The sequence below is a fragment of the Mobula hypostoma genome, chromosome 5 (assembly GCF_963921235.1).
Source record: "Mobula hypostoma chromosome 5, sMobHyp1.1, whole genome shotgun sequence".
In the NCBI taxonomy this organism is placed as follows: domain Eukaryota; kingdom Metazoa; phylum Chordata; class Chondrichthyes; order Myliobatiformes; family Myliobatidae; genus Mobula; species Mobula hypostoma.
The window spans coordinates 7,942,565-8,014,653 of NC_086101.1; the positions used below are offsets into that span (position 1 = coordinate 7,942,565).

A 72,089-nucleotide genomic window follows, 5' to 3' on the forward strand; every position below is an offset into this window, starting at 1 on the left:
GTGGGTCCTGTTCAGAACAAGCGAGACCGGACCTTTGGAGCCAGGCCTTATGTGGTGAAGTCAAGAAGGGAAACGGAAATCAGGAGTTGAATGTTTTCCACACTGTGACGTACAATGTCCAGTCCTGTGGTGATTCCTGCAGCCACATCGTTGTCATCGCCACAGTATCAGTCTCCTCACAGCAGATTCTCTCCACACCCCGTGTTCCATACCATTAACTGATTTAATAGTTGCTCTAAATTTACATTAATCACTGTTTTCACACCCCAGCCTGACTACCTTCAGTCCTCGAGCTAAACAAAACGAGCTTTTGGAGGAAAACCAAGGGTCAGGCCGCATCTGTGGAGAGAAACGGACAATCGACAATTCGGTTCGAGAACCTTCATCTGGAATGTCTCAACCTGGAATATCTTATGTCCCTTTTTCTCCACAAATGCTGTCGACCTGCTTAGTTCCTCCAGCAGCTCACTTTTCCTTCTAGATTTCTGCATTTACTGTCCCCTGTGTCTCTCTTTACAGGACTTGCCCCTTCAGTTCTGCCGTAGACTGAACCAAGCTCTTCTCTCCGGCTTTATCTATGTTAGACTTGTTTGATGTGTTTCTGATCCCTGCTGTGGAAATGAACACGATTCCTGCTCACTGAAAAGGAACATTCATTCCCGAGACTGCAGCGAAAGTGAAAGGATCCTGAACCAGGGAGTACTGAGAGTTAACATGGCTTCGAAAGGAGAGATCGAGAGTTTAACCGAGGAGGCAATCTGTCCCATCTGCCTGGATTTCTTCACCGATCCGGTGTCACTACAGTGTGGACACAACTTCTGCCGCTCCTGTATCACACGGTGTTGGGAAAGGGAGGAGAGAAACTCCTGCCCAGAATGTAGAGAGGAGTTTGCAGACCGCACCCTCAGGGTCAATCGGGCCTTAGCAAATCTGTCTGAGAAAGCTCGAAAACTAAACCTGAACCCGAAAGAGAAAGAAAGTAAACTTCACTGCGAGAAACATGGGGAAGAACTGAAACTGTTTTGTGAGACGGACGAGACACTGATCTGCCTGATCTGCAGAGATGCGCGGGAGCACAAGTCTCACAACTTCATGCCGGTTAACGAAGCCGTTGAAATCTGCAAGGTAAAACTAACCAGGTTTTGATCAGCTATTTACTTAGTTGCATATTTTGGTCTAATTTCTTACCTCTCTGATTCCCAGGATCGGGTTAAATCTTCCTTAGACTCCCTCACAAAAAAGAAATCAGACTTCGAGGAGATGGAGCAACAACAGAAAGAGAAGATTTCTGGAGTTCGGGTGAGGCTTCCAGAGCAGAATTTACAAATTCGCTGTGTAGTTTTGTTCCCTTTAATGCAGAACAGCAGAGTACCGCAGCTCCAGTAACCTGGGGTCGATCCTGACCCCTGGAGCTGTCTGCGTGAAGTTCGCAATTAATCTTGTGAAGTTGAGTGGTCTGTGAATCAGGTCGGAGTTAGTGGGTCAGAGACGGAGTATATGTTTCAGGGAGACATGGGGGAATGTGATGGAGGGAACTGTTCTGAGAACCAGCAGAGAGGTTAATGGGCTGAATGGTTACCTTCCATGTCAGAAGGAAATACAAAAAATAGCCTCAAATAGTAAACTATCCTCTCCGTTTATTTGACAGGAACAGTCACACAGCCTTCAGTCCCAGATCACATCCCATTTTGCTGAACTGCGTCGGGTTCTCACTGAGAAAGAGCAGCGCGCACTCCGAGATCTCAGGGAAGAAGAGGGTAAGATTCTTAATCCAATGGAAAAAAATCTTCGAGAAGTTCAAGAGAACTTAAATTCTATCCAGGAGAAAATCTCAAAGTTACAGGAACAGATGGATCAACAAGAAACTATCACATTTCTCATGGTGAGAGATTTCAGTTTGTTTCTGTAAAAGTGTCCAGTCCCAAAATGATGCATTTTATCCGCAAGTACTGTAGTTGGAAACTGATTTTCACCATGTTGGCATCCTGACTGGTCAGGATTGTCATTTTCCCATACCGGCTTCCCACAACATCTGTACATCACAGGGTAGTCTGCAACCTTCTCGGGAATGAGTTACTCCGATCAGAGCACTGAGCTGGTGATCGTTACTGTGATTCCCACGTATAATATCCCCGATACTCAGTGCAACACCCAGTTACATTTACAGACTGTGAGTGTGTTTCTGATATTTTTTTCACCACATTTCTTGTGGCATTTATTAACAACCAACTGACCTTTATCTTTGACTTTTGGTCTTGCACAAGGAGAAATATTTTCTCCACTTCCAACCCATCAAATCCATTCGGGATGTTAAATTCCTCCAACTGATCCTCCCTGACATCATATCCAGATAAAAATACACAACCTGTCCAGTCTCTCCTGTAAGTTGCATCCTCTCAGTTATGGTATAAATTTCATACACATTCCTTGTACTTACTCCCGTGGTTTTCTCTCGCTCATTCTCCATTCGTTTCAGTGGGAGTGAGTTAAGTAGGAATTTTTAGCAGTTTGTAATAACTTGGCTCAGATTCCTGCCATCCGGACGCCGACGGTCAGTCTCAGCCAATTGAGATCTGTGTTTTATTTATTTCAGGAGGAAGCTTGTTGGAAAAGGAGGTAGGACATGGTCTTGACTGAAACTCTGGATGGATTTGTAAAAGAGTTCAAATATCACTGATGTTCAGTTTGTAACTACATGTATAATATTTACAGGATTGGTGATGAAGGCCAAACATTGTCAGTGACAGATGGTGCCCTACTGGTTGAAAAATTCTATCACCCCTATTTGTTCGACATTGCATTGGGAGAAGCGTTTGACGGCATTAAGCGAGGTAAAACATAAGATCCATTCCGGCACCAACCCCACCTGCTGGGACACATCACTGCCACATGGTCAGCTGGAGATGTCAGACCCTTGAACACACCAAACCAGGGGCAAATTACAACGAATTGACTGGTCTGTTAGGTGAATCATTGCATCCTGATCCCATTTGCACTGGACAAAAAAGCCAATGCACGAGTTTGAATCCTCACATGGCAGCTCTGGAATGAATATTCCATTAATGACATTAAAGGGGATAAAAATCTGGTATCACTGTGGTGACAGGGATTGTCAGAAAAATACACCAGTCCTTCGTGCCGTTCACCGTCTGACCTGTCCGTGACCGCAGTCTGATTGACTCAGCTCTGCCCCCTGCTGGACCCGCGAGTCTCACTGTTGTAATCAAACCACCACATTGAAGACTGAGCCCGGACACACCAACCAACATTAACACTGGTGAACACAGCATAACTGGTCTGGCAAATCTCCCTCACACACATTCACAAGAAGGTTTAGCAGATTGTAGTCAGAGCCTCAGCATTGCACATTGTTAGTCCCCTCAATAACCTGGAAACTATTTTCTTCAGACAAAGTGAAAGGTTTCTATTTGGACAAATCACACACGTGTCACACAGTGTCAACACACATTGGGTATGAGAAGACACTCTGTAACATCCAAGTAGTTCAATGTGCACACTCACCTTCAATGTGTATACACACTCACTGATATCTACCACAACTAACACACAGACAACCACAATGACAAATGTATGAATGCACCATCAGAGTGGGACACATCTTCAGAGACACAGACACATTTCCGTGTGTTTGTCCCATATCCGTCTAACCATTGCCTATCGTTGTACTTGTCTAAATTGATTTTATAATATTTTAATTATACCTGTTTATACAGCTTCCTGTGGCAGCAAATTCCACATGTACCCACTTCCCTCACAGTGAGAAAGCTGCCCTGCAGATCCCTTGAAAAACGTTCCCTTCTCACCCTCAATCTCTGCCCTCTAGTTTTGGGCTTCCCTGGAGTTCCCTGGTTTGACCTTCCAGCCCTTCTTAAGGCACCACCTCAGTCACCCTCCAGTCTTCCAGCAGCTCAGCTGTGGTGAAATGTGAAGCTAATATATCTGCCAGAGTCTCTGCAAATTCATCCTCTGTCCTAATGAGGGGCTGTGGGGAGTGTGTTTGTGGGAAAGGAGACAAAGGGACCCTTATCACCCATATTCATCCCCTTCACCTTCTGTTTCCATCTACACACGCAGTTCACCACAGGCTTTCCACCCCTCCCCATCTGGTTCCGATTCCATCTGCCATTAATCTCTCCCCTCATGGATCCCATGATCATAAACAGGAAAAAGTCTGCGGATATTGGAAACCAAATCAACACACACAAAATGCTGGAGGAACTCAGCGGGTCAGACAGCATCTATTGTAATGAATAAACAGCTGATGTTCTGGGCTGTGATCCTTCTTCAGGACTGAAATTGAAGGGGGGAGATGCCAGAATAAAAAGGTGGGGAGAGGGGAGAGAGGCTAGTTAGAAATTGACAGGTGAAGCCAGGGGGGTGGGAAAGCTAAAGGGCTGGAGAAGAAGGAATCTGATTGGAGAGGAGAGTGGAGCATAAGAGAAAGGGAAGGAGGAGGGGACCAAGGGAGTAGTGATAGGGAGGTGAGAAGAGATTAAAAGCTAGAGTGGGGAATAGAAGAAGAGAGGAGGTGATGAGAAAAATTTTACCTGAAGAGGAAATCAGTATTCATGTCATCAGGTCAGAGGTTACCCAGGCAGAATATAAGGTGTTGCTCCTCCATCTTGAGGATGGCCTCATCTTGGCGCAAGAGGCGGCCGTGGACAGACATTTTGGAATGGGAATTAAAATGTTTGGCCACTGGGAAGTTCCCCTTTGGGCGGATAGAGTGGACCCTCCTTTACTGATAAGATTCCAGCACAGGTCGGCCTTTGTGCTTCTGTTTTTCACCCTCCCACTTCCGCCTCCCACCTCCCCATCTCCCAACCTTCCCCGCAACCTCTCTGCTACTGGCGATCAAAATTTTCATTGTGTTGGTCTTCACCTGTCATTCACTTCCCAGAGTCTCCCAACTCCACAGTCCACACTCTCCACCCTTCCTCTACCTGGAACAATCTGCCTGCCATCTTTCACCAATCCTCAGTCCACAGTTACTTCAGACTCCTGTCTCATCACTCCCCTTCTCCTCTGCTCAATCTACACCCCTCATAACCCTGTATATTTCTGTCAGATCACCTCCCAGTCCACTTAGCTGCATTTGGCCCGTATCCTTCTACACCTTCCCTGTCATCATTTCTCTGTCCCAGGTCTCAACTCAGGCCAGTTCCTCGGGGCCCACAATTCTCCTGTGTTACAGAAAACGATCGACCTAATTTTTCTTTTAAAAACGCAAACACGAGGAAATCTGCAGATACCGGAATTTCAAGCAACACACATCAAAGTTACTGGAGGATCCACAAACCTGCCTGTCCTGGCCGACCTGTTGTCTCAGCTTGCTCCTGCCCCACCGAACTCATTTCTGCATACCCAACACGGTTTTATCACCCCTTGTTCAATCCCTTCCTACCTATGTTCGTGACACTTCTCCTAAATATCTAAGTCTCTCTGCAGGCTCTCTGTTTCCACAACACTACCTGCTTCTCCACCTGTCTTTGTATCATCGGCAAATTTAGCCACAAATCCATTAATCCCATATTCCGAATCATTGATATACATCGTAAAAAGCAGTGGTCGCAACCTCGACACCTGTGGAACTCCACTGGTAACGGACAGGCAGGCAGAATAGTATTCCTTTATTCCCACTCTCTGTTTTCTGCCAATCTGCCAATGCTCCACCCATGCTAGTAACTTCCATGTAATTCCATGGGCTCTTATCTTGCTAAGCAGCCTCATGTGCGGCACCTTGTCGAAGGCCTTCTGAAAATCCAAGTACACCACATATATTGCATCTCCTTTGTCTACCCTGCTTGTAATTTCCTCAAAAATTTGCAGTCGGTTAGTCAGGGAGGATTTTCAGGTGTAACCCGTCCTTTTCGTACAGGTCGTTCCTCCCCCAGTGATCCAGGATCCCGAAACCCTGCCCCGCTACACCAGTCTCTCAGCCGTGCATTGATATGCCTGTTCATGCTATTCTTGTGCTCGTTAGCACTTGGCACAGGCAGCAATCCTGAGATTACTACCCTGGAGGTCCTGCTTCTCAGCTCCCTACCCACTCCCTGAACACTCTCTTCAGGACCTCTTCCCTTTTCCTACCAGTGTCATTGGTACCAACGTGTTCAAAGCCTTCTGGCTGGTCACCCTCTCCCTTCAGAATACTCTGCACCCGATCCGAGACATCCCGTACGCTGGCACCTGGGAGGCAACACACCATGCAGGTATCTCTATCAGGCTGAAAGAACCTTCCGTCTGTTCCCTCACAATGTAATATCCTATGACAACAGAATTACTCATCTTTTTTCCCTTCTGCACCACAGAACCAGGCTCAGTGCCAGAGACCCGATCGCTGTGGTCATCCTCTGTTGCGGTCACCCCCTCAACAGCATCCAAAATGGACCCAGTACACACTCAGGAAATGCAGGAAAAACACAGCAGGTTGGTCAGGATCTGTGGAGAGAGGAACAGGCTTCACGTTCCACATCGGTGACCTCTCCTGGAATTGATTCAAACACTGCCTGCTCTGTTGCGGGTTTCAAGCAATTTCTGTTTTGTTATAGTTCTTCCAGCATCTGATTCCAGAAGAAATGGGAGTGCAGTGTAATTTCCTCCGGAAGGGGGATGAAGAAGAAGGAATGTGCTCGGAGAGGGGAGTGGACCATTAGAGAAATCGATGCTCGGGTTGGAACTACCCGGAGAGGGACAGTGAAGGTTAGAATGACGTGGACATGATATTTTGGAGCCGGAAGTGTGGCAACACATGCAGGCTGATCCCAGCACAATCCTCGGGCAGACTGTGTTGGTCATTGACGCAATGGAGAAATGTAAATGGTGAAGCCCCTGTGTGTATTTGTGTGTGGCGGAGACTGAGAGAGAGAGAGTCTGAGACTTGCTCCAGGCTCCCCAGGTAGATGCAGGGATGATGTTTCTGGTAACGGGAGTGTCAGGATGAGGAGGCACAGTGAGGGGACGACCATGCAGAGGTGAATAAACGTATTTACCCAGCTCATAATCTAACAGGGCTCTGCACATTTACACAGCAACTATGTTGAAGAGAGACGTGGATGGAGTTTTGGATACAAAGTGAATCAGTAGAAATAGCATTAGTACAGGGAAGTGGTATTGATCATGTCTAATGGGAGAGCAGGTGTGAGGGGCTGAATGGCCTCCTTGCTTCTGTTTCTAATGTTCTTCAGAACAGTGTACAGACTGACCAGAGGGAGGATAGAAGGGTCTGGGGAATAAATAGAGGTGTAAAGCAGGAAGGTGAAAAGGAGATTAAATATCAATTATTTGAATTGTCAGGCGAATATCTTTAACACTGAAATGGGGGATCTTGATGCAGCAGAAGATTGTGAGGTGTCGGATACACTGGGATTACTCAAATACGGACACAGGAAAACTTCCTGACTTCACCCCTGTACAGCCCTGCTCTGATGTGAGGTCCCACTCTTCCTAATTAGACTGATGGAGGTAGACAGCGCGCACACCGGCCCTTCAGCGTAACATGTCCCTGACAACCAAGGGGGCTTTCTCAGCACCTCCCATTTGACAGCATTTGGCCAGACTTCCTCTGAACATTTTCAATCAAGAACTTGTCTAAATGTCTTAAAAGTGTTTCAGTTCTATCGGCCTTTACCATTTCCTCTGGCAGCTCATCCCACTTACCGACCACCAACTGTGTGGAAAATTTGCCACTCGGGTCCACTGCTGATCTTTACCCTCTGAGCTTGAATCTATATCCTCTAGTTTTAGACTCCCCTCCCCTGGGGAAAGACTGTGTCCATCGACCTCATCACTGTCCTGCAGGATTTCATAAAGCACAATAATGTCAACCCTCAGTCTCCTTTGCTTCAGGGAAAACAGTCCAGGTCGATCCAGATTCTCCTGAAGCCCTTTAGCCCCGGTAACATTCCTGTGAATCTTGTCTGCACACATTCCAGCTGAATGTCATCCTTTCTACAGCTCGGTGACCAGAACTGCACCCAGTACTCTGAGTGTGCTCTCACCAATGTCTTTTTTTTTGTGATTTATTTTTTGTTGAAGTTCATCATCAAACAAAAATTTCCATAAGATGTCTTTCAGATACTGTACATATATATCATATAGTCATATTTGTCACATATCTCCAAATAATATTTATCTGAAGTATACACTTATAGAAAGGAGAGGAAAGAAAGAACAATCAAAAGAAGAAAACTATGTACAAAGCAGGGAGTGATCCATTTTTTTTACAACATATTCATTGACTTGTGAGAATAAAATCAGGCCAATGAGGTGTTATGTAGTTAAAGCATTTTTCCCGGTATGAATCAAATTGTTCCAACTTATGATTAAGATTTCCCTTTATGCTGATGATCTCTTAGTTTATATTTCGAATCCTGAAGAATTTATTCCTAGTTTATTGAAATTATTAAATGAATTTGGAAAGTTTTCAGGATATAAATTAAGCCCGCATAAAAGTGAATTATTTCCTTTAAATGGTTCTGCTTTTATATATGATGATTTTCCTTTTAAAGTTACGGATTTTTAAAATATATTTAGGTATTATCATCACTAAAAATCATGGAGATCTTTATAGAGCTAATTTAGTTCCCTTAGTGGATTTTATGAAGCAATTAATTTTTTAAATAGAATCCTCTTACACTTTCGTTAGTTGGTCGAATTCATGCAGTTAAAATGACGATCCTACCAAAATTTTTATATGTATTTTAAAATATTCCAATTTTTTAACTAAGAAGTTTTTTTGATCAGGTTGACTCTATTATTTCATCTTTTGTTTGGAATAATAAAAGACCAAGAATTGGAAAAAGTCATTTACAAAAATTAAAAAAGGATGGAGGTCTTGCTTTGCCTAATTTAAGAATGTATTTTTGGGCGGTTAATATACGCTATGCGTGTTCTTGGTTATATTGGACCGATAAAAATGAACGTCCACCATGGGTTGACTTGGAATTGAAAGCTGTGAAACAATTTTACTTAAGTTCGTTATTAGGAGCTTCTTTACCTGTACAACTAACCAAAATTTCTATTTTAAATATTAAACCGATGATTAAACAGTCATTACGAATTTGCTACCAGTTTCGTAAGTTTTTTAATCTTAAAAAAATTAAACTTCTTAGTTTAATTTATCGAAACTATTTGTTTAAACCTTCACTTAGTGATCCTACCTTTTCTCTGTGAAGGAATAAACGAATTTATACCTTTATGGATTTGTTTCAAGAAGGCCGATTGATGTCCTTTGAGAAATTAGTAGCAAAATACTCTCTCTCATACTCACACTTTTTGCAATATCTTCAGGTCAGACATTTTTTACAAGAATATTTAAATAATTTTCCATATATACAAGATTCTGACCTGTTAGACACTATTTAAAAAATTAACCCTTTAGTGAAATGCTTTATTGGGAAAATTTATAATTTACTATTACAACAAGATAATTATCCTCTATTTAAGATTAAGCAAGATTGAGAAAGAGAGTTTAACAGGACCTTGATGACAGAGGATTGGTTGTGAATTCTGAAGTTGGTTAACTCTTCTTCGATTTGCGCCAGTCATTCTTTGATTCAATTTAAAATTGTACATCGTTATCATTTGACAAAGGAGAGACTGTCTAAAATTTTTCCTAATGTTAATAGTCAGTGTGATAGATGTAAAACTGAGATAGCTAGATTGACACATATGTTTTTACTGTGTTCTGTACTGAAACAGTTTTGGAAATCTATTTTTTCTGCAATTTCTAAAGTTTTAAAATTAATTTACAACCTAATAAATTGACAGTTTGTTTGGTATAATTCCTCAACATATTCATGGTATTTCTATATCAGACCAATATGTAATTGCATTTGTTACACTATTGGCTAGAAGGGCTATTTTATTAAAATGGAAAGATGCCTCTGCTCCCATTTTGATACGATGGTTCTCTCAGGTGATGTTATGTCTCAGTTTGGAAAAAAATCAGAAGTCGAACTTTTGATCCTAGATTGGACCTTGAGAAAAGGTGGGGCTCTTTTGCCTGCTACTATCATTTGATTTGAGTTCATTAAGGTGGTTCCATTCTGATTCTTGGGTAAATGGATTTGGTTGGCGGATTGATGTCAATTTTTATGGAAGCCTTTATAGCTCCGGGTTTGTGTTCCAAATGTGTGTTTTTTTGTTTGTTAGCTTTTTTTTTGTTAGTTAGTAGGGTTTCTTTTTTTCTTCTTTCTTTTCCCAAAAAACAATAGCTTTAGCATTTTGTATTTTTTTAAATTATTATTATTGATATACTGTTTAGCTTGGTTAATAGTTTGACTCTTATTATACAAATTGATACATTGACTTGATTATTTTTATTTTTTTATTGTTGTCAATTTTCAATAATAATTAATAAAAAGATTAAATAATGAAAAGGAAAGATGTCTTGCAGGGCATTGTGAATCCCACTCCATTAGTCTTTGATAACGGGGTATTCTCAGAAAATATGATAATAGTTTGCATTTTGATTTCCACGATTTCTCCAGCAAACAGGGAGGTTACTGTCATAATGGGATTTCTGAGAGGGTTTATTAAATATCTTATCAAGTTGTTCCACCCGAACTCCCTCCATTTCTGTGAACTGGTACACTTCCATTGATACCTCCATATTATTGTCCAGTCTTCCTCAGATATTATAATCCCTCCTTCCGTCTCCTATTTTGTTTTAATGTATGAAGTCGAATGTGTTTTAAGATTTGACAAACCCTTATACACGCTGGAAATTATTCTACTACCGTTGTCTGAATTATATGCTTTTCTAAATAGCTCTATCAAATATGTACTTGCCTTGGTTACATTTTTAAGTGTCCTATTAACATACTGTCCCATCTGTAAATATCGACAAAAGCCTTGTTTTTCTAATAAGTGTTTCTCTTTGAGCATTTCAAAACTGAACAGTGTTCCTTCTTTCATTATATTGCATATTGTTGTTATTCCTTTAGCTGTCCTGTCCTTAAATCTGGCAACCACTCTGTTCGGTGTAAAATCCGAGTCATATGCACACCATTGCAATGTCTTTCTCTAGTTTATATTCTTTTACAATAGTTTTCCATATTTTAAGAGTCCATTTCACCCATGGGTTATCAATAGTATTTATGTAACTTTGTAGGTTGTTATCAGCCAAAATTGCCTGTGTGGGGATGGAAAGTATCCTCTCCTCAATGTTTTTCCATTGAGCGTCATATGATGGATTGCACCAGCATATCACAGCTCCCAATTGTGCTGCAAAATAGTAATCTCTAAGAGAAGGTAGGCCCCATCCCCCATTTCCCTTGGCTAATTGCAAAGTTTTGAGCAGAATCCTAGGCCTTTTACCTTGCCATATATACCTTGATAGCATCTTGTTGCATTGATGGAATTGATTTTGCTTAATCTCTATTGGTAGGGTCTGAAAGAGATATAGCCGTCTGGGCAGTATATTAATTTTAATAGACTCAATCCTTGAACTGAGAGCAAGGAAAGGAATTAGGTTCCATCTTGTTGCCTGAAGGTGGAATCTCATGTGGACAGGGTGGTGAAAAAAGCTTTTGGTATGCTGGCATGTATAAATCAGAGCATTGAGTATAGGAGTCGGGATGTAATGTTGAATTTGTACAAGGCATTAGTAAGGGCAAATTTGGAGTGTTGTGTACAGTTCCGGTCACCGAATTGTAGGAAAGATGTCAACAAAATTGAGAGAGTGCAGAATAGATTTACTAGAATGTTACCTGGGTTTCATCTCCTAAGTTACAGAGAAAGGTTGAACAAGTTGGGTCTTTATTCTTTGGTGCGTAGAAGGTTAACGGGGGGACTTTATAGAGGTATTTAAAATTATGAGGGGGGTATATAGAGTTGACGCGGATAGGCTTTTTTCCATTGAGAGTGGGGGAGGTTGAAACAAGAGGACATGAGTTGAGAGTTAAAGGGCAAAAGTTTAGGGGTAACATGAAGGGGAACTTCTTTACTCAGAGAGTGGTAGCTGTGTGGAACGAGTTTCCAGCAGAAGTGGTTGAGGCAGGTTGGATGTTGTAGTTTAAAGTTAAATTGGATAGATATATGGACAGAAAAGGAATGGAGGGTTATGGGCTGAGTGCAGGTCGGTAGGAATAGGTAAGAGTAAGAGTTCGGCACGGACTAGAAGCAGCGAGATAGCCTGCTTCCGTGCTGTAATTGTTATATGGTTATATGATGCCCAAATATTTGACAGACTTTGTTTGCCATGCCCAAGGATATGTCTCACCAATGTCTTGTACAGCTGTAACCTGACAAATCACCTCATGTACTTAATGCCCCGATCGACGAAGTCCAGAAACCATACACCTCCTTCACAACATTGTCTGCCTGTGTCTCTACTCTCAGGAACTATGTACTTGTTCCCCTGGGTATTTCTGTTCTACAACACTCCATACCCTCCATTCCCTGCCTGTTCATTTCCCTGTTTAAACGCCTGTTTGAATTGAAGAATTTCAGAGTTGTAAACTTTGATAATAAAATGAAGCTTTGAATCTCTTAAACGTCACGATTGTGTCTGTTTCCACAGCTCCCTATCCCGGCCGTCATTCCAGGAACAAACCACTCATTGTGTCAGGAAACATTCCTTGAACATCCCGATTCCACTTTGAAACTTTACCCTTCACGTGGTGTCCTCAGAGAGATGACACTGACAGGGCCAGTCTCAAAATTAGAAGGACAGTACACGTTGGGATGAATGGCCTGTTCCTGTGCTGTACTGTTCCATGTTCAGTGTTCGAAATATCACAGGCAGGGACACCGCAATTTCTTCCCTGGATCCCCACCATGTGACATGGAACATTGGGTCAGATCCCAGGTTTATTCCACTTTATGTGTTTAAGCTGATCAGACTCCTTTGTAATGTCAGCATGTTTCAGGACATTATTATTCCCCACCCTGAATTCCCCGGCATCCGTCACCTTCTCCACAGTAAATACAGATAAGGCAGGATTTATGAGCATTTGGAGAGGCATAAACTGATGAGGGATAGTCATGGTTTTGTCAAGGGCAGGTCTTGCTTTACGAGCCTGACTGAGATCTTTGAAGATGTAACAAAACACATTGATGATGGTAGAGCAGTGGATGTAGTGTGTGTGGATTTCAGTAAAGTATGATGGAGCTGGCTGAGTTTACAACTTTCTGCAGCTTTGTGTGCCTTGACCTGTGGACAGCCTCGACCAAACAACCATCACGTTCCTGTCTGATCCCATCAACATTCACCTTGCTCCAGTTCAGGACGAGTCCACAGCTATTTCCATAACTATTTTATGTTTAACAGAATGATGATCATCTGTCCCAACGTGCCCCCCCTCCCCCCCCCGCAAATGTCACGTTAAGCACTTGCCCAGACCCATTTCCTGCGAGGAGGTCAAGTTGGACCACTTTCTCTAGTTGGGCATCTACACTTTGCTTTTAAAATCATTCCAGTCCATACTCACAAATTTTACCCTGTCAAATCCCTCAACACTATGTCTGTCCCAGTCAACATTATGGCAGCTAAAATCTCTGACTATTACAACCCTGGTATTGCAACAGTTATCTGCATTCTCCCTATACAGGGGCTCTTCTGATTCTCACTGACATTTGGGATCCGATAGTACAATCCCAGCAAAATGACCATCTCCATATTTCTGACTGCTACCAATGTACTCTCACTGGCCGTTCCCCACAAGGATCTCTCTAAGCGCTGTGGTGATGTTCTCCCTAATCAACATCACAACTCCCCCTCCTCTCTGACCTCCACTTCTGTCACGTCCTTTGCATCTGTAGCACAGTGAGGTGGTTTTGATCTTATTCAATGGGACAGCAGGTGTGAGGGGCTGAACAGCCTCCTCTTGCTGCTATTTCTGATGTTCAGAGCAGTGAACAGACTGAACTGAGGGAGGATAGAAGGGGTCGGGGAATGAATAGAGGTGTAGAACAGGAGGGTGGTCCCAAGTAAACAGACACCTGGCAAGTGAGCGGCTTTAAAACTGAGTTTGTAAAGGTTCAGGATCAGCCTGTCCTTGTCAGAGTGAATGGCGAGACTGGAGGGATGAGGGAACCCTGGCTGACGAGGGTTATTGAGGCTCTGGTTCGGATGGAGTCATAATTCAGGTGAAACCAGCCGGGGTCCTTGAGGAGTAGAAGGGGTGTGGAGAACACTGAAGAGAGAAAATCAGGAGAGCAAAAGGGGACATGAGATAGCTTTAGCAGGTCAGATAAAGGTGATTCCAAATAGATTCTATGAGTCTGTGGAAAACAGTAGGGTAACTGGTGAGGGAATATGTCCCTTGAAGGATCAATGTGGTCATCTATGTGTGGAGACACAGCAGATGGGTGAGGTCTGAAATAAATACTTCTCATCTGTATTTACTGTGGAGAAGGTGATGGAAGCTGGGAAATTCAGGGAAGGGAATACGAATCTCCTGAAACATACCGACATTACAAAGGAGGCTGGCAGGCTTAAACACATCAAGCTGAATAAATCCCAGGGTCTGACCCGGCGTATCCTCTGTCATGGTGGGAATCCAGGGAAGAAATTGCTGGGTCCCTGCTTGTGATATTTCAAACACTGAACACAGAACAGTACAGTACAGTACAGTACAGGAACAGGCCATTCTGCCCACGCTGTCTATGCTGACCATAATGTCATCACATTTGTCTGCAATTGATCTATATCCTCCATTCCCTGTCTGTTAATTTCCCTGTTTAAATGTCTGTTTAACATCACGATTGTATCTGCTTCCACCACTCCCCATCCCGGCCGCGCATTCCAGGAAGATACCACTCATTGTGTTCAAAAACATTCCTTGATCATCCTGGTTCAACTTTGACGATCTTACTTTAAAGCTTTACCCTTCACATAGTGTCCTCAGGGAGATTAGACTGACTGAGACTGTCTCATAATTAGAAGAATAAGAGGTGGTCTCATTGGCACAGACACAGTCTCACTGGGTATTGACAGGGTAGAGGCAGGAATGATGTTTCCCCTGGATGGGGTGTGGAACCAGGGGTCACAGACTCACAATCAGAGGTCGCTTCAGCAGGACTGAGATGAGGAAAAATTTCTCACCCAGTGTGCGGTGAATATTTGGGATTCTCTACAAAATATTTCTGGATTTAAGGGGAACAGCGATGATGGGATGGTGCAGGAAACTGAGGTCAATGATCAGCCATGCTCTGAGTGAAGGGCAGAGCAGGAGCAGGGAGCCGAATGGCCACTCCTGCTCCTGTTTCTCATTTTCTTGAAACACAGATCGATCTTTGTGTCTATTTTTTTGTTATCCAGTCTGTTGGATTACACAGGGGAGCGGTAACCAACGCACTCTGTGTAGAGCATCCTCTGTACCCCGTGTTGACTGTATTCACTCCACTGTCTCCAATGCATGTAACAGTATGCAGAGTTTGTTCTATTCATTGTTTTTGTATCCAGTGAGAAACACGTCTGTGTAAGCGCCCGGGACACTTTACTGCATTTACACAGCGACTGTACCAAAATACAAGTTGTTGTTGTTCACTTCTGCGTCCACAACTGCTGAACATAGAACATTGAACAATACAACATAGGAACAGGCCATTCGGCCCACAAGACTGTGCTGAACATTGTGCCAATTCAATCTCATCCCATCTGCCGTCCATGGCCAACAACCCTCCATTCCCTGTCTGTTCATGTGTCTGTCTAAATGCACTGAAATGTTCTTGTTTTATCTGCTTCCACCACCTTCCCTAACAGCACGTTACAGGCACCGACCATTCTCTGTGTAAAACAAACTTGCCACATCAATCTCCTTTAAACCTTCTCCTCTCACCGTATATTTACTCCCTATAGTAATTGACATTCCCACACTGAGGATAAAGAGACTCCAGCTGTCTATCATATCTGTGTCAGTTGGTGACTGTTTCCTCCACACCGTGTTCCCAGACTTCTGTACCTTGTGATCCCCTCAGTCTGTGAGCCCCCTCCCTGGTAAGGAGACGGGGTGTGGACTAGACAAAGACTGCTGGGTGAACTCAGCGTATCAACCAACGTCTGCAGAGGCAAAGGGATGGCGGAGATTCACGGTGCAGGATTGCCACCTGCTGCCCGAAACCGGTACTGCAGGGAGAACTGCGAGGTTTAAATATATCATCAAAGTACATTTATTGCATGTCACCATGTAGTGTCTTGAGATTCATTTTCATTCAGGACAAAAATGTACAATGGACTTTGTGAAAAAAACTATGCTTAAACAAAGACGGGCAAACAGCCAATGTGTAAAAGAAGTCAAATCATGAAAATAATAGCAATGAAAATATAAATAACACAGAGAACATGAGATGTAGAGTCTTTTAAAATGAGACTCCAGATTGTGGAGTCAGTTCAGTTTTGTTGTGAACAGCTGTCCACGCTGGTTCACGAACCTGATTGTTGTAGTGTAATAACTACCTGAAATATGACATGGATATGGGGGTTAATTGGAAACCGTGTATTGTTCCTTGTGCGTGTCTGTAGTAGATTCTGGAGAGAGTTAATGAGATCACAGGGAGAATATTTTCAAAATACTGTCTATGACAGCCAAGGACTCTTTGATATACCACTGGCTGTTACCAGGAATTCGAGTGTTAATAGGTATCTGCTGTCAGATCATCAAAGCAGTTTCGTATGCTCAATAATTGCTGGTTTTCCAATGTAACAAGATGTCCTTCAGTGAATGCTGATGACTAGCACATAAGAACATAAGAAATAGGAGCAGGAGTCGGCCATCTGGCCCATCGAGCCTGCCCTGCCATTCAATAAGAGGATGGTTGATCTGTCCGTAAACTCAGCTCCATCTACCTGCCTTTTCCCCATAACCCTTAATTCCCCTACTACGTAAAAATCTATCTAACTGTATCTTAAATATATTTAGTGAAGAAGCCTCAACTGCTTCCCTCGGCAAAGAATTCCACAGATTCACCACTCTCTGGGAAAAATGTTTCTCCTTACTTCCGTGCTAAATCTTCTCCCCTGAATCTTCAGGCAATGCCCCCTAGTTCTCGTCTCACCTACCAATGGAAGCAACTTTCCTACTTCTATCTTATCTATCCCTTTCAAAATCACCTTGCATAGACTGATTTGTCTCCGCGGGCGTGCATGTCCTGTTTTCAGAACCCAGCTAAGGAATTTGTCACATACGAAAAGCTTCATTGAATGCTTAGATACAGTAAGACATTTAGATGAACAAAGCGGGATATTTTTTAATTATCAGAAACTTGACAGCCGACAGGGTCCTCTCAACCATTTATGCCCATTTATGTAGCTGTGTTAAGCACTAACGCCAGTACTAGACATATTGCTAATTAAGGGAAGGTACAGGGTATTAACAACTCAGATATTTTTAACCTTTTATTCAAAATTTTCTTCTACAATTGTTGATTTCTTTGGACGCCATTGATTACAGCTCAATTGTGTGGTAGAATCTTGATGGAGTTGATGAGAATGCAGGAGGACACTTCTGAACATAATCTCTATTATTAATAATGTAGATAGACATTTGATAACTTTTGATATACTGGCTGTTACCACAGACTCAAACGTTAACAGCCATCTGCTGTAAGGCATGGTCAGACGGCACTGACAGTAGACTCGGTAATACTGAGTCCCTTGTCTAAGAAGGGATGTGTTGGCACTGGAGAGAGTCCAGAGGATGTTCACAAGAATGCCTCCAGGTATGAAAGAGTTAAGGCATGAGTAGTGTTTTTACAGCTCTGGGCCTGTGCTCAATAGAGCTCAGAAGAACGTCAAGGGACCTCACTGAAATCTTTCTTTCTTTATTAATCTTTTTATTGATTTAAAAACAGCATATATACAAAGAAGAAGAGAATTATCTCAAATATACACATCAATAACAATACAAACTGAAAGTGAAATAAACATTATCAAAATCATACACAGTGTTAAGCTAATATGTAGTATATAATAAAAAAGACAGCTAATTCTCCTGTTATAAATTCGTAAAGAGAAAAAAAACTATAAAATTTTAAATAAGAAGACCCCCCCCCACCCCGACTACACTATATGAAACAAAAGGGGTAAAAAGTGTCTAGTCAAAAGTAAAACTTCGAAAAAAATTGGAAGAGGAATAAATCAAATCGAATGAAAATATCGAATAAAAGGTAGGCAGATTTGTTCAAAGTTAAAGGATGTATCAAATGTCCGACTTCTTATTGTCTCTAAACTTAAACAAGACACAATGGAGGAAAGCGAATAAAAGACAGTAGCTGGATTAGAATCCTTCCACTTCAATAAAATGGCTCTCCTAGCCAATAAAGTTGAAAAGGCTATCATACGTTGAGCAGAAACAGGAATATTTCCTGCTTCCGATGGGATAATCCCAAAGATTGCCGTAAGTAAATTAGGTTGTAGGTGCAGATCCAAGACATTTGATAGCGTTTTAAAAGCATCTCTCCAAAAATTATCTAGCTTTATGCAAGACCAAAAGATATGAGCTCAAGTGGCCACCTCAATATTACATCTGTCACAAATAGGATTGATGTTGGAGAAAATACGTGCTAGTTTATCCTTTGACATATGGGCCCGATGCACCACCTTGAACTGTATCAGAGAATGGCGGGCACAAATAGATGAATTATTAACAAAATGAAAAATTTTACTCCTTTGATTATTTGAAAATGACTCTTGAAATTCCAGTTCCCAAGCATGTTTAATTTTATGGTTAGATATCGTTCGTAAATTCAATAACCGTTTATAAATTATAGCTATCAACCCTTTTTGAAGTAGTTCAAGCTGAAATAGAGCATCTGTCATATTAGGTGGATAAGCAGAAGGGTAATCTGGCAGCAAACCACATATAAAATTCCTAATTTGTAAATATCTGAAAAACTGTACATTAGATAAATCATATTTATCCACTAATTGAGAAAAAGACGTTGAACAATCCCCTAAAACAATTCTGAAAAAGTTGTTATTCCCTTGTTTTTTTTAATTAAAAAGGCCTTATCCAAAATTGATGGTTTAAAAAACATAATTGAAATAGATATTACTAGAAAGAACAAAATTATTTAACTCAAGAAATCTGCGAAACTGAAACCAATTTCTTAATGTATGTTTAATAACCGGATTAAAGTCTTGTCTACTAAACTTAGACAGCAAAAAAGAGAGAGGAGCTCCCAGTAAAGAGGCCAAAGAGAACCCTTTCATCAAGTTTTCCTCCAAATCCAACTGTGAAGGACAATCACGTATGTCTGAATAATGATTGCTGAAGTAATATATCAAATATTAATTGCCTAATAATACATTCTAAAATTTGGCAAAGCCATACCACCGTCCTATTTTGATTTCTGCAATAAGGGTTTACTCAATCTAGGATTTTTATTAATCCAAAGATAATAGAATATTATGGAGTCTATTCTGTCAAAAACGTGTTAGGAACAAAGGAAGAAACTGCCTGAAATACATAGAAGAATTTCGGTAGAACTATCATTTTAAAAGCATTAATTCGATCTATTAATGATCATGTCATAGGTGACCATTTAGAAAGCATTTCTTGGTGTAATCAATTAATGGGAGAAAATTATATTTATACAGGTCCTTAGATTTAAGAAGTTGTTGCTCAAGGGGAAATGTCAAAAGCAAATCATGCTATGTTCGGGGTTCCACCCATTCCTTAAAGAGATCTTCAACGGGCATTACTGAATAAACTTTATATATTTCCTTAAATCTGTTAGTAATCACTAAACGTTCTGCCTTGGTTTTCCTTCTTAAACCTACTGAGTATGAAATTATCTGGCCCCTAAGAAAAGATTTCATCGCATCCCAAATAACTAAGTTTGACATTCCCTCAGTTGTATTTTATTCAAAAAATAGAGAAATTTGCTCTTTAATAAAATTTACATCGGTTGAATCTTGCAGCAATGTAACATTAAATCTCCATGGAGGTATCTTCAGAATATTATCAGAAAACTTCAAAGTTAGTTTCATAGTTTCATTGGTGCATGATCCGACAACGCAATCAGATCATATGCACAATCAGCAACAGAGGACACCAATCGCGTGTCCAGCAAAAAATATTATTTATGGTATAGATGTGAAAAAAAAAGAAAAATCCTTATCTTTAGGATGCCCCTGCTTACAATGCAATACGTTACCACCGCCAAAAAGACATAACAAAGGGTACAATTTTTTTTTCATATTATGTCTAAGAATAGTTAACACCTAACTAACGGCGGCCATCTTAAATTCATTTAAAATATGTAACCATGTATTCAAAAAACGATAAATCCAACCAACTAATATACTACAACTAATGTTAAGGACTTACAAATCAAAGAAAAAAATAAGTAAATATATATAAAAAATCCAAAACTTTATTATCTATGAAAGAAAACAACAACAGATCTAAGTAAGTTAACCAAGTCCATGTCTGGGCACTCATAAAACGTGAAGCGGTCTTTCATCAAAGCTAAGTATTAACTTTTCAAATTGCTTGCGAAATAGGCGTAAACTCCTTTATAAATGTCCAACCGTCTTCTGGGGAGTCAATCCGTTTTGGACGAGTATTACGTGGAGTAATTATCAGGCGAGCCGGATAGAGCAGAGAGGAACGACAGTTAATCTTATAAAGTTCAGCTATGACTTCCCGATATTTAATTCTTTCAGCATAAATCTCTGGGGTAAAATCTTCAACTATACAAATCCTTACTTCTGTTACATACCTCAAGGACATCTGCGAGTTTTGTTTGTGAGAATGTTGTAATGGTCTTTTGGAGGTCACCTGACGTAATTTTCCCGCCGACGTGAGGTCAGGTGAGGACATGTGCCCCACGGGTAGATAAGGGAAGACCTCAGATGATGCAAGTAGATTTTAGTTTTTTTAGTTTTTCGTTTTCCAGCTAGAACGTGCGGCTGTGTCTCCGTTTCTGTTGCGTATTTGTTTTTATGACGCAGTTTCATTTTTAAAACGGAGTGTTACGTTCTGTTGCAAGGTATAGAAATGCTGGACTGGCAATGTTTGCTAGATGTGTTGCTGTGCCTTTTTCCAGCAGTATTAGAGAGTGAAGACTTCATCGAAGTACCGGATATGAAGAATTAATATAAGTCGGGAATGTTCGGCAGTTTAACAAAGGATCGATCTTATTGTTTCTTCGTTGAAGTAGCGACCTGCATTGAGAGATAACTCTTGCCAAAAGAGCAAGGAAGTTCATGCGGGATTTGCTCTCTAGAAGAAATTAAGGTCAGTTGTTTTAAGCAGTTTATTTCCTGCATCGTGAATCCTTTGGACGGAACCAACAGGAAAGTCTCGTCCATGAAGAAATCCTTGTCCAGAGAAGTCTCTCCCAATTGAACGTATAAATCTGTTGGACTTTTGAATTTACCATTTTAAGAACTGTATTTGACTTTACCGCTTTAAGAACTGTTTTGGCATTTAACGCTTTAAGAGCCAGTGCCGAGTGACGATTTGTTGAACTGCCGCATAGCGGTTAACTTCCGGTTAAGGTTTTCGTTTGTTTCTTTATTGTTTATCCGTGTTTAATAAATGTTTGGTTGTATTTAACCGGTCTCGATTGATATTCATTGTTAGCAGTTACGTAACATAATTTGTGGGGGCTCGCAGGATATGTTCCGATTTTGAGTTTAAGTGCTGGTAATTGCCATTCTGATTTGCAAAAGGAAAATACCAGATTTATTTTAGTTTGATTGCTGTGTGAGTGGTATTCGGCAACAATGAATATTGGCGAGTTTATGGACACGCCTGACCCGGTGTCTTTAGTGAATGCGAGAAAACCTGAGGTATTGGAGATTGCTAGGAGGTTGGATAGTAAAGGAATTACGAAGAATGCCACAAAGGCTTTAATCCAGAGAGAAATCTCTGAGCATTTTATTACTTTGAAAATGTTTGAGGATGAGGTGTTAGATAGGTTTCCAGTGAGTAATCTGGAAATGCAGTTTCATCTTGAACAGTTAAAGATTGAAAGATTTATAGCGGAAATGGCCGAAAGAGAGGCTAATAAAAAAGGGAATTTGAAGAAAGAGAAGCTGAAAACCAGAGGAAATTTTAGTTTGAGATGGAGAAATTAAGGATGGGATATCAGTCTTCTGGTTCTAACAAACAGCTTATTGCTAGTCGTGAGGTTATTTTGGCTCCTCCATTTAATGAAGATGAAGTGGACAAATATTTCCAGCATTTCGAAACTTTTGTTCTGAGTTTAAAGTGGCCGAAAGAGCAATGGCCAGTGATGTTACAAAGTGTAATTAAAGGCAAGGCAAAACAAGTTTATACAGCTTTAAATGCTGAGCAAGCACTGGATTATGATATTGTTAAACAGCATATATTAAAGACATATGAGTTGTTTCCGGAAGCGTATATAGAAAGATTCAGAAATTTGAAGAAATCTGTGGAAAAAACTTGTGTGGAATTTGCCTATGAGAAATCTGTGTGTTTTGAGAGATGGGTTTCTCCTAAAAATATGAATGGGGAGAATAATAAATTAAAAGAGTTGATTTTACTGGAGGAATTTAACAGGGGCATTCCTGTTGAAGTGAGAACATACCTAAATGAAAGGGACACTGCTACATTGCAGGACACTGCTAAATTAGCTGAAGAGTATGCTTTAATTCATAAGAATAAATTTTCTCCAGGGAGAATGTTTAAAAGGAAAAATAACACAGAGAGTCAAGGTAAATCAGAAATTAAATCTGAAAGTGAGAAAAGTAAGGATGAAAGGAGACATGTGAAGGAAAAACTTTTTGGTACTATTTGTAATTATTGTAAGAAACCTGAACATGTAGTAGCTAATTGCTTTCAATTGAAAAAGAAAGAGAAAGAAGTAGTCCCAGATGCTTGTGTGCAGTATATTGGAACACCTGTAAATTCACATGGTTTAGAAACTACTAATGAAGATGTGTCAGAGTCTGACCAAGTTAAGAGGGGTTATGAAAATTTTATAACAGGAGGATTTGTATCCTTGAAAGAAGGATCCAATTCAGTACCAACAAGAATACTTAGAGATACTGGAGCTTCTCAATCACTAATATTAGACAATGTGCTAAAGTTTAGTGATGAGTCTGACATTGATGAGATAAATTATGTAAGAGGAGTTGGGAGTGCCCTCATGCCAGTACATTTACATAGAGTAAATTTATGGTCAGGATTAGTTACAGGGGTTGTTACAGTAGGATTACAATCTAGTTTACTAGTGAATGATGTTTCTCTTTTGTTAGGGAATGATTTAGCATGTGGACAAGTTTTTCCTGAATTGCATTTGACAATAAATTCAAATTCTGAGAAACCACAGAGGGATTCTAACACAGATTCCTCCTGTGTTGTAACAAGAGCTATGGCTAAAAAGACTGATGTACAGGACAAGGTTGTTCCCCATGCCAGTCCAAATCAAGATTCGAATTTTGAGGATGTATCAGAAATTTTCTTACCTGATTATTTGATCAGGATTTTGGTGGTAAGTATGACCAGGAAGATTTGTCTTTGTCTCGGAAGGAGATGATAGCAGAGCAAGGTAGAGATCCTGAGATAGTTAAATTAAAAAGAACAAGCTCTTCCAGATAGTGAAATTGAAAAAGTACCAGTGGGATATTATTTTGAAAAGGGAGTATTAATGAGAAAGTGGAGATCGCCTACAATTCCTGCTAGTGAGGAATGGGAGGTTAATCATCAGGTAGCAGATCCTAAAATTTATGGAAATTAGATTTTAACTATGGCTCATATTATTCCATTGGGTGGTCATTTAGGTGTAAAGAAAACTATGAACAAAGTTTCTAAACATTTTTATTGGCTTAGTTTAAGAAAAGATGTGGCAACATTTTGTAGAACGTGTCATACGTGTCAAATTGTGGGTAAACCTAATCAGGTTACTCCAGTGGCCCCACTGCAACAAATTCCAGTATTTGGTGAGCCGGTCTCAAAAATCATTGTAGACTGTGTAGGTCCTTTGCCAAAAACTAAAACTGAACATCAGTATTTATTAACTATTATGTGCACAGCGTCTAGGTTTCCAGAGGCAGTACCTCTTAGGAATATAACAGCCAAAACGGTGACAAAACTCTGATAAAATTCTTTACTTATTTTCGGTTGCCTAAGGAAATACAATCGGATCAAGGTAGTAACTTTATGTCGGGATTGTTTCAGCAGATAGTTCATAAACTGGGAGCAAAACGGATTATTTCCTCAACCTATCATCCAGAATCAGAAGGAGCCTTGGAGAGATTTCATTCTACATTAAAAACTATGATTAGGACATATTGTGTGGAAATGAAAATGACTGGGATGAAGGTATACGTTTTCTACTTTTTGCAGTACGTGAGGCAGTGCAGGAATCATTAGGTTTTAGTCCTTTTGAACTTGTGTTCGGGCATAGATTTCGAAGACCTTTAGCTTTGTTGAAGGAACAGTGGATTAATAAAGGGGTACACACTAATTTGCAGGATTATGTTTCAAAATCTAAAGAAACATTATATAAAGCTTGTAGCTTGGCAAAGGAAAATTTAAAATTAGCTCAAGAGAAGATGAAGACTTGGTATGATAAGGAAGCTAGGATGAGGTCATTTAAGACTGGAGATAAGGTGTTGGTTCTTTTCCCAGTACAAACGAACCCATTACAAGCTAGATTTCATGCTCCTTGTGAGATTAAATCTAAGGTAAATGATGAGGATTACGTGGTAAAAACACAAGATCGAAGAAAGACAACACAGCTGTGTCATGTAAATATGATAAAACCGCATTATGAGAGAGAGGCTGCTGCTATGACTGTTGTAATCAATAATGAGTCTGATCTTGATAAAAACGTAATGGATGATTCATCTAAACCTCATTTTAAACCCAACATTATTTCAGCCAGGTTACCAAATTCAAAAATTCTAGAAAATATTGATGAAAACTTAGCTCATTTACAGCCAGAGCAGAGAGAGCAGATGAAACAGTTAATTTTTAAATATGGAGATTTATTTCCAGATGTTCCGCGAAGAACCACCGTGGCTACACATGATGTAGATGTCGGAGATGCAAAACCCATAAAAAACATCCTTATCGAATGAACAGAGAAAAATGTGAACTTGCTGAACAAGAGATTCAGTACATGTTAGAGAATGATATTGTTAGACATTCTAATTTGAATTGGGGTTCACCGTGTGTTATGGTGCCTAAGCCAGACAATAGTATTAGATTTTGTACAGATTACAGGAAGGTGAATGCTGTGACAAAAACTGATGAATATTCGGTCCCTAGGGTAGATGATTGTGTGGATAAAGTTGGACAAGCTAAGTTCCTTAAAAAGATTGATTTGTTAAAAGGTTATTGGTGCGTTCCATTGACAGATAGAGGTAGAGAGTTTCCAGCATTTGTAACCACATCTGGGTTGTATGAATATAATGTTCTTCCATTTGGGATGAAAAATGCACCGTGTACTTTTCAGAGGATGATTAATAGTGTGATTCAGGGATTAAAAGATACAATGCCTATATTGATGATTTAGTTATAGGAAATAATACGTGGAAAGCACACATTACTGCGGTGGAGAAATCATTTGAGAGACTTTCAAAAGCTAACTTAACAATTAACTTAGCTAAAAGTGAATTTGGTAATGCCGTTGTAACGGTGAAGGAAAACGGTTAAGGAAATTAAACTCCAATTTAATAATCCAGCTTAATGTTACATGAGTACAATATTTTGATCACTCATATTAAGGGTAAAGATAATGTGATCGCTAATGGTCTATCTAGATGTTAAATGTACAATGAAAATTTGCTTTTATGGAGTGGTATTTTAACATTTATAACACTCCTACTGTATATTAGTTTGTAAAGTGCTGAAAGATAAGACTGTATATATTGTGTATGATGTAAATTTAATACCTTTGTTTTTTTTTTGTATAAATTGTTAATTGTTAAAATTTTGTTCTTTAAGTGACCAATTTTTTTTGGAGGGAGGTGTTACATACCTCAAGGACATCTGTGATTTTTGTTTGCGAGAATGTTGTAATGGTCTTTTGGAGGTCACCTGATGTAATTTTCCCGCCGACGTGAGGTCACACGATGACACGTGCACCATGGGTATATAAGGGAAGACCGCAGATGATGCAGTTAGTTTTTAGTTTTTAGTTTTTAGTTTTCCAGCTAGAACGTGCGGCTGTGTCTCCGTTTCTGCTGCGTATTTGTTCTTATCACGCAGTTTCATTTTTAAAACGGAGTGTTACGTTCTGTTGCAAGGTATAGAAGTGCTGGACTGGCAATGTTTGCTAGATGTGCCTTTTTCCAGCAGTATTAGAGAGTGAAGACTTCATCGAAATTCAGGATATGAAGGATTAAAATAAGTCGGGAATGTTCGGCAGTGTAATAAAGGATCGATCTTATTGAATCTTCGTTGAAGAAGTAGCGACCGGCATCGAGAGATAACTCTTGCCAAAAGAACAACGAAGTTCATGCGAGATTTGCTCTCTAGAAGAAATTAAGGTCAGTTGTTTTAAGCAGTTTATTTCCTGCATCGTGAATCCTTTGGACAGAGCCAACAGGGAAGTCGCGTCTATGAAGAAATCCTTCTTCTGAGAAGTCGCTCCCAATTGAACGTATAAATCTGTTGGACTTTCGAATTTACCATTTTAAGAACCGTATTTGACTTTACCGCTTTAAGAACTGTTTTCACATTTAACTCTTTAAGAACCAGTGCCGAGTGACGATTTGTTGAACTGCCGCATAGCGGTTAACTTCCGGTTAAGGTTTTCGTTTGTTTCCTTATTGTTTATCCGTGTTTGGTTGTTTTTATATAACCTGTCTCGATTGATATTCATTGTTGCCGGTTACGTAACACTTCGGAATAAATTAGCTTATCCGCTTTCCTTGTGTCCCGAAGAATAGCTTCTTTGGTTGCAACATAATGCAAGCACAATATCACAGGAGGTGGTTTCATTTCGGCTGAAAGTTTAGGACGTCGAATTCAGTGGGTTCTGTCCTGTATGGGACAGGCTTTAAGAATGTCACTAAAAAGTGAATATAACATGTTCGAAAAGAACTTTAATGGTTACCGGTTTCTGTATTTCAGGTAAACCCAGTGCGCGTAAATTCATCCTGCGACTTCTGTTTTCCATCGATCGTTTTCTTCTTAATTTTTGATAACTCCGAAGCAGCCTCATGAATTTTCTTTTCTATAAAAGACACCTTCAATTCTTGTTCTTTAATAGTTTGACTCATTAACTCCTGTTTTCTTTCAGTTCTGTGAGTGCTCTGTTTGAGCGTCAGATATTGAACTTCCAGATTCTTCGGATTCCTGAACAGCGAAAATGTTTTTTTTCCAAGCTTTTCATTAGCGTTTGTCAGTTTATCGATCTTGGTGTCCACTTACCGATCTTCCCATTAATAGCTTCTATTAAAGAGAACATTCTTCCTGAAATAGAGACATCCTCTGATTTCTTTCTTTGTTCAACTTTGGGAAGAATTTTACCACCTCTTAATTCAGTTCCAGATCGAGTATCAGCCATCGTAACTAAATCGTAAATCCTTCAGCAAAAGTAATAAATCTTCAAACTTTAAACGAATCTAACAGTGAAAAGTAAGTTGAGAAAGATGGAGCCGCGACAAATACGTCTTACTCCATCAGCTGCCAAAAGGAGACTCCAGACCTCATCGAAATCTATTGAATATTGGAAGGCCTGGATAGCGTGGAGTGGAGAAGAGAGGATACACTGGTGTGTGCGTGTGCGTGTGTGTGTGTGTGTGTGTGTGTGTGTGTGTGTGTGTGTGAGAGAGAGAGAGAGAGAGAGAGAGAGAGACCCGGGCTCACGCGTGGCGGGGGGGGGGGGAGGGAGGGGGGAGATTGTGCAGAAGTTATGTAGTTCTAGAGCCAGAGACACGTTCCTTTAGTACAGTGATGAAGAGTTTCTTCAGCCAACTGGTGGAGAGTCTGTGGAGCTCATTTCCACAGTCGATAGGTTCTTGATTAGCAAGGACCTCAAAGGTTACAGACAGAAGACAAAAGAATGGGGTTGAGAGGGCAAGTAAGCCATGATCGGACCTGTCGAATAGCCTAATTCTTTTCCTATGGCATATGATCTTATGGTTTTATGTGAGATTTTCAGCGTTCTTTCGATTGCCAAAAAAATCTTGTTGGTCTCCTTTGTACTAATTTGTGCCACAACTTTATTGACTTTGTTTAAAATACTATGGACATTCAAATAAAGTGCCCTTACACCAATAGAGCTTTAGAAATATTGTAATCTGTTTCTCTTTTGCTCCTGACTTTTCTTCACTCCAGTCTTACTTTTCTCCTTTTTATCTTCTGCTTTTACTTTATTTTAATCCACACTTTTCTTTTTCACTTTACCATACTTCTTTAATCTGTTGAGCCCTCCCCACCCCCACTATTGAGTACTGGACAAGCTCAAGGGTTGAGGCTCCACCAGCACAGACCGAATTTGAGACTGCTGATCTCCTGAAGTCGAGAATCCAGGTAACTCTCCCCCTCCCTGATGTGTCACCGTGTTGAAGCTCAGATTCCAGGTCATCAACTTTGAGCCTGAGTTTCTCGACAGCCAACACTTTCTGCAGATGTGGCCAGCATCAAGAACCACAGTGGAGCCCTCCGGCTCCCATATCATGCAGCTACAGCACATCACCTGACCCGGCATGATTCCGACTTTATTTAATTAGCTGTAATTTAGTGACTTTTTATTCAACCACTACAAAAGCTTTACCTGCTACTTACATGTGCCTCTTCGCCGAAGCCACTTGAGCCAAAGCCTCAAAGTTTCCACTCCTACACTGGTCCATTTACAGAAAAGCCACTCTGCATTGTCCCTGATTTACCTTTATTTGCTCCTGCTAATATATCACGCACTGATTGGTGTGCTGCCATTGCGCCGAGCCCGCGAAACGCTCCTTTTAAAACTCATATTGATCCTTGATTAATGTCTCATCAACCGATCACTTGTCTGAGATCAGCTGGAAACAACCAGGGACGCTTTACCGCAAACAATGAATCTTATTAACATACACAAAATGCTGGTGGAACGCAGTAGGCAAAAACGATAAAACCCTGCTGAAGTCACATCGTTAAACTGAAACTCACTTACTCCACCTAACTAAATATTTATACTAAATAGAAAATACTACCAACGGCAAAAGCGCAGGTACAAAACCGGCAAAAAAAAAACAGAAATCAACCTGGCTGGCTGCAGTCTCGTGACGGCGCCGGCTGTAGATTTATCAAACTTTAATTAGAACAGATGCAAAGTATCGTACGGAGTTTTGGCCGTCTCGTTCCAGGAAGAACGTGAGTGTTTTGAGAGGTACTAAAGATTTTGCATACATTAGAGAGTATCAGCTGTGAGCAAAGGGTGAACTACTCTGGCTCCCGAAGAGTTGCATCCAATATCACGCCCCCTCTTTTCCCTCTCCTTTCCACAAAGGCTCTCTCCACGAATCTGCGCTGAAAAATAACCTCGGAAGAAGTTTCTTGTGCATGACATTAGATTATGAGGACACTCAGTCCTCGTTTATTGTCATTTAGAAATGCATGCATTAAAAATGATACAATGTTCCTCCGGTATGATATCACAGAAACACAAGACAAACCAAGACTAAAATTGACAAAAAACACAGAATTGTAACATATAGTTACAACAGTGCAAAGCTATACCATAATTTGATAAGAGCAGACCATGGGCACGGTAAAAAAAAAAGTCTCATAGTTCCTATAGTGCAACATCTCACGCAGAAGGTAGAAGGGAGAAAATCTTCCCATATGATCTTCCAGCGCTGCAAACTTGTCGACGCAGCATCCTGGAAGCACCCGACCACAATCCGACTCTGAGTCCGTCCGAAAACTTCGAGCCTCCGACCAGTCCTCCGACACCGATCACCGAGCACCATCTCTGCCGGGCGCTTCGAATCCGGCCCCAGCCGCCAAGCAACAGGCAAAGCCGAGGATTCGGAGCCTTCCCCTCCGGAGATTTCGGATCACACAGTCGTGGCTGTAGTTGGTTATCACCCAGGAGAAGATTCTAATTGGCCGCTCAACTGTTCCCGAGGCCAAGAGACCCCTCCCCTGCGCAACTCGAGATTCGCCCGGATGCCCGGGAACTCTCTAATTCTCTGATTCTCCCCACCCCCCAGTCTCTGTCGCTCTGGATGTGGAAACGGCGCACCCCGAGCTCGAAATGATTGGCAGAGTGTGAGGTGGACCCGGACACGGAAAGATCAACCTGGCACCGAGAGGAGGTTCACAGCCTGGGAGTACGCACCGGTATCGGCTGGATTTACGTCGGGGAGAAATTACTGGGAAGTGGAGGTGCCGGGAAATCAGAACTGGAGCCTGCTTGTCTCCAGAGTCTGCGCAGAGAAAGACAGCGGTCGGACTGATGGTTTTGAGTTTGGGCCCTCGAACGGGCAGGTAGCGAGTTTTGTGTGAACATCTCTCCTGAATTGCATCTCCCTGCCAGTCCGATCCCCGGGAGGGTGGGAGTTTATCTCAGTTAGGGGTCCGGGATGGCTCTATTTTACAACGCGGAGACCAAGTCCCATTCCCATACCTTCACTGGGAATAAATTCAGAGAGAAACATTATCCTTTCCTTTTCTGGACTGTTGATGAAAACAGGTGGCTGATAATCTGTTCTGGTTCTACTCCGGCTCTGTAAACGAGTCGGGTCCCAGGACCGAGGTCTAGAGGCTGTGCGTCAGGAGACACCTTTGAGAACAAATTGACATTGACCAGGTCTCATATGATCCCCAAACCAGCGGAAATATAAACGCGGGCAGAGTGAACTAACATGTTTATGCAGGTCAAATGAATGAAATAAAAACTGATTGAATTCAATACTCTCGACTAAATGATTGAATCATGCCATCTGCAGCAGTTCGCGAAACCGCAATACTTTAGTGAAAATTTACAGATCTCCCTTTCCGTGGGCTCTGAGAATTTAGCACCACTGGGGCCTCGCCTCCTACATGCAGAGGAATCGTTGAAATAAGTCAACTGCACCGTACCTTCAAACACATTTTTCTTGATACTAGAAGGGCTGTGCACGCTCGTCTGGTCAGACAGAATCTGTGGACCGAGAAAAAGGTCAATATCTCAGGTCAATGTCTTTACTGCGAAGAGTTAGGATTTGGCACAACAGATTATGCTGAAATCTGATAACAGAGCAACACACACAAAATGCTGGAGGAATTCAGCGGTGGAGGCGGCATCTACGGAAATGAATAAGCAGTCGACGTTTCGTGCCGAGCGCCTTCAACAGGACACCAGAAAAGACGACGGTTTATTCATTTCTGTAGCGAGTTCTGCGTTTCGGGAGAACGTAGGGTGTGGCGGAGTGAAGGTGAGGAAGCTCCGTGACTGGTGGAGCCCTGTGGCAGCGACTGACTGACACAAGTAGCAGTGGAACTGACTAGGGGAGGCATGTGGTGCAGTAGTCAGCGTAACGCCGTGAGAGCACCAGCGAACTGGATTCAACCGTCGCCGCTCTCGGAAAGGAGTTTGCACGGTCTCGGTCTCTCCGTGACCACCATGACTGCGTGCGGAAGCAGTGGTTTCTCCCACATTCTAAAGCAGTCACATGGTCGGCATGGACTTCTTGGTCCAACAGACCTGTGAGTGTAGTATTTCTGATTCAACTAAACACAGAGTCACACAGACATTGTAAAATACGAAACAGAAACAGGCCTTCGGTGCCTAAAGTCTGTATCAAGCCCTCACACTCACTGCTGCCATCGACATACACGGGGACCACTGCTTGTATTTCCCCATCTATACCCCCCCCCCATAATTGTGTATAGGTCTGTCAAAAATTCTCTCAATCTTCCAAGGAAGCATTCAATCTTTCACTCTATCTCTAACTTTCCAGTCCCTGCAACAGCCCTGTAAGTTTTATCAGTACTCTTCCAAGTTCACTTGCATGTTTCCCGTAGGTAGGTGACGATATACTGCACACAATACTCCAAATTAGGAATCGCCAACGTCCTACACATCTTCAACATAATATCCCGTCTTTTCTATTCAATACTTTGATTCATGAAGACCAATGTGCCAAAAGCTTTCTTTAAAAGCTTTTTCCCTGTGACGTAACTTTCAATGAATTAAAGACCTGTATTCCATAAATCCAAAAAATATAGTTGCAGAATTAGGCCATACCGCCCATCAAGTCTGCCCCACCATATCATCATGCCTGATCCAATTGTTCTTTCAGCTCCAATCTCCTGCCTTCTCCCCATCTCATCATGCCCCGATCATTCAAGAATCTATCAACCTCAGCCTTAAAGTTGGTCTGCACAGCTGCCTGTGGCAAAGAATTCCACAGATTCATCACTCTCTGGCTAAAGAAATTCCTCCTCATCTCCGTTCTAAACAGACACCTAAGGCTGTGGTCTTAGATGCTCCCTCCATAGGAAACATTCTCTGCAATCCACTCTATCAATCCCTTTACACTATTGGATAGCGTTCAATGAGGTCACCCGTCATTCTTCTGAATTTGAGTGAAAACAGGCCCAGAGCCACGAAACGCTCTTCCTATGACGAGGCAGTCAATTCTGGAATCATTTTCGTGAAACTGCTTTGAACCCTTGTCAGTTTCAGCACAGCCTTTCTAAGAGAATGGGCCCAAAGCTACTGACTATACTGCAAGCGGGGCCTCACCAGTGCTTTATGAATTCTCAACATTACATACCTGCTTTGATATTCTAGCATCCTTAAAATGAATGCTAACATCGCATTTGCCTTCCTCAACGGTCTCATACTGCAAACTAATCTTCTGGGAATCGTGCACAAGGACTCCCAAGTCCCCTTGCACCTCATTTTATTTTCTATTTTCTCTCCATTTAGAAAAACGTCAACCATTTCTACCAAAGTTCATGTGCACACCATTTCCGACATCGTGTTCCATTTCACTTTTATTTGTGCATTCTCCAAGTCTTTTGAAGGCTCTCTACTTCCTCAAAACCACTTGCCCCTCAACAGATCTTCATATCGGCTGAATATATGGGGAAAAAGGTCTCTGGCTATCCACACGATGAATTCCTCTCTTCATCTTATACACCTCTATCAGGTCACTTCTCATCCCCCGTCGCTCAAAGGGCAAGTTCAGTCAGCCTAATCTCATAAGGAATGCTACCCAATCCAGGCAACTTCCTTGTAAATCTCCTCTGCACCATTTTTATACTTTACACATCTTTCATGTAGTGAGGTGACCAGAACAGAGCACAGTATTCCAAGTGGGGTCTGACTAGGATCCTGTATAGCTGTAACTTTATCTCTTGGCTCCTAAACTCAATTCCATGGTTGATGAAGGTCAGTACACCGTATGCCTTCTTAACCACACAGTCAACCTGCGCATGAGCGTCCTATGGACTCGGACCCCAAGATCCCTCTGATTGTCCACACTCTCAAGAGTCTTACCATTAATACTATATTTTGCCATAATACTTGACATATCAAAATGAACTACCTCACACTTTTCTGGGTTCACGTCCATCTGCCACTTCTCAGCCCAGTTTTGCATCCTGTCGATGCCCCGCTGTAAACTCTGAAAGCCAGCTACACTATCCGGACCTGCCGCTCGTGTTTTATTTATTTATTTATTTATGCACTACCTTATTTTCCATTTTTCTATTTTCTATTTATGATTTATAATTTAAATGTTTAATATTTACTATCAATTTGTAATCCAGGGAGTGGGAAGCGCAGAATCAAATATCGCTGTGATGATTGTACGTTCTAGTATCAATTGTTTGGCGACAATAAAGTATAAAAAGTATAAAATATCCACAATATCTTCAACCTTTATCAAATTTACTAACCCATCTCTCCACTTCCTCATCTAGGTCAATTATAAAAATCACGAAGAGAAGGTGTCCCAGAGCAGATCCCTGAGGCACAACACAGGTCACCGTCCTCCCTATAGATTATGACCCGTCTACAACCACGCTGTGCCTTCTATGGGCAAGCCAGTTCTGGATCCACAAACAAGCTCCACTTGGATCCCATTCAAGACTCACTGGTCTGTAATTTCCTAGGCTATCTCTGCTTCCTTTCTTAAATAACGGAACAACATCTGCAGCTCTCCAGTCCTCCGTAACTTCTCCCATCCGCCTTGATGATGCAAAGATGATTGTCAGAAGCTGGGCAGTCTCCTCCCTTGCCTCCCACAGTAGCCTGGGGTACATTTCGTTCAGTCTTAGTGACTCATCCAACTTGATGCTTTCCAAAAGCTCCAGCGCAACTTCTTTCTTAATGTCTATTTGTTCAAGCATTTCAGTCCGCTGTCATCCTTACAATCACCAAGATTCTTCTCCGTGACGAATACTGAAGAGAAGTATTCATTAAGTACCTCTGCTATCTCCTCCGGTTTTACACACACACACACACACACACACACACACACACACTTATCCACCATCACACTTGATTGGTCCTATTCTCTCACGTCTTACTTCTTGCTCTTCACATACTTGTCGAACGCCTTTGGGTTTTCCTTAATCCTGCTCGCCAAGCGCTTCTCATGGCCCCTTCTGGTTCTCCGAACTTCATTCTGAATCTCCTTCCTGCTAGCCTTATAATCTTCTAGCTCTCGATCATTGCCTAGGTTTTTGAACATTTCATAAGCTTTTCTTTTCTATTGACTAGATTTTCAATTGCCTCTGTACACCATCGTTCCTGTACCCTACCATCCCTACCCTGCCTCATTGGAACGTACCTATGCAGAACGCCACGCAAGCATCCCCTGAACATTTGCCACATTTCAATCGTCTATTTCTCTGAGAACATCGGTTCCCAATTTATGCTTCCAATTTCATGCCTGATAGCCTCGTATATCCCCTTACTCCAATTAAACGCTTTCCTAACCTGTCTGTTCCTATCCCACTCCAATGTTATGGTAAAGGAGATAGAATTGTGATCACCATCTCCAAAATGCTCTTCCACTGAGAGACCTGACACCTGACCAGGTTCATTTCCCAATACCAGATCAAGTACAGTCTCTCCTCTTGTATGTTTAGCTACATACAGTGTCAGGAAACCTTCCTTAACACACCTAACAAACTCCACCCCATCTAAACCTCTTGCTTTAGGGAGGTTCTAATCAATATTGGGGAAACTAAAACCCCCCATCGCGACAACCCTGTTATTACTGCTGCGTTCCAGAATCTGCCTCCCTATCTGCTCCTCGATGTCTCTGGGTGGTCTATAAAAAACACTCGCTGGAGTTATTGATCCCTTCTTGCTTCTAAGTTCCACCCACGGAGACTCAGTAGACAATCTCTCCATGACTTTCTCCTTTTCTGCAGCCGTGACACGATCTCTGATCAGCAGTGCCACTCTCCCGCTTCTTTTGAACGCCCCCCCCCCGCCCCCGTCCTTTCTAAAATATCTAAAGCCTGGCACTCTAAGTAGCCGTTCCTGCCCCTGAGACTTCCACGTCTCTGTAATGAATACAACATCATAGCTTCAAGTACTGATGCACGCTCTAAGTTCATCCACTTTGTTTATAATACTCCTTGCATTAAAATAGACACATCTCAAACCATAAGTCTGAACGCATCCCTTCTCTATAACCTGCCTATCCTCACTCTCACACTGCCTACAAGCCTTCTCTATTAGTGAGTCAACCGCCATTGCCTCCGTCTCTTCAGTTCGGTTCCCATCCCCAGCAATTGTAGTTTTATTGTCCCAGACAGCCTTTGCAAACCTCTCTGCCAGGATATTGGTCCCACTCGGATTCAAGTGTAACCCATCCTCTTTGTACAGGTCACGCCTGCCCCCAAAGAGTGCCATATGGTCCAGAATTTCCTGCCATGCGCTTTGGTAGTGGAAATAAATGTGCAGACTATTTTCTAAACGTGCAGAAATTCCAGGAACGCGTGATGCAGAGGGACATGGGAGTCCTTGCGCAGAACATCCTAAAGGCTAGCTTGCAGGTTGAGTCGGTGGTGAGGAGGACAAACGTCACGTTAGCATTCATTTTTAGAGGTCTAAAATACAAGAGCAAGGATGTCACGCCCAGGCTTTATAAGACACTGGTAAGGCCTCACCTTGAGTACTGTGAACAGGTTTTAGCCCCTCATTTTAGAAAAGATGTGGTGGCATTGGAGATGCTCCGGAGGAGATTCACAAGGAGGATTTCAGGAATGAAAGGGTTATTATACGAGGAATATTTGATGGCTCTGGAGCTGCACTCGCTGGAATTCAGAAGGATGAGGGGGGATCTCATTGAAACCTTTCGAATGTTGAAAGTCCTAGACAGAGTAGATGTGGATAGGATGTTTCCCATGGTGGGAGAGTCCAGGACAAGAGGGCACAGCCTCAAGATAGAGGGGCACCCTTTCAAAACAGAGATGCGGAGAAATTTCTTTAGCCAAAGGGTGGTGAATATGTGCAATTTGTTGCCACCTGCAGCTGTGGAGGCCAGGTCATTGGTTGTATTTGAGGGAGAGTTTGATAGTGCCATACGGGGGGCGTTGGGAGCGGACCCAAATGCAAGACACAGACACTGAAGTACTAGGAACAGGAATTGACTAGTGAGCTGGGACAAGAACACAGACTTGGGCTAGGACATTGGCTAGGCAAGCGGGACCAGGACACGGAACTGGGAGCTAGGAGCCTGGGCTTGGACTCCGAGTCAGGGACTGGACAAGAACCCGGAACGTGGGTCTTGGCTCGGGCTCGGACCCCGGAACGAGGCGAGGACACGGCGAGGCTAGGATTTTTTTCGAGGCTTGAGTATGGATTCCGAGCCAGAGACTGGGCAAGGACCCAGAACATGGTTTTTGACTTGGGCTGGGACTCTAGAACTAGACGAAGACATGACGTGGCTACAGAACTGGATGAGGCTTGGATTCTTCGAGGCATTCCTGGGTAGGACGACGTAGTCCTGGACTGGGCGAGGCACATGAACAGAACCAGACCCCGAAGTCTTGACTTGGTCTTGGGAGAACAGGAAAGACAGAGCTTTGGTTTGGCAGAACAGGAACACAGAACCTTGGTCTTGCCAGAACAGGAACACAGAGCCTTGGTCTTGGCAGAACAGGAACAGAGAGCCTTGGTCTTGGGAGAACAGGAACATGGAACACAGAGCCTTGGTCTTGGGAGAGGCAGGAACACAGGGACATGGAACACAGAGCCAGGACTCCTCCTTGGGAACAGGACTTGGGGCCGAGGCTCTATACAGAGTCAGGACCCCTCCTAGGAGGCAGGACGTTGTGCCGGGGCTCGGATACAGAACATGGAGAGACGGTTGCCAACACAAGGTAGAGCCAAACGGCCGGACCTACCTAGTGAAGGAGTGGACACAGAGACAGTTCAAAACAATGATAGACAGTTCCTTATCTTGCTCCGGCAGTTGAACTTGACAGCGGTGCAGGCGAGGGTTACAGGCGAGGGGACGTTTCAGGCAGGGCTCCGGGAGGAAGGTGAAGGGAAGGGAAGGGAACAGTCCAGCAACTGAAGCTGTCTGTCTGTCGGTCTGTGTCTTGTTTTACGGCGGTTGTCATCCAGCTTAATGGTGCATTACCGCCACCCTCTGCTCCGGAATGTGCACTGGACATATATTCTAAATCCCTTCACCCATCTCACCCATGCCCAGAAACCATTTTAATGTGAATTCCTGCACCCACAACTCCCTTAATTTAATTCTCATCATCTCTCTCTGTCTCCCATACCTCCTGCAACACAAAACTCGATGTTCTACTGACTCCTCTTCCTGACATTCCTCACACAATCCTGTCTGGTGTTTCCCTATCATTTTCAATGTTTTGTTTAATGCACAATGTCCCAGCCTTAGCCTAGTCCACACAGTTTCCTCTCTTCTGTTTCCATTACCTACCCTAGTACCTGCAACACTCTTTTGTATTTGATATAAATGCCTCCCTTTCCCCTCCCTGTCCCATCTTTCTTGCCACATTCGGTTGACTTTTTCCCAGATTACACACTTAACCTCTGCTTTACTAATACTAATGTGCATTTCCACATTTTCTTTCTTTAACGCCCTCTTTGACAACTCATCCACCCTCACATTCCCCTTCACCCCTACATGTGCTGGAACCCATAGAAATTTTACCTGACCTCCTTGATTTGCAATTCTTGTAACTAACTGAAGGACTTCATAAAGTACATCTTGCCGACTATTTGTGTGAAATGACCTTAAACTTGCTAGAACTGAGGATGAATCTGAACATATCAATGCTTTGGCTTGTCTGGCTTTCTGCACCCATTGCAACGCAACCAACACTGCCAGCATCTCCACTGTAAACACCCCTAACTTATTAGATGTTCTTCTGCTGATCCCAATTTCTTTTGCTGGTATTACCACCCCAAACCCTGTCACTCCTGTTTCAGCTTCCTTCGCCCCATCTGTATAAATGTGAGTATAATCACTATACTTTTCCATCACATGACAGTTAAATGCATTTACCAAATCTGTTTTATATCTTCCTTTCCTTTTTACCTCTAACAAATGCCAGTCTATGTCAGGCCATACAAGCTTCTATGGAGCTACAACCGGATAAACTACTGAAGGACTTATCCTCAGATCAAACACTCCACATTCTTTCGCGATATCATTCCCTACCCGACTAAAGGTATCCCTCTGAAACCTCCCATTTTCCCAGCACTCCTGCAACACTCCTTTAGTAGGGTGAGAATCATTGTGCCCCTCAAGTTAGCACAGTAATTTGCTATCAGTTGCATCCTTCTTAGTTCCAAAGGCATTATTCCCATTTCTACCTGTAGGGCTGACACTGGTGTCGTTTTAAAAGCCCCACTGCACACTCTCAAGGCCTGAGCCTGAATCACATCCAGTTTCCTTATAAGAGACCTAGCTGCTGATCCATATACTATATTTCCATAGTCCAACACAGATCTCACTAAAGCCACATACATTCTCTTCAAAGCTGAATAACTTGCTCCCCATTCCCTACCAGTCAAACATTTCATTACATTTATTACTTTTTTACATTTCTCCTCAACTTTCCTGATATGGTCTGCCTATGTTAATCGTGAATCAAATATAACTCCCAGAAATTTAAATGCTGCAACCCTTTCTAATTCAACCCCATACATCCTTAGCTTCTTCCCTACCTCAACTCTTTTCCTGGTAAAAAATACAGTTTGAGTTTTATCTACTGAAAATCTACATCCCCAATCATAACCCCACTCCACCACTTCATCAATTGCTTCTTGTAGTTTCTTGATTATATGGTCCATGTTCCTGTCTCTTTTCTACAAGGCCCCATCATCAACAAACAGTGACCTACCTATATCCGCTGGTACCTTTGTGAAGACATCATTGATCATAATGATGAAAAGTAACGGGCTAATCACACTACCTTGAGGTGTGCCATTTTCCACTATGTACTGTTTTGATAATTCTGATCCAATCCGAACTTGAATTTTTCTACCAAACAAAAAATCTTTAATCCAATTAAAAACTCTCCCACCAACCCCCATCTTGTGCAGTTTAATTAATAATCCTTCCTTCCACATCATATCATAGGCTTTTTCAATGTCAAAGAACACTGCCACTACTGACTCTCTATTTGCCTGGGCCTTCCTTATTTCAGTCTCTAACATTATCATTGAGTCCATGGAATTCCTTCCCTTTCTAAAACCACTCTGATAACTTACCAGCATTCCCCTTTTCTCAAGCTCATACGATAACCTTTCTGTTATCATCTTTTCCATTATCTTACATATACTTGATGTTAATGCAATTGGTCTGTAGCTAGTGGGTTTTGACGGATACTTGCCAGGCTTCCTTATTGGAATTACTACTGCTTCTTTCCATGCACTTGGTAATCTGCCCTCCTCCCACACTCTGTTGTAAAAATGCAGCAACCTCAAGAGCGCTCCTTCTCCTAGATTTTTTAGGATGACAGAGCATATCAGATCTTTCCCTAGCAACTGAAGCTGATCCCAGGAGCTGTTTATGTAGCCAGCCCAAGAGCAGAATCATGTGCCTCCATTAAGGCACATAACAGGGCAAGGGAAAACCGGAAAACCTGGAATACGGATTGATGGACCGGACCATGAACCGGAATGCGGACTCCACGGACCCGACCATGACAGATATGTTCTTGATTGGGCATGGCATCAAAGGTTACGGGGAGAAGGCCTAGATCTGGGGTTGAGGAAGAGATAGAAAAAAGGATCAGCCATGATTGAATGGAGGAGAAGACTCGATGGGCCCTATGGTCTAATTCTGCTCCTATGTCTAATGGTCTTATACTCTTCTATAATACCATGCGCTCCGAGCTTGTTAAGCAGACTCATGTGCGGCACTTTGTCAAAGGCCTGCTGAAAATCCAAGTACACAACATCAACTGATTCTCCTTTGTCTACCCTGCTTCTTATTTCCTCAAAGAATTCCAAAAGCTTTGTCAGGCAATTTTTCCCTTAAGGAAACCATAGTGACTAAGGCCTATTTTATCATGTGCTTCCAAACCCTGAGAAATCATACTTAACATTCGCCTACAACACCTTTGCAATTACTGAGGTTAGAATAACTGGCCCATAATGTCCTACCTTCTGTCTCTCTCCCTTCTTGAAATGTGGAATGACATTTGTATTTTTCTTGTCTTCTGGAACTATTCCAGAATCTAGTGGTTCCCGAAATAGCATTGCTAATGCCTCCACTAACTGCTCCACGTGCAATTTTGATAGGGAGAATGTGAAGTCTAAGGTAGAATTATGTCAGTGGAGTGAAGATACAGTGGTTTGAGAGAGGAGTTGGCCAAAGTAAATTGGAAGGAGGTGCTTGCAGGGATGACAGCAGAGCAAGAAAAGTGTGAATTTCTGGGAAAATGAGAAAGATGCAGGATAGATGACCAGGAGACACTAAGCCTCATGGAAGACCACATCTGCGCCAGGGGCATCGAGCTGCAACTCCTGAGGAACGACTTTATGGAACTGGATATTCAGCTCGATGGCCTTCGTCTGGTCAGGGAAAGCGAGGAGGTGATATACAGCAGATATAGGCAAGTAGTCACACCGGGGACTCGGGAGACAGATAAGTGGGTAACAGTCAGGAGATGGAAGGGAAGGTGTCGAATAATAGAGAGTACCCTGTTGGGTACTGTTGGGCGGGGAACAGCCTACCTGGAGAAGCAACTGTGGCTGCGCCTCTGGCACATATTCTGGGCCTGTGACTCAGAAGGGTAGGGAAAGGAAGAAGGCAGCAGTAACAGGGGACTCTATCGTTCAGGGGTAAGACAGGAGGTTCTGTGGATGCAGGAAAGAAACACAGTAGGCAGTTTGCCTCCCAGTTGCCAGGGTCTGGAATGTTCCTGATTGCATCCACGATATCCTGAAGTTGGAAAGAGAACAGCCAGAGGTCGTAGTACATATTGGTACCAACGACAGAGGTAGGAAAAGGGAGGAGGTCCTGAAAACCGACTACAGGGAGTTAGGAAGGAAGTTGAGAAGCCGGACCTCAAACGTAGCAATCTCGGGATTACTGCCTGTGCCACGCGACAGTGAGTGTAGGAATAGAGTGAGGTGGAGGATGAATGCATGGCTGAGGGATTGGAGCAGCGACAACCATTCAGATTTCTGGATCATTGGGACCTCCTTTGGGGCAGGCGTGACCTGTAAGAACAGGACAGTTTGACTTGAATCCGAGGGGGGCCAATATCCTGACAGGGAGGTTTGCAAAGGCTATTTCTGAGAATTTAAACTGAATTGCTGTGGGGTGGGAACCGAAATGAAGTGACAGAGGAAAAGGAAGGTAGGCTCACAAATAGAGAAGGCTCGGAGACAGAGCAAGAGGGAGGATAGGCAGGTGATAGAGAAGGGGCGAGCACAGACCGATTGTTTGTGATGTGTCTATTTTAACGCAAGAAGCACGAGGAACACCCGACCTGCTGAGTTCCTTCAGCATTTTGTGTGTTTGGCGTTGGATTTTCAGCATCTGCCGATTTTATCGTGTTTGTGATTCTATTACTGCGCTGCGAAGCCTCTTCAAGGGATGCCTACGCTGAAGAATTTTAAATCTTTTCATCGATGGGATTTCAATGAAACACTCTTTCACTGCTCCCCCTTTGTGATCTTTGCTGCCCTCCATCCTGGTGAAGTGTCTCGGCCCGAAACATCCACTGTTTATTCAGTTCCATAGATGCTGCCTGACCTGCTGAGTTAATCTAGCACACTGTGCATGCGGCTGGGCTATCTGGAAGGCCATGTAAGGAATCTGGAGCAGCAGCTGGATGACCTTCGACTCATAAGGGAGAATGAGGCAGTCATAGATGAGAGCTACAGGGAGGTAGTCACACCTAGGCTGCCAGAAGCTGGTCTTTGGGTGACAGTCAGAGGGGGGAAAGCGAAGGTGAGTAGACAGGTAGTGCAGAGCACCCCTGTAGCCATTCCCCTGAATAATAAGTTTACCGTCCTGGTTACTGTTGGTGGGGACGACCGACCAGGTGTGAGCCACGGTGGCAGGACCCCTGGCACTGATTCTGACTCTGTGGTGCAGAAGGGTGGGACGGAGAAGAGGAGAGCTGTCGTCATTGGAGACTCTATAGTCAAGGGAGCAGACAGGAGATTTTGTCGACGTGAGAAGGAAACCCTCATGGTTTGTTGCCTCCCGGGTGCCAGGGTCCGGGATGTCTCTGACCGGGTGCCCGACATCCTGGTACGAGAGGGAAAGCAACCAGAAGTCGTAATACATGTTGGCATCAACGACATAGGCAGGAAGAGGGATGAGGTCCTAAAGTGTGAGTTTCGGGAACTAGGCAGAAGGCTGACGAACAGGACCTCAAGGCTGGCGTTCTCAGGATTGCTACCAGTGCTACGTGATAGTGATGGTAAGAATTGGAGGGGATGGCAGTTGAATGCGTGGCTGAGGAGTTGGTGCAGGGGGCAGGATTTTAGATTTTTGGATCTTTGGGATCTCTTATGGAGAATGTGGGACCTGTACAGATTGGATGTGTTGCACCTGAAGTCGAGGGGGAGCAATATCCTTGCAGGTAGGTTTGCTCGCATGGTTTGGGAGGGTTCAAACTAATTTGCAAGGGGTATAGGACCCGGAGCGATAGAGCAGTGAAAGAAGTGCATGGCGTAAAGCCAGATCTAACATATAGAGAGACTTTGAGGAAAGAGAAGCAGAATAAAGGGTGTAAAGGTAGTCAGGCAGAAGGGCTAAAGTGCTTGTACTTCAATGCAAGAAGCATCAGGAACAAAGGTGATGAACTAAGATCTTGGATACATACATGGAATTATGATGTAGTGGCCATTACAGAGACTTGGCTGGCACCGGGGCAGGATTAGATTCTCAATATTCCTGGATTTCAGTGCTTTAAAAGGGATAGAGATTGGGGCGGCGGGGGAAGGGGAGGAGGGGTGCATTACTGGTCAGGGATACTACTACAGCTACAGAAAGGGTGGGTAATGTAGCAGGATCCTCTTTTGAGTCAGCATGGGTGGAAGTCAGGAACAGGAAGGGAGCTGCTACTTTTATTGGGAATATTCTATAGCCCCTCTGGTAACAGCAGAGATACCGAGGAACAGATTGTGAGGCAGATTTTGGAAAGGTGCAAAAATAATAGGGTTGTTATCATGGGTGACTTTAACTTTCCTAATATTGATTGGCACCTGGTTAGTCCCAGAGTTTGTTAAGTGTGTTCAGGATGGATTCCTGTCACAGTATGTGGACAGGCCGACCAGGGGGATTGCCGTACTGGATCTAGTATTAGGTAACGAACCGGGTCAGGTCACAGATGTCTCAGTGGGTGAGCATCTGGGGGACAGTGACCACCGTACCCTGGCCTTTAGCGTTATCATGGAAAAAGATAGAATCAGAGAGGACAGGAACTTTTTTAATTGGGGAAGGGCAAATTATGAGGCTATAATGCTAGAACTTGGAGGTGTGAATTGGGATGATGTTTTTGCAGGGAAATGTACTATGGACATGTGGTCGATGTTTAGGGATCTCTTGCAGGATGTTAGGGATAAATTTGGCCCGGTGAGGAAGACGAACAATGGTAGGGTGAAGGAACCATGGGTGACAAGTAAAGTGGAAAATCTAGTCAGGTGGAAGAAGGCAGCATACATGAGGTTTAGGAAGCAAGGATCCTAAGGAGGAAGGTAAAAGAAAGGAAATTTTAGAGCAGCCTCAGTCATCCTCAGGAAGTAGAAGCAATTCTGCCCCTTCTTCACAGTTGCTGTGTTGGTGCTCCGCACTCCCAGGTATTCACCACATTCACGTTCTCATCATCAATAGTAACAACAGCAGTGCAGGCTGAGCCCTCCTAAAGCCCGTCACCATCTCTTTTGTCTTACTATGTTGAGCTACAGATGATTCAGCGTGCACCATTTGACAAAATTCTCCACCAGGGCCTTGTATTAATCTTCCTGTCCTCTTTTAAAACAGAGATGAGGAAGAAGTTAGAAAAGCGTTTCATTGGCGTAAGGGAAATTATGAGGCTATCAGGCAGGAAATTGGAAGCTTATACAGATGTTCTCAAGGAAAAGTATGGAAGAAATGTGACAAATGTGCAGGGGATACTTGTGTGGAGTTCTGCATAGGTACGTTCCAATGAGACAGGGAAGTTATGGTAGGGTACAGGAACCGTGGTGTATAAAGGCTGTAATAAATACAGTCAAGAAGAAAAGAAAAGCTTACAAAAGGTTCAGAGAGCTCGGTAATGTTAGAGATATAGAAAATTATAAGGCTAATAGGAAGGAGCTAACGAAGGAGATTAGGAGAGCCAGACGGCATGAAAAGGCCCTGGCGGCCAGGATTAAGCAAAGCCTCAAAGCATTCTGAAAGTATGTGAAGAGGAAGAGGATAAGTCGTGAAAGAATAGGACCTATCAAGTGTGACAGTGGGAAAGTATGGATGAAACCGGAGGCAATAGCAGAGGTACTTAATGACTACTTTACTTCAGTATTCACGATGGAAAAGGATCTTGTGAAATTGCAGTGATGACTTTCAGCAGACTGAAAAGCTTGAGCAGGTACATATTAAGAAAGAGGATTTGCTGGAGCTTTTGGAAAACATCGAGTTGAATAAGTCGCCGGGACCGGATGAGATGTATCCCAGGCTACTGTGGGAGGCGAGGGAGGAGATTGCTGAGCCTCTGGCAATGATCTTTGCATCATCAATGGAGACGGGAGAGGTTCCGGAGGATTGGAGGGTTGCGGATATTGTTCCCTGATTCAAGAAAGTGAGTAGAGATAGCTCATGAAATTATAGGCCAGTGAGTCTTACCTCAGTGGTTCATAAGTTGATGGAGAAGATCCTGAGAGGAAGGATTTTTGAACATTTGGAGACGTACAATATGATAAGGAATAGTCAGCATGGCTTTGTCAAGGGCAGGTCATGCCTTAAGAGCCTGATTGAACTTTATGAGGATGTTACTAAACACATTGATGAAAGAAGAGCAGTAGATGTAGTGTATATAGATTTCAGCGAGGCATTTGTTAAGGTATGCCACGCAAGGGATATTGAGAAAGTAAGGAGATATGGGATCCAAGGGGACATTGTTTTGTGGATCCAGAACTGGCTTGCCCACAGAAGGCAAAGTGTGGTTGTAGACGGGTCATATTCTGCATGAAGGTCGGTCACCAGTGGAGTGCTTCAGGGATCTGTTCTGTGACCCTTACTCTTCGTGATTTTTATAAATGACCTGGATGTAGAAGTGGAAGTATGGCTTAGTAAGTTTGGTGATGACACAAAGGTTGGAGGTGTTGTGGATAGTGTGGAAGGGTGTCACAGGTTACAGCGGGACGTTAATAGGATGCAAAACTCGTCTGAGAAGTGGCAGATGGAGTTCAATCCAGATAAGTGTGAAGTGGTTCGTTTTGGTAGGTCCAATATGATTGCAGAATATAGTGTTAATGGTAAATCTCGGTAGTGTGGTGGATCAGAAGCATCTTGGGGTCCGAGTCCGTAGGTCGGTCAAAGCAGCTGCGCTGGTTGACTCTGTGGTTAAGAAGGCGTACGGTGTATTGGCCTTCATCAATCGTGCAATTGAATTTAGGAACCGAGAGGTAATGTTGCAGCTATATAGGACCCTGGTCAGATCCCACTTGGAGTACTGTGCTCAGTTCTGGTCGCCTCACTACAGGAAGGATGCGAAAGCCATAGAAAGGGTGCAGAGGAGATTTACAAGGATGTTTAAACGCAAACAACAGGAATTCTGCAGATGCTGGAAATTCAAGCAACATACATCAAAGTTGCTGGTGAACGCAGCAGGCCAAGCAGCATCTATAGGAAGAGGTGCAGTCGACGCTTCAGGCCGAGACCCTTCGTCAGGACTAACTGAAGTAAGAGTGAGTAAGGGATTTGAAAGCTGGAGGGGGAGGGGGAGATGCAAAATGATAGGAGAAGATAGGAGGGGGAGGGATGGAGCCGAGAGCTGGACAGGTGATAGGCAAAAGGGGATACGAAAGGATCATGGGACAGGAGGTCCGGGAAGAAAGACAGGGGGGGGGGAGTGACCCAGAGGATGGGCAAAAGGTATATTCAGAGGGACAGAGGGAGAAAAAGGAGAGTGAGAGAAAGAATGTGTGCATAAAAATGAGTAACAGATGGGGTACGAGGGGGAAGTGGGGCCTTAGCGGAAGTTAGAGAAGTCGATGTTCATGCCATCAGGTTGGAGGCTACCCAGACGGAATATAAGGTGTTGTTCCTCCAACCTGAGTGTGGCTTCATCTTTACAGTAGAGGAGGCCGTGGATAGACATGTCAGAATGGGAATGGGATGTGGAATTAAAATGTGTGGCCACTGGGAGATCCTGCTTTCTCTGGCGGACAGAGCGTAGATGTTCAGCAAAGCGGTCTCCCAGTCTGCGTCGGGTCTCACCAGTATATAAAAGGCCACATCGGGAGCACCGGACGCAGTATATCACCCCAGTCGACTCACAGGTGAAGTGATGCCTCACCTGGAAGGACTGTTTGGGGCCCTGAATGGTGGTAAGGGAGGAAGTGTAAGGGCATGTGTAGCACTTGTTCCGCTTACACGGATAAGTGCCAGGAGGGAGATCAGTGGGGAGGGATGGGGGGGACGAATGGACAAGGGAGTTATGTAGGGAGCGATCCCTGCGGAATGCAGAGAGAGGGGGGGAGGGAAAGATGTGCTTAGTGGTGGGATCCCGTTGGAGGTGGCGGAAGTTACGGAGAATAATATGTTGGACCCGGAGGCTTGTGGGGTGGTAGGTGAGGACCAGGGGAACCCTATTCCTAGTGGGGTGGCGGGAGGATGGAGTGACAGCAGATGTACGTGAAATGGGGGAGATGCGTTTAAGAGCAGAGTTGATAGTGGAGGAAGGGAAGCCCCTTTCTTTAAAAAAGGAAGACATCTCCCTCGTCCTAGAATGAAAAGCCTACTATAAGCCTACTGACTCTCACAGCTATCTGGACTATTCCTCTTCTCACCCTGTCTCTTGCAAAAACGCCATCCCCTTCTCGCAATTCCTCCGTCTCCGCCGCATCTGCTCTCAGGATGAGGCTTTTCATTCTTGCCATTTATCCTGAGGCACTGAACCTGAATGAACTCCCCTCTTCTCCAAACATCCGAAGTCCGGGTTGGCCGCTGGTCAAAGCTCTATTCTGTCTATTCTGTCATGAACACAAACAAAAAATGCGTGCGATTGATACACTCGTAATTTGCTTTACCGTTTCATCGATTCATAGAACATAGAACACAAACAGGCCTTTGAGCTCATCTAGTCCGTGTGAACTATGAATCTGCCTCGTACCATCGACCTGCACCCGGGCTGTAGCACATCATACGCCCCTAATCGATGCGTCTACACAAACTTCTCTTAAATATTGAAATCGAACCTACATCCGTGGCAGGTCGTTTCACACTCTTACAATTCTCTTCGCAAAAAAAACTCCCCCTCATGTTCCGTTCAAATATTTCACCTTTCACTCATAACTCATGACATTTAGTTCTAGAATAGGCCAGCCACAGTAACCTTACCGAAAAGGATCTTGGCGAATGTAGGGATGACTTACAGCAGATTGAAAAAGCTTGAGCATATAGATATTAAGAAAGAGGATGTGCCGGAGCAGTTGGTCAGTATTAAGTTGGGTAAGCATCTGGGACTGGATGAGATGTACCGCAGTCTACTATGGTAGGCGAGAGAAGAGATTGCTGAGCCTCTGGCAATGATCTTTGCATTACACTGGACAACAAAGATTTTGCTTCCTGAAGACCTTTAGTTGTATTTTATGAATTTTGGGCTACTGATCATGAAAACTACCAGGAAATTTCCCTACCACGCAGCATTTTTTGAAATCACTTATGTTTATTATTTGAATTCATAATTCAAGTCTATTAAAATATTGCCTACAATGTGAGCTGGAAAGTTTCCTATCTTGAACAGAAATGCTTGGGCATGCTTAGGCGGCGCGGCTGCTGGATGGCAAAACAGGCACGGAGTGCATCACTGATTACATCAACTTCTGTGTGCACTGCAATGTTCCGACAAGAACTGTCTTTTTTTATTCAAATAACAAGCCATGGGTGACAAAGGACATTAAGGACATCCTGAACGCTAAAAAGAGGGTGTTTAGAGATGGAAATAGGGAGGAGCTGAGGGCAATACAGAGGGACCTGAAAGCCAGGATCAGGGAGGCTAAAGACAGGTACAGGAGGAAGCTTGAGTGGAAACTCCAGCAGAACAAAATGAGAGACGTCTGGAGGGGGATGAGGACCATCACTGGGTTCCGGCAAACTAGCAACAGAGGAGCTGAAGGCAGTGTGGACAGGGCCAACGACTTAAGCTGTTCTTTAACAGATTTAACATTGTGGACCCTGCCCAACCCCCACATGAACCATCTGTTGTCGGCCCCCAACCAACACATATTCCATTCTCCCCTCCTACCGTTCCTCACAGTCCCCCACCCTGCTCTCATGACTATACTCCTTCCCCACACGAAACCACCACGGTGGGCTTCATGGCTGAACAGGTGAGAAGACAGCTGAAACGTCTCAACTCAAGCAAGGCTGCAGGACCGGATGGTGTCAGTACCAGGGTGCTCAAAGCCTGTGCCCCTCAGCTATGTGGAGTACTTCGCCATGTATTCAGCCTGAGCCTGAGGCTCCGGAGGGTTCCTGTACCGTGGAAGACGTCCTGCCTCGTCCCTGTGCCGAAGACGCCGCGCCCCAGCGACCTCAATGACTACAGACCGGTGGCATTGATCTCCCACATCATGAAGACCCTGGAGAGACTTGTTCTGGAGCTGCTCCGGCCTATGGTCAGGCCATACTTAGATCCCCTCCAGTTCGCCTACCAGCCCCATGGAGTTGAGGATGCCATCGTCTACCTGCCGAACCGTGTCTACGCCCACCTGGACAAGCCAGCGAGCACTGTGAGGGTCATGTTTTTTGACTTCTCCAGTGCGTTCAACACCATCCGCCCTGCTCTGCTGGGAAAGAAGCTGACAGCGATGCAGGTGGATGCTCCCCTGGTGTCATGGATTCTTGATTACCTGACTGGCAGACCACAGTACGTGTGCTTGCAACACTGTGTGTCCGACAGAGTGATCAGCAGCACTGGGGTTCCCCAGAAGACTGTCTTGTCTCCCTTTCTCTTCACCATTTACACCTCGGACTTCAACTACTGCACAGAGTATTGTCATCTTCAGAAGTTTTCGGATGACTCTGCCATAGTTGGATGCATCAGCAAGGGAGATGAGGCTGAATACAGGGCTACGGTAGGAAACTTTGTCACATGGTGTGAGCAGAATTATCTGCAGCTTTATGTGAAAAAGACTAAGGAGCTGGAGGTAGACCTGAGGAGAGCTAAGGTACCGGTGACACCTGTTTTAATCCAGGGGGTCAGTGTTGTCATGGTGGAGGATTACAAATACCTGGGGATACGAATTGACAATAAACTGGACTGGTCAAAGAACACTGAGGCTGTCTACAAGAAGGGTCAGAGCCGTGTCCTATTTCCTGAGGAGAGTGCGGTCCTTTAACATCTGCCGGACGATGCTGAGGATGTTCTACGAGTCTGTGGTGGCCAGTGCTATCATGTTTGCTGTTGTGTGCTGGCGCAGCAGGCTGAGGGTAGCAGACACCAACAGAATCAACAAACTCATTCGTAAGGCCAGTGATGTTGTGGGGATGGAACTGGACTCCCTGACGGTGGCGTCTGAAAAGAGGATGCTGTCCAAGTTGCATGCCATCTTGGACAATGTCTCCCATCCACTACATAATGTACTCGGTGGGCACAGAAGTACATTCAGCCAGAGACTCAATCCACCGAGATGCAACACAGAGCGTCATAGGAAGTCATTCCTGCCTGTGGCCATCAAACTTTACAACTCCTCCCTTGGAGGGTCAGACACCCTGAGCCAATAGGGTGGTCCTGGACTTATTTCCTGGCATAATTTAGATATTACTATTTAACTATTTATGGTTTTATTACTATTTATTATTTATGGTGCAACTGTAACGAAAACCAATTTCCCCCGGGATCAATAAAGTACGACTATGACTATGACTATGATATTGATAATCTTCATAATTAATAATAGGTAGCTAATCAAGTCGACATCTTGAACACAAATAGCACATGAGAATGATACGTTCAAAATGTGCTTTACATTTAATCGAATCATAGAATCATAGAACAATCAGAACAGAAACAGGCCCTTCAATTCATCCTGGTGTGAACCATGGATCTGACTAGTCGCATCGATATGGTCCCGGCCCTTAGCACTTTATACGCTTCCCATCCATCCAACTTTCTCTTGAATGTTGAAATCGAGCTCACGTCCCGAACATCCTCTGGTAGGACGTTTCAGAATCAAACCATCAATTCTCCCCTCATTCTTCTACGTTTCAAGGAATAAAGTCCTAACCTTTTCAACTTTTCCAGTGCAGCTCCTAACGCTGTGGCAACATAAGAGGATAGGACCGTAAGACCATAAGAGAGAGGGGCAGAATTAGGCCACTTGGTCCATTGTGTCTGTACCACCATTTCATTATGGCTGATCCAATTTTCCTTTTAGCTCTGATCTCCTGCCTACCCACAACCCCCCTCCCCGCACCCCGCCTACCTATATTCCTCCTGTCCTGACCAATCAAGAACACCTCTGCCATAAGTATACTCGAAGACCTGGACTACGTAGCTTCCTGTGGCAAAGAATTCCACAGATTCCCTACTGTATTTCGCTAAAGAAATCACTGCTCATCCCCTTTCTAAAAGGACGGCCCTATATTCTGAGGCTATTCTAGCGAATATCACACCACTGTTCAAAACAAGGTATGTAGGTAAAACGCAGGTACAGTGGCATGCAAAGGTTTGGGCACTCCTGGTCAAAATTTCTGTTACTGTGAATAGTTAAGTGAGTAGACAATGAACTGATCTCCAAAAGGCATTAAGTTAAATATGAAACATTTTTTTCAACATTTTAAGCAAGATTAGTGTATTATTTTTGTTTTGTACAATTTTAGAGTAAAAGAAAGGAAAGTAGCACCATGCAAGACTTTGGGCACCCCAGGAGATTTGAGCTCTCAGATAACTTTTACCAAGGCCTCAGACTATAATTAGCTTGTTAGTGCTATGGCTTCTTCACAGTCGCCGTTAGGAAAGGTCAGGTGATGCAAATTTCAAAGCTTTATAAATACCTTGATTCCTCAAATCTTGTCCAAACAATCAGCAGCCATGGGCTCCTCTAAGCAGCTGTCTATCACACTGAAAATTAAAATAAATAATGCCCACAAAGCAGGAGAAGGCTATAAGAAGATAGCAAAGCGTTTTCATGTAGCCGTTTCCTCAGTTGGTAATGTAATTATGAAATGGCAGTTAACAGGAATGGTGGAGGTCAAGTTGAGGTCTGCAAGACCAAAAAAACTTTCCGAGAGAACTGTTGGTAGGATTGCTAGAAAGGCAAATCAAAACCCCCGTTTGACTGCAAAAGACCTTCAGGAATATTCAGCACACTCTGGAGTGGTGGTGAACTGTTCTGCTGTGCAGCGACACCTGCACAAATATGACCTTCATGGAAGAGTCATCAGAAGAAAACCTTTCCTGCGTCCTCAACACAAACTACAGCGTCAGAAGTTTGCAAAGGAACATCTAAACAAGGCTGATGCATTTTGGAAACAAGTCCTGTGGACTGATGAAGTTAAAATAGAACTTTTTGGCCGCAATGAGCAAAGGTGCGTTTGGAGAAAACAGGGTGCAGAATTTCATGAAAGAAAACACTTCTCCAACTGTTAAGTCCGGGGGTGGATCTATCGTGCTTTGGGCTTGCGTTGCAGCTAATGGCACGGGGAACATTTCAATGGTAGAGGGAAGAATGAATTCAATTAAATACCAGTAAGTTCTGGAAGCATTATTCACATTGTCTGTAATAAAACTGAAGATGAAAAGAGGATGGCTTCTACAACAGGATACATTATAACTGCTGTTCCTTTATTGCTGTCATTTCTAATTTCCTGTTTAATGTCATTCCCAACCTCACTACGACTGTTAGGTGGCCTGTACACAACTCCCACCAGCGTTTTCTGCCCCTTAGTATTATGCAGCTCTACCCATATCGATTCCACATCCTCCGGGCTAATGTCCTTCCTTTCTATTGCGTTAATCTCCTCTCTAACCAGCAATGCTACCCCACCTCCTTTTCTTTCATGTCTATCCCTCCTGAATATTGAATCTCCCTGGATGTTCAGTTCTCATCCTTGGTCACTCTGGAGCCATGTCTCTGTGATCCCAACCATATCATATTCATTAATAACAATCTGCACTTTAAATTTATCCACCTTGTTACGAATGCTCCATGCACTGACACACAAAGCCTTCAGTCTTGCTTTTACAACACTCTTGACCCTTATACAATTATGTTGAAAAGTGGCCCTTTTTGATTTTTGCCCTGGATTTGCTGGCCTGCCACTTTTACTTTTCACCTTACTACTTTTCGCTTCTAACCTCATTTTACACCCCTTTGTCTCTCTGCACTTGTTCCCATCCCCGTGTTGTGAACTAACCTCCTCTCTCCTAGTCTCTTTAATTTGATTCCCACACCCCAACCATTCTAGTTTAATGTCACCTCAGTAGCCCTCGCAAATCTCCCCGCCAGGATATTGGTCCCCCTAGGAGTCAAGTGTAACTCGTCCTTTTCGTACAGGTCACGCCTACGCCAAAAGAGGTCCCAGTGATCCAAAAACCTGAATCCCTGCCGCCCACTGCTCCAATCCCTCAGCCTCGCATTTATTGTCCACCTCATTCCATTCCTACTCTCACTGTCGCGTAGCACAGGCAGTAATCCCGAGATTACTACCTTTGCAGTCTTTTTTTCTCAACTCCCTTCCTAACGCCCTATATTCTCCTTTCAGGACCTCTTCCCTTTCCCAACCTATGTCATTGGTACCTATATGTACCACGACCTCTGGCTCCTCACCCTCCCACTTCCGGAAATCTTGGATGCCATCAGAAATATCCCGGACCCTGGCACCAGGGAGACAAACTACCATCCGGGTCTTTGGACTGCGTCCACAGAATCGCCTATCTGACCCCCTTACTATCGAGTCCCCTATTACTACTGCCCTCCTCTTCCTTTCCCTACCCTTCTGAGCTACAGGGCCAGACCCTGTGCCGGAGGCACTGCCACTGTCGCTTCCTCCAGGTAAGCTGTTTCCCCCCCCCCTCCCCCCAACAATATTCAAACAGGCGTACCTATTGTAAAGGGGCACAGCCACTGGGTTACTCTCTAGTACCTGACTCTTCCTCTTCCCCCTCCTAACCGTGACCCTCTTGTCTGCCTCCCGTGGCCCCGGTGTGACCACCTGCCTGTAACTCCTCTCTATCAACTCCTCACTCTCCCTGACCAGACAAAGGTCATCGAGCTGCAGCTCCAGTTCCCTAACGCGGTCCCTTAGGAGCTGAATCTCGGCGCACCTGGCGCAGATGTGGACGTCGGGGAGGCCTGGAGACTCCAGGACCTCCCACATCCGGCACCGAGAACAACAAACTGCCCTCACACTCATACTGCCCCTCTCCTCAAGTAACAACAAAAAATGAATACCAAACCTTCCTCGCCTCGCCCGTTTCCGCCGAAGCCCTTAAACCTTCACTCTGCTCCCGGCTCACTCCGCAGCCTGCAAACTGCGCTGCCCGCTATATAAGGCTCTGTTCCTTTCAAATCTTCCGCGCTTCACTGCCTGACGTCACACGCCTGAGCAGTCCCGCCTCTCTGAACGCCGATGGAAAAAAACCGAAACATTCAAAAATGGCTTCCTCCGCACTCCCGCTCCGATTCTCATACTTCCATCTGCACGCCTTCTCTGCGAATAAATTTACGAGGAAACTTTAACCTTTCTTCCAGACTGTGGATGAAACTGACTTACAGTTTGGCTCAGAACCCGTGAAAGCGTTGGAAACGTGCCATGTCTCAAATCTAGGCTCAAAAGAAATTCAGCTGGCAGTACCCTCCAATTAAACAAGCCGTTTTTAATCCCCAACTACAGTTACAGATTAGCTTGTAAATAAAGTAAAACAGGCGCAAGAGGGAAATGTATTTTAATAAATGACGTTAGGGCCGTTTAACCGTTAGTTACCTACACTGCAGCCATCAACGGAAAACCACGTTACAAAAATATATTGGTTTCTGAATTGTTCTTGCCGCTTGGTTAGCTACACTGCAGCCATCAACGGAAAACCACGTTACAAAAATATATTGGTTTCAGGAATTGTCCTTGCCGCTTGGTTCTGGGAATTTAACCGCAACTACCAGCAGATACTTGTGTGTTTCTCACTCCAGCCAAGACACTGGGACATGAATAATTCCGATTCAGTCGCTCACTGAGATGTTACGTGGGATCAATTCAATATTTTGAGCACCAAGTTAAACACTGAAGGCCCACTCGTCGGTGCTGCCAAATTGCCAACTAAATTAGGTCCCATTTGTCTGAATCTGCCCCACAGCCATCTCGTTCTCAAATCTATGTACTTTGGGAATGTATTTTAAACGATGTCCATACTTAGACATAGGAGCAGAATTAGGCCATTCGGCCGGTCAAGTCTGCTTCACAAAATCACCAATGCCCTTACGCCCAACTCTACCACTTCCTCTGACAGATCGTTCCATGTACACACGACTCTGGACATAAAAATGACTCTCAAATCTCTTTATATTCTCTCCGCTTCACACTGTGCCCTCAAGTTTCATACAACCTTGGGCAAAAAATTGTCCCTGTTTACTATATATATACATCTCATGATTTCATAAATCACTGTAAGTGAAGTCCATCCTATCCCATCTCTCCTTCTGAACAAAGCTGTTCAAACTAGGGGAAAATCCTTGTGAAAGTTTTCCTGCATGTTTTCCAGTTTAACTACATGCATTCTAGATTATGACAATAGAACTGTACATAACGATCTAATCGTGTATTCTGCATATTTGGCATAATCTCCGAACTCCTAATTTCACGGCCCTGAGCAATAAAGCCAAATGTGGCAAACATTTTCTATACCATCGGGTTTAGCCATCACTTTTGAAGACCTATTTATCTGCAGCCCGAGACCTCTCGGCACACTTTACAAGCCCTGCCATTCGCTGCGTAGAGCCAGATCTACTTTAATTTCCCAGATATTAAGGTAACTACAGATCCAAGTTCAAGCTCGGCGCCTTTTGTAAGAAGCGTTTACGTTCTTTTGTATGCACGTGGTCACCTTCTTGGTACTTTGATTTCCTCCACATTTCAAAGACCAGATAGTACGTTAGTTGGTCATTGTAAATTGTCCTGTGACTATTACCATATAGACGATTTCTGAATAGTTCGGCTCCTTGGGCCAGAGAAACTTCCGTGTTGTATCAGCAAATAAATAAATAAACAGGCACGCATAAAAACAGACAGAGAGATACATACATAGATAGACAGACAGACAAATAAACATACAGATAGAAGAAAAATAAATAAATTGATAGATAAATGGATTAATAACTTAATACATAAGCGAGCAAATATGTAGGTAGAAAGATTAATTAATTAATTAATTAAAAGCATGCTTGACACTTCAAAGAGCTAAATTCTACCTGCCGGGTATTGGTCCTTGCTCTTTGTGGATCACATCCGTATATTAATCTTAAATAACATTCTTCTCTGTCACTATACAACCAGAGTTGTAATTCATAAAATCGCTAGCTATGTAGCCAATGTTATTGTATTGTCTGTTAATATTGTTTTCAAAAACAACAAACACGAGGCTGTAACTAATCAGTCGATTACAAAGCATATTTTGTCGGAGAAACCAGATCAGCGTTTCAGTTCTACACGTCAATTCTACACGATGCTCTGGAGGAGGAGCAAGTAGCTGAGGAACTGGTGTAGGGGCAGGGTTTTAGATTTCAGGATCATTGGGACCTCTTCTGGGGCAGGTGGGACCTGTACAAGAGAGACGGGTTACACTTGAACTACAGGGGGACCAGTATCCTTTCAGGGAGGTTTGTTAGTGCTATTTGGGAGGCTTTAAACTAGATTTGCAGGGGGTTGGGAACCAAAGTGCCAGAGCTGACAGTGTGGCTGGGGTGAAAATAAATGATGTTGAAAGTTTAAGCAAATCCGCTGATAGAAAGGTTGTGAGTGGTGGTAAAAATCTTCTGAGGTGTATATAATTCAATGCTAGGAGTATTGCGGGGAAGGCGGATGAGTTGAGGGCGTGGATTGACACGTGGAATTATGATGTTATAGCAATTAGTGAAACTTGGCTACAGGAGGGGCAGGACTGGCAGCTAATATTTCGGGGTTCCGATGTTTCAGATGTGATCGAGGCAGACGAATGAAAGGTGGGGGAGTAGCATTGCTTGTTAGGGAAAATATTACAGCCGTGCTTAGGCAGGACAGATTAGAGGGCTTGTCTACTGAGTCCTTGTGGGTGGAGCTGAGAAACAGGAAAAAAATGGCCACATTAGTGGGATTGTATTACAGACCACCCAATAGTCAACGAGACTTGGAAGAGCAAATCTGCAGAGAGATAGCAGGCAACTGCTGGAAACATAAAGTTGTGGTGGTAGGGGATTTTAATTTTCCATACATTGATTGGGACTCCCATGCTGTTAGGGGTCTAGATGGTTTAGAGTTATTAAAATGTGTTCAGGAAAGTTTTCTAAATCAATATATAGAGGGACCAACTAGAAGGGATGCAATATTGGATCTCCTGTTAGGAAACGAAATAGGGCAAGTGACGGAAGTCTGTGCAGGGGAGCACTTTGGTTCCAGTGATCATAACACCATTAGTTTCAATTTGATCATGGACAAAGATAGATTTGGTCCTAGGGTTGAGGTTCTGAACTGGAAGAAGGCCAAATTTGAAGAAATGAGAAAGGATCTAAAAAGCGTGGATTGGGACAGGTTGTTCTCTGGCAAAGATGTGATTGGTAGGTGGGAAGCCTTCAAAGGAGAAATTTTGAGAGTGCAGAGTTTGTATGTTCCTGTCAGGATTAAAGGCAAATTGAATAGGAATAAGGAACCTTGGTTCTCAAGGGACATTGCAACTCTGATAAAAAAGAAGAGGGAGTTGTATGAAATGTATAGGAAACAGGGAGTAAATCAGGTGCTTGAGGAGTATAAGAAGTGCAAGAAAATACTTAAGAAAGAAATCAGGAGGGCTAAAAGAAGACATGAGGTTGCCTTGGCAGTCAAAGTGAAGGATAATCCAAAGAGCTTTTACAAGTATATTAAGAGCAAAAAAGATTGTAAGGGATAAAATTGGTCCTCTTGAAGATAGAGTGGTCGGCTATGTGCGGAACCAAAGGAAATGGGGGAGATCTTAAATAGGTTTTTTTGTGTCTGTATTTACTAAGGAAACTGGCATGAAGTCTACGGAATTGAGGGAATCAAGTAGTGAGACCATGGAAACTGTACAGATTGAAAAGGAGGAGGTGCTTGCTGTCTTGAGGAAAATTAAAGTGGATAAATCCCCTGGACCTGACAGAGTGTTCCCTCGGACCTTGAAGGAGACTAGTGTTGAAATTGCGGGGGCCCTGGCAGAAATAGTTAAAATGTCGCTGTCTATGGGTGAAGTGCCGGAGGATTGGAGAGTGGCTCATGTTGTTCCGTTGTTTAAAAAAGGATGGAAAAATAATCCGGGAAATTATAGGCCGATGAGTTTAACGTCGGTAGTAGGTAAGTTATTGGAGGGAGTACTAAGAGACAGAATCTACAAGCATTTGGATAGACAGGGACTTATTAGGGAGAGTCAACATGGTTTTGTGCGTGGAAGGTCATGTTTGACCAATCTATTGGAGTTTTTCGAGGAGGTTACCAAGAAAGTGGATGAAGGGAAGGCAGTGGATATTGTCTACATGGACTTCAGTAAGGCCGTTGACAAGGTCCCGCATGGGAGGTTAGTTAGGAAAATTCAGTCGCTAGGTATACATGGAGAGGTAGTAAATTGGATTAGACATTGGCGCGATGGAAGAAGCCAGAGAGTGGTGGTAGAGAATTGCTTCTCTAAGTGGAGGCCTGTGACTAGTGGTGTGCCACAGGGATCAGTGCTGGGTGCATTGTTATTTGTCATCTATATCAATGATCTGGATGCTGATATGGTAAATTGGATCAGCAAGTTTGCTGATGATACAAAGATTGGAGGTGTAGTAGACAGTGAGGTAGGTTTTCAGAGCCTGCAGAGGGACTGCAACGTAGAACATATAGGGTTAATGGTAAGGCACTGAGGAGTGCAGTGGAACAGAGGGATCTGGGAATACAGATACAAAATTCCCTAAAAGTGTCGTCACAGGTAGATAGGGTTGTAAAGGGAGCTTTTGGTACATTGGCCTTTATTAATCAAAGTATTGAGTATAAGAGCTGGGATGTTATGATGAGGTTGTATAAGGCATTGGTGAGGCCGAATCTGGAGTATTGTGTTCAGTTTTGGTCACCAAATTACAGGAAGGATATAAATAAGGTTGAAAGAGTGCAGAGAAGGTTTACAAGGATGTTGCCGGGACATGAGAAACTCAGTTACAGAGAAAGGTTGAATAGGTTAGGACTTTATTCCCTGGAGCGTAGAAGAATGAGGGGAGATTTGATAGATTATGATGGGTGTAGATAGAGTGAATGCAAGCAGGCTTTTTCCACTGAGGCAAGGGGAGAAAAGAACCAGAGGACATGGGTTAAGGGTGAGGGGGGAAAAGTTTAAAGGGAACATTAGGGGGGGCTTCTTCACACAGAGAGTGGTGGGAGTGTGGAATGAGCTGCCAGACGACGTGGTAAATGCGGGTTCTTTTTTAACATTTAAGAATAAATTGGACAGATACATGGATGGGAGGTGTATGGAGGGACGTGTGCAGGTCAGTGGGACGAGGCAGAAAATGGTTCGACACAGCCAAAAAGGGCCAAAGGGCCTGTTTCTGTGCTGTAGTTTCTATGGTTTCTATGGTCAGATATGGGAAGAGTTAGAAATGAAACAGGTTCTATGCTGCAAATCGATGGCGTAAACACGAGGAAATCTGCAGATGCTGGAGCTTCAAGCAACACACGTAGAAGTTGCTGGTGAACGCAGCAGGTCAGGCAGCATCTCTAGGAAGAGGTATAGTCGACGTTTCGGGCCGAGACCCTTCGTCAGGACTTCGTATAGAGACTGTTTGAGCTTGGCTGGAGCTCAGCAGCGTATTCAGGGCACAAGCTTTGAAGATGCTAGCAGGAGGAGAATGGTAAAGCTTCTCGTTCAGGAAGTGTAAAACCAACGGAGGTATGAAGTCTGATATTTTCAGGTGCCACGGTGCCGTCTCGGTTAGCACAACGGTATACCGTAACAGCTCCAGGCGTCGCTGGTCGGAGTTCAATTCTGGCGCCTCTGTCAGAAAGTTTGTCCGCTGTACCCGTGTACTCCGATTTCCGCCCAGTTTTCAAAAACACCTCTGAACTTTGAAACGAAACGGAGATCTTCCCGTTGATGCAATGTAAATAGTCCGTTTGAAATAGGGGTTTGTTGGGGGGTGGGGTGCTCGTGGGGCTGGGAGGGCCGGCTCCTCGCTTTACTTCCTAAAAAATAAATCAACGAAGAAATAAACAAAATCATAAATAGTACAAAATGAATTTTAAGTGCAAAGAGTGGTTAATGATTTGAAAAGATTTTGATGTAGACAATTGTGATGATTCAGCAAAGCCACGCTATAGCTTAAAGTACAACCCTGCTGACAAAAGAAAAAGATTGTCAGCTGATAAACAGAATAGCGGAACATCGTGGTGGTACAGTACCAGCAGGAACAGGTCCGCAAGTGTGTAAAGTGGTGATGCAGGGCTACAGATAAGACAGAACATAGAAATCTGCAGCACATTACAGGCCTTTCTAGAAACTGCCTAGAATTACCCTATCGCATAGCCCTCTATTTCACTAAGCTCCATCTATCTAAGAATCTGTCAAAAGACTCTGTCAAGAACGCCACCGGCATTGCACTCCACGCATGCACCATTCCCTGTGTGAGAAACTTACTCCTAACATCCACTCTGTACCTACCTCCAAACACCTTAGAACTATGCCTGCTCATGTTAGCCATTTCAGCCCTGGGAAAAATCCAGGAGCTAATATGGTGCCAGAGGCCGGCTTCCTTGATCTCGTCTGCAAAATAGCTTACATTCCACTTTTTAATGTCTTATTTTTCCCTTTCAAGGTGCCTGGGATCCTGTGGGAGTCCGGGACCTACAGTTGCAGTCAAACAGCGGTTCCTCACGGCAGTGGGCTCGCCGACCGGCCGTTCTCGATACTTAACGGAGCGGACCGGAAGACAGGCGGCTTCGTGGTGGGGCCTCGGGCGACCCCTCTTTGGGGACTTTGTTACTACTGACTTGGTGGAACAATTAGGGGAGAGGGAGTGGGCGTTGCGGTTCTAACGTTTTTACTGTCATTCATTCATTCATTGGGTTTTCTTTCCTTCTGTTTCGTGGCTGTCTGCAAAGAATAGGAATTTCAGATCGAATACTCTATACATGGTCTGGTATGAAATGGAACCATTGAACCATTTAACCATTCAATACAGATTACTGTAAATCTCTGATACAGAACTTGGTTTTTCATGGCAGGCACATGTCAATGGAATGAAACGAAGTGGCTGAATAGGGCTCGCAGGGCCAGTTCACCACTTCGATCCTGTATTCTTTCACTCATTCGGCCTAAATCAAGAATAATTTTTCAAACAAAGTGGCACAACTCTACTAAGTGAATTTAGGCGTAGCAGATGACTCAGGATAATGAAAGTACAATAGGTCTTATGCAAATATGAAGTGAAATCATAATTCACTTTACTTCAATTAGACATCACGCACGGTAACTGACACTTCCGGTCCAACGAACCCTCTCTGGCTAATTACACCCATATGACCAATTAAGCAATTAAATCCTGCCTCTTTGAAATGGGAGAGAAACCGGGACACCCGGAGGAGACCAATGAGGTTACAGGAAGCACGTACAAACTTCTTACAGTCAGGGCCGCAATTGGACTCGGGTCACTGGAGCTGTAATAACATTGTGATAACCGCTAATAACATTATGGTAACCGCAGTGCTAACGTGCTGCCCGAACACAGAGGAAGGCCTTTCTGTCCAAGGATGTCGCGCTTATCGGCCTCCCATTTATACACATCCCGTTGGTTAGTCTCACATTCGGTTCAATCTTCCCTGATTCTACCCCGAACGCAATTACACTTGCAGTTTATACTGAAGAGACTTTTCGGAGTCTAGTTACCTTCCTGTTGTGCACAGTGACAATAAAAAAAAATCTTAATCCTTCGAGAAGAAGAAGCAGACACACAATGAAACAAATTAAAAACCCCACCGTGACCCGTCTCTGCTTTCGAATCTGTAATAACGCTGTCAACATTTCTTTCAACGGCTTCCACAGACACGGTATAGTGAAACCTTTACTATGGCTGCCCCTGAAGAGTAGTCCTGATTATCAAGCCCAGAAACTACAAAGTCGAATATCAAAAATAAAGAGTTTCTGATGATGGAAATCCAGCACAGCACACACAAAACGCAAGAAGGACAATGACTGAGCGAAAAGGATCAGCCACGACGAAGTGGTGGAGCAGACTCCATGAACCAACTAGCCTAATTCTCCTCCTATATCTTATGGTCTGATGGAACTCAATAGGTCAGTCAACATTTATGGAAGGGAACCAATGATGCTTCACGTTTAGGCTCTCTTCTGGATTGGAAAGGATCAAAGGCGAGAGTAAAATAGTGGCGGCGCAGGGTGGGTAGTGAAGGAATGGAGTACAAGCTTGTTCACCTTGTAACATTGTCTTTTGACATGCCTTTTGTAAGTCCCACTGTAATGGTAGAGCATATAGAACATAGAACATAGAATAGTACAGGACATTACAGACCCATCGGCCCACAACTAGTCACAACCCTCCAATCCGAATGTACTCCCTCCACCACGACCCTCTGCTTTCTGCAGACAAGCCAATTATGAATCCACCTGGCCAAACTTCCCTGGATCCCATGCCTTCTGACTTTCTGAATAAGCCTACCCTGTGGAACCTTGTAAAATGCCTTACTAAAATCCACGTAGATCACATTCACTGCACTACCCTCATCTATATGCCTGGTCACCTCCTCAAAGACCTCTATCAGGCTTGTTAGACACGACCTGCCCTTCACAAAACCATGTTGACTGTCCCTGATCAGACCATGATTCTTTAAATGCCCATAGATCCTATTTCTAAGAATCTCGTCCATCAGCTTTTCCAACACAGACGTAATGCTCACTGGTCTATAATTACCTGGACAATCCCTACTACCTTTTTTGAAGAAGGGGACAATATTCACCTTCTCCAATCCTCCGGTACGATTCCTGTGGGCAACGAGGACATAAAGATCTTAGCCAGATGCTCAGCAATCTCTTCCCTCGCCTCGTGGAACAGTTTGGGGAATATTCTTTCAGGACCCGGGACTTATCCGTCCTAATGTATTTTAACAACTCCAACACCTCCTCTTCCTTAATATCAACATGCTCCAGAACATCAGTCTCACTCATATTGTCCTCACCGTCATCCAGTTCCCTCTCATTGGTGAATACCGAAGAGAAGTATTCATTGAGGACCTCGCTCACTTCCACAGTCTCCAGGCACATCTTCCCACCTTTATCTCTAATCAGTCCAACCTTCACTCCTGTTATCCTTTTGTTCTTCACATAATTGAAGAATGCCTTGGGGTTTTCCTTTACCCTACTCGCCAAGTCCTTCTCATGCCCCCTTCCTGTTCTTCTCAGCCCTTTCTTAAGCTGCTTTCTTGCTACCCTATATTCCTCAATAGACCTATCTGATTCCTGCTTCCTAAACCTCAGGTAACCTACTTTCTTCCACCTGACTATTCCCCACCTCAATTGTCACCCATGGTTCCTTCCCCCTACCATTCTTTATCTTCCTCACCGGGACAAATTTATCCCTAACATCCTGCAAGAGATCCCTAAACATCGGCCACATGTTCATAGTACATTTCCCTGCAAAACATCATCCCAATTCACACCCGCAAGTTCTAGCCTTATAATCTCATATTTTGCCGTTCCCCAATTAAAAATGTTCCTGTCCTCTCTGATTCTATCCTTTTCCATGATAATGCTAAAGGCCTTGGAGCGGTGGTCACTGTCCCCCAGATGCACACCCACTGAGAGATCTGCGACCTGACCCGGTTCGTTACCTAATACCAGATGTAGTATGGCATTCCCCCTAGTCGGCCTGTCAACATACTGTGACAGGAATCCGTGCTGGACACACTTAACAAACTCTGCCCCGTCTTAACCGTTGGAACTAATCAGGTGCCAATCAGTATCAGGGAAGTTAAAGTTAACCATGATAACAACCCTGTTATTTCTGTACCTTTCCAAAATCTTCCTCCCAATCTGCTCCTCGGCATCTCTGTTGCTACCAGGGGGCCTATAGAATACTCCCAATAGAGTAACTGCTCCCTTCCTGTTCCTGACTTCCACCCATACGGACTCAAAATGGGATCCTGCTACATTAACCACCCTTTCTGTAGCTGTAATAGTGTCCCTGACCAGTAATACAACCCCTCCTCCCCTTTTCTCCCCTCTCTATCCATTTAAAAGCACTGAAATCCAGGAATATTGAGAATCCATTCCTGCCCCGGTGCCAGGCAAGTCTCTGTAATGGCCACTGCATCATAATTCCATGTATGTATGCAAGCTCTCAATTCATCACCTTCGTTCCTGATGCTTCTTGCATTGAAGTACACTCACTTTAGCAACTTCTACCTTACTACCTTTACACCCTGTATTCTGCTCTCTCTTTTCTCAAAGCCTCTCTATATTTTAGATCTGGCTTTACTCCATGAATTTCTTTCACTGCTCTATCGCCCCGAGTCCCATCCCACTTGCGAATTAGTTTAAACCCACCCGAACCATGCAAGCAAATCTACCTGAAAGGATATTGCTCCCCCTCGAGTTTAGATGCAACCCAACCAATCTGTACACGTCCCACCTTCCCCAGAAGAGATCCCAATGATCCAAAAATCTAAAACCCTGCCCCCTGCACCAACTCCTCAGCCAAGCATTCAACATCCATCTCCAACAATTTTTACCATCTCTATCACGTAGCCCTGGCAGCAATCCTGAGAATGCTACCCTTGAGGTCCTGTTCTTCAGCCTTTTGCCTAATTCCCAAAACTCATTCTTCAGAACCTCATCCCTCTCCCTGCATATGTCGTTGGTACCAACATGTATCACGACTTCTGGTTGCTTTCCCTGTCGTATCAGGATGTCGTGCACCCGGTCAGACACATCCCAGACCCTGGCACCCTGGAGGCAACAAACCATGCGGGTGTCCTTCTCACGTCCACAAAATCTCCTGTCTTCTCCCCTGACTATAGAGTCTCCAGTGACGACATGTTTCCTCCTCTCCGTCCCACCCTTCTGTACCAGCGGGTCAGTCTCAGTGCTGGAGGCCCTGCCACCGTGGCTCACCCCTAGTTGGTCGTCCCCGTCAACTGTATCCAGGGCGGTAAACTTATTATTCAGGGGAATGGCTACAGGGGTGTTCTGCACTACCTGTCTACTCACCTTCGCTTTCCCCCCTGCGACCGTCCCCCAGCAACCTGCTTCCGGCAGCCTAGGTGTGACTACCTCCCTGTAGTTTTCATCTGTGACTGCCTCATTCTCCCTTACGAGTCGAAGATCATCCAGCTGCTGCTCCAGATTGCTTACACCTGATTACTGTTTGGAGGCCTGTAAATAATTCCCATTATGGTTTTCCAGCATCCTATTTCACATTTTTCTGAAGATTTGGTTTCATTTTTACCAGCAGACTCAATCCTTCCCCTCCGTCTACCTGTCTATCCTTTCGATAGATGGTGTATCGTTGGATATTAAGTTCTCAATCACAACGTCTTTCAGTCATGACTCCGCGAACCCCACGTCAGACCGACCAATCTCGAACTACAAGATCATCTAACTTATTTTTTACACTGAGTGCATTCGAATTTAACACATTAAATCCAGTATTTATCACTTTTTTCAATTCAGTCTCCCTTTTACACTGCAACCCATCTCACTGACTGCAATGTTGTCCTCACTGCCTGTCCTTCCTGACAGTCTCAGTATACATTACCAACATTCCTATACTCAGCCATATCTCTCCGGTTCCCACTCCCCTGCTAAATTAGTTTAGACCCTCTCCATGGGCTCTAGAAAATCTTCCCGCAAGGATATCGGTCCGCTTCGTATTCACGTGCAGACTGACTTTCGATTTTACCTGTAGCCTGACTTTCAGAATGTCTTGGACGTCCCTGACGCGGCACCTGGGAGGCAACGTACCATCTGGGTCTCTCTATCGCGTCCACAGACTCTTTTGTCTACTCCTATCAGCTCTGCTTTTCTCCTCTGCCCTCATCCCTTCTGAGCCACAGCGCTAGACTCTGTGCCAGAGACCCAATGGCTTCGGCTTGCCCCGATAGGTCGACCACAATATCGCAAACGTGTGCATGTTATCAGGGAAACGGCATCATCAGTATTCTGTACAGGCTGCCTATTTCAATTCGTTGTCCTGATAGTCACCTATTCACCTGTCTTCTGCAACCTAGAGGTGACTACCTTTCTGTAGCTCCTATCTATCATCTCTTCACTTTCCTTTATTGGCCGAAGGTCATCGCGTTGCTGCTCCAGTACTTTAACACGTTGTCTGAGGAGCCACAGCTCGGTGCACCTGCTGCAAACGTGGTTTTTTGGGAGGCTGGAGGTCTCTCAGGATTTCTACATCCCACACACAGAAAACAACACGACCCCTGGATCCACTCTTCCTGCCTTAACTATACACTTATGTAAGGGGTTTCTTCCTTTGTTGTGATGCGCGGGTTTTTCAGCAGAAGGCGCGAGAGAAGGAGAGAGGATGGACAAGGTGCTGTGAGCCGGCTAACGAGGTCGGACCCCGAGCAGGAGTCTGAAGTCCAGGGTTTTCGGCGAGGAGAGGAGAAGGAGACAGACTCGTGTGGAGCGTCTGGTCGACCACCGTGGGTGGTCCCGGGCGGCAGGTCGAGGAGGTCAGAGGGGATCGAATGGTGAAGAGAGAATCGTGACTAGAGCTCCAACTGTTTGTGCCCGAAGAGATTGAACTTTGATAAATGTGGCGCCTTTTATTTTCCTTTTATATTTTATCTCTATTAATTATATAGTTCCAGTAATATCTATAAACTGTAATTCATTTAATCGTATATAGTGTATTGTCTGTTATTTGGTGGGGTGAGGTACATCACACAGCATCCACACAAACTTAATTACCCAGTTTGGCGGGACCGAGGGCTGTTTCCTTAGACAACAGCGAGCTGAGCGACCCTGAGGCTTGCCAGGGGGGCTAAACTTAGAAGAATGAGTGAGAAACAGATGCCTACGTCACCCATCCCTGTTATTATCCAAGCCTGTTGAGCCAAAGCCAGAAGTCTCCCCATTCTAACACTGTCCCACTCCATCAATGGCCACTCCGCTTGCTCCCCACAATATTTTTAATTGCCTTGCTAATCAATCCTGATACTCCGATTGGCCATTGTTCATTGCTGCGGGAAAACTATGAGGCGCTGATTTTAAAAAGCTCCCTCCTCGACCCGATGAAGTCACCTTTACCTTTCGCCTCCAAACACCGATTGGCCGGCTGCTGTTCAAGCTGCTATTTGCTGCTGTTTATTTGTATGAGTGACGGTGAGCAGGCAGAGGTTGTGGTGCACATTAACACTAATGGCTTAGGTAGAAAGTGGAAGAGCTTCTGCACAGTGAGTATGGGGAGTTAGAAAAGAGGCTGAAGATCAAGACCTCTGAGGTAGTAATCTCTGAGTCCTGAGTCTCGGCCCGAAACGTCGACTGTACCTCTTCCTAGAGATGCTGCCTGGCCTGCTACGTTCACCAACAACTTTTATGTGTGTTGCTTGAAATCCCAGCATCTGCAGATTTCCTCGTGTTTGCGTTTTTAATCCCTGGATTACTCCCAGTTGACACGATCCTGTCAACACTGGAGTAGAGTGATAGTACAAATGAATGAGTAGATGAGGAACTGTTGCTAGGGGCAAGGTTTCAGGTTTCTTGTATATTAGGTACATCTTCTGGGACAGGCGCAGCCTGTACAAGAGGTACGGGCTGCATCTAAACTAGAGGGGAAGCAATATCCTGGCGAGGAGGTTGTATGGTGCCAAGGTCAAGTTGAAGTTCAAGCTCCAGTTTCAGGTTTATTTTGGCCGACCTGTCACCAAGACCGCCTAGACTGACCCCAACGCGAGCGAGCGCGCGCGCGCGCGCACACACACACACACTCACAAGCTTCGTTTCATTTTGCCATCATCCAGCCCCTTCTCCACGTGTTGAATTTCCATCCCTTGGCCTATCATTCCCATTTCCTCCCATCGGATTTGAGCTGCTGATCTCCATCTTTCTCATCCGAATCTTCTTTTCTCCTTCAAGCCTCTGTCTTTTTTTCCCTCGTAGATCCATCCGCTAGTTTGCTCTCTTGTCTGTTTATATCTATCACACATCAGCCTCAGTCTCTCAACTCTCACTTGACCTTCACCCTCCAGTCTCCATCTGCCCATCAACACCTTCCCCCTTATCATTTTGTGGATCTTATCTAAGGCTTCACTGAAACCTACGTTAACCACTTCTACAGCGCTGCATTTACTAGCTTCCTTGGTCACATCACCAAGAACTCAGTACATAAGCCAGACTGACTAACCCTAATCAACCCCTGCCTTTCCAAAAGTACGTATGTATTATCTCTCATAATCCTCTCCAGTATTGTAGCAACTGCAGATGTTAACTTACTTGTCTATATCGTTTCCAGAGTTTTGCTTTCCGCCCCTCATAAATAAATGCGCAAATTTTGCCTCTTCCAGTCTACTGCCGGCTCACCTTTGCCTATCGATGGTACACGTATCTCATCCAGGGTTCCTGCAGTTTCCTCTGTCCCTTGCCAGAGTGTTTTCGGATATACCTCGCCGCAGTTCGCTGGGTGGCTTGGGTTAACGCTCGCCACTGGCCTGAGACGGGCGACTCCTCTCACCTGTTTAAGTTCATTACTTGGTGCTAAGCTTTCCTCCTTACTCCTGATTCTGGCGCGCGGGCTATCGGGCAGATGGATAACAGGGTATATGTAAGCCATTCGGCTCGATTCAATCGTCCTGTCGAACCCTTTCCGTGGAGAATGGGAGTCTTCCTCGGTTATTTTCATTTTTATTGATATACAGCGGGATAGGCCTCTCGAGCCCTTCGAGCCACGCCGCCGAGTAAACCCAATTTTAATCCTAGCCTAATGACGGGACTATCTATAATGACGAATTAACCTAGCAGTCGGCATGCTTTTGGACAGTGGGTGGAAACTGGAGCACCCAGAGGAAACCCACGGGGCCACGGGGAGAAGGTACAGAATTCCAGCTGCGGGAATTGAACTGTAAAGCGTTGGGCTAACTGTGACACCACAGTGCCGCCCCATGGGTCTGGCACTGTTTCGCTTTACAATGTGGACAGCAAGTCCAATCTCTTCATCTTAACAGGGAAATCACTGGGAAACTTAATCCTTTCTTCCGGACTGTGGGCCTGAACTGGCTGGCAGTCTGCTCCAGTTCCTTTCTGACTGTGTAATATGTTTGCGAAACGGGGAGCGCCTCAGAACCAGGGTTAGGATCAGGGCCCCTCGTGTTACAAAATCGATTCTCGCTGAACTGATCACACTTTATCCCCAAATGGAGCATGATGAAATTGGTTGGAAATAAAGCAATCGACGAATGAAATAAAAATAATTAAGATGTTTTCCAGCATCAGCAGAGTGGCTTGTGCTTGTGATTTGCTGCTTCACTGCGAATTCTCTTTCAGAGATGCATATCGTGAAGAAGTTTATATCTTCCCTTCGACAGAAGTTCAGCGAAACCCTCCCTCACTGTTCCCCCTCTGTAATCCCTGCTGCCACCCGAATTTCCGACGACGTGGTCACCCACCTATCCTTCCTAGGATCTTGCCTTCGCCGTCTTCACCGACATCTTGTACCACATGGCTCGCAGATCCGTTTCAGGCTTCTCGATTCGGACCCAGCGTCTCCCATGCGGAGATACCTGGTGGCCCTGTCCAAGTCGCTCCCGACCTCCGTCTCCTCCGCCCACCATCGACCTTTCTGATACTTCACCCTCCGCCGGATCCATGCATTTAACCGCCGGTTCTTCGCCTTCTTCGCTTCCAGCAAGGATCAGAAGGTCGTCAGTCTGCACGCCACAGATTCCGCCGTCTCCCCTTCCCGCGACCCTGGACATCCCCAGACAGCGGTCCCTACTGCCTTCCTTTCAGTCCTCAATTCTATCGGACATGGCCCTGATAACGAAAATCTCCGAATCCATACCCGGCCCCAACGAGCCTGGGGACCGCCTGACCGGTGACACCACCATTGTCAATACTGGTTCCAGCGATCCCGAGGTTATCCAGAATGGGGTTTTCACCGCCGTCAATGCCGGTTTCCTCGACCCAGAACACCTTCAAGCTGTTAGTTGCGCGGCATCTGGCTCCGGCTCTGGTCTGGACGTTTACCACCAGCACCTCAAGGACATGACATTCCGCGCTGCCTTTGTATCCGCAGTCTCCTCTCCCCAGGTCCCTCCCTACCACTGCAATTCCATGTCCATCAGGCCCTACCGTCGGCTCCTGGGTCCTCAGAGCCTCCAGCTCCTTCCCACCCCACCTACCCTGTGCACCACAACCCCCATCTCCTCTCTGACACCTCCTCACTCCTCTCCCTTCAGGCACTTATCTTTGCAAACGCATTAAGTGCTACATCTGCCTATGCACATCCTCCCTCACCAACATTAAGGGCCCCAATCAGTCCTTCCAGGTGAGGCAACAGTTCACCTGTGAAGTTGCTGTGGCAGTCTGTTGTGGCTGGTGCTCCCGTTGCAGCCTCCTCTACACTGGTGAGATCCGTCGTAAATTTGGGGACCGCATCGTCGAGCACCACCGCAAGTGTACCACAATTCCCTGAATTCCCTGTGGCCATACATTTTAGTTACGATTCCAACTCCCGTTCCGACGTGTACCATGTCGAGGCCACCCTCAGGATGGAGGTACGACATTTTTCATTCAATCTGGGTACCCTCCAGCCAGATAGCATGAAAATCGATTTAGTCCTGACGAAGGGTCTCGGCCTGAAACGTCGACTGCACCTCTTCCTATAGATGCTGCTTGGCCTGCTGCGTTCACTAGCAACTTTGATGTATGTTGCTTGAATTTCCAGCATCTGCAGAATTCCTGTTGTTAGCATGAAAATCGATTTATCTTTCCGCTGAATAAATACCCCCTCACTTCCTGAACTTTCACTTCTCACCTGCATATTACTTCCCCGTGGGTCCCCTCTTCCTTTCCCTTCTCCTACTGTCCACTCGCCTCTCCTGTTAGATTCTTTCTTTAGCAGCCCTTGACCTTTCCCACCCACCTGGCTTCCCCTATCAACTGCCAGTTAGCCTCCTTCCACTCCACCTTATTATTCAGTTGGCTGCCCCCTACGCTCTCAGTCCGGAAGAAGGGACCCGGCACGAAACACCAACTGCTTTATCTTTTCCATAGGTACCGCCTGACCTGCCAAATTCTTTCAGAATTTTGTGTGTGTTACACTTAGATCAGGTGGTTCGAACTGTCAATTTTAATGATTTAACTGCATCAGTCAACGAAATCTTAATAGAACTTAGAACATTAAAGCGGAGCACAGGCCCATCCTTATCACAGACTCAACCTGCAAGTTATCCTGTACGAGGACTCCCAAGTCCCTTTACACCTGATTCTGAATTTTCTCCCTGTTTAGAACATAGTCAACACCTTTATCTCTTCTACCAGTTTGAATGACCATGCAATTCCCTACACAATAGGTTTCAATCAGGTCACCATTAATTCTTCTGATTTCCAGTGAATGCATGCCCAGAGCCATCAAACACTCTTCATATGACACGCCGTTCAAACATGGAATCATATTCGTGAAACTCCTTTGAACCCTCTCAGTTTCAGCACATCCTTTTTAAGATAAGGGACCCAAAACTGCTCAAAGTAAAGCCCACCAGAGCTTTAAAAGTGGCAGGCCGACAAATCCAGGGCAAGCATCAAAAAGGGCCACTTTTCAACATAATTGTATAAGGGCTAAGAGAGTTGTAAAAGAGCGCCTGAAGACTTTGTGTGTCAATGCAAGGAGCATGCGTAACAAGGTGGATGAATTGAAAGTGCAGATTGTTATTAATGATTATGATATAGTTGGGATCACAGAGACATGGCTCCAGGGTGACCAAGGATGGGAGTTCAACATTCAGGGATATTCAATATTCAGGAAGGATAGACATGAAAGAAAAAGAGGTGGCGTGGCGTTGCTGGTTAGAGAGGAGATTAACGCAATAGAAAGGAAGGACATAAGCCGGGAAGATGTGGAATCGATACGGGTAGAGCTGCATAACTCTAAGGGGCAGAAATCGCTGGTGGGAGTTGTGTACAGGCCACCTAACAGTAGTAGTGAGGTCGGGGATGGTATTAAACAGGAAATTAGAAATGTGTGCAATAAAGGAACAGCTGTTATATGGGTGACTTCAATCTACATGTAGATTGGGTGAACCAAATTGGTAAAGGTGCTGAGGAAGAGGATTTCTAGGAAAGTATGCGGGACGGTTTTTTGAACCAACATGTCGAGGAACCAACTAGAGAGCAGGCTATTCTAGACTG

At 44.0% G+C, this 72,089-nt stretch overlaps 1 pseudogene; it reads left to right on the plus strand.

Annotated features, from left to right (window-relative positions):
• Positions 1 to 714: 714 nt before the first annotated feature.
• LOC134346093 (nuclear factor 7, brain-like) lies at positions 715 to 30,616 on the plus strand (annotated as a pseudogene).
• The last annotated feature ends 41,473 nt before the right edge of the window (positions 30,617 to 72,089 follow it).